The sequence below is a fragment of the Mus caroli genome, unplaced genomic scaffold (assembly GCF_978045245.1).
Source record: "Mus caroli unplaced genomic scaffold, Mus_caroli_1 scaffold_19, whole genome shotgun sequence".
Classification (NCBI taxonomy): Eukaryota; Metazoa; Chordata; class Mammalia; order Rodentia; family Muridae; genus Mus; species Mus caroli.
The window spans coordinates 64,170,256-64,242,344 of record NW_028227274.1 but is presented as its reverse complement, the minus strand read 5'-3'; the positions used below and the strand labels follow the sequence as shown (position 1 = coordinate 64,242,344).

General features: G+C 45.3%; 1 protein-coding gene and 1 non-coding gene across 2 annotated transcripts; one reads left to right on the top strand and one right to left on the bottom strand.

Moving 5' to 3' along the window:
* The first annotated feature begins 27,381 nt into the window (after positions 1-27,381).
* On the top strand, positions 27,382-27,441 carry LOC115029953 (U7 small nuclear RNA). Its single transcript, XR_015046129.1, has one exon. It is a non-coding gene; the product is annotated as a U7 small nuclear RNA (small nuclear RNA).
* A 20,580-nt stretch (positions 27,442-48,021) lies between these two features.
* Positions 48,022-61,293, bottom strand: Grp (gastrin releasing peptide). The gene is made up of 3 exons (XM_021151083.2): positions 60,992-61,293; positions 54,761-55,002; positions 48,022-48,384 (listed from the first exon to the last, which is right to left on the bottom strand). Exons 1-3 carry the CDS (start codon positions 61,128-61,130, stop codon positions 48,331-48,333), a joined length of 435 nt encoding a protein of 144 aa, XP_021006742.1. The 5' UTR covers positions 61,131-61,293; the 3' UTR covers positions 48,022-48,330.
* Positions 61,294-72,089: the final 10,796 nt, after the last annotated feature.

Sequence of the window (72,089 nt, the reverse complement as noted above, 5' to 3'; positions counted from 1 at the left end):
GTGAATGTTTTCTGGTTCCTCCCGGGAGATTTAAAGGCAGCCTCCTGTGGTCCTTGGCTCTAAACATGGCCGATTTGATGGCCACCATCATGCAGGTGTGTAGAAGAGAGGAGTCTAGTACTCAGCACGAGCGAGCGTAAGGTGGCAGCAGCTCGCCACAAAAAGTCAGGAAGCTCTAGTGAGCCTTAAAGAGTCGGACCAGCGCTCAAGTTCATGGCTATAGAACTCAGTAGGTCATAGAGGCCACGGTGGAACAGGGCTTCCTAAATTTGAGTGTTGGCTCTGGTTTGGGATAGAGGAAGGTTTTCTGTGACCCCCGAATGGAAGACTTCCCGGTCATCCTCCATCACTGTCCTGAGAGATGCTGTCACCTAGTGCAGCTTTGGCTCAAGCAAAGCAGTTAGTATAAAAAGGAAAGCAAGAACCAGCGTGGAACATTCACAGAGTTCAAGGGAAAGAGCTGTTCTCAGCACTGAGATGAGACCCAGGTGGAGGTGGGATTTTGCTGAGGCTGGGGCTGGGGCTGTCAATCTAAAAGGAAGACCTTGGAAAGCCCCCAACCCAGGGATGAAGATGAAGGCCAGGTCTGCTGTGGCCAGATGTTGCAGAGAAGTGGGTCTGTAGTTTTGTTTTGTTTTTGTTTTTATAATTCTGCTTTGGGGAATGTGGTTGGACTAATCATCAGGATGAACAGCATAGAAAAGGGCAGAGTCAAGATGGCCGTGGCCCTTCCTGTCCACCCCCTGACCGTGAAGCCGTGTAAGAGGTCCAATTTCTGTATGCAAGCTGTTAGTTTCTCACTGTACCATACCTGTAGGCTTTTGATGTGGAGCCTACTGCCCAATTTTTCTCCCACGGAAAGCCTCATCTGGTCAAAGGTCTGCAGATCCCGTGGTCCAAAGAGCAGTGGTAAACCAGAGTCACCCTTGTTTTGTGACTGGGATTCTGAGCTGTGTTCCCATTCATACTAAACATATCTTCTTTAGTTTCTGACCCTTGGTATCTAATCATATCCATATAGATCTGATCCTGGGACGATGAGTGACTGGGTCTTGAAAAAGTGTGGTTGTGTTAGAGAGTCTAGGCTTCAGCCAGAGGTTGGCAGCCAAAGTGAGAGCATCCTCCATTTTGAACATTTATTTAATAGTTGCAGAAGTGGAAAACATCGAACTGCAAGTCCCTCCCTCCGTCCCAATTCATCTAGAATCTGGCAAGGGGAGGGAGGGATGTCAACCTCCCTTCCTAGATGTGTCATTGCAAGTCCCCAGGGCCCAGCTGCAAATGAGCACGCCTCTCCTGTGAGCAGTGCAGAATGGCTACCAGAATGACCACTAGGCTTTAGATCCTAATGCTCCCAGGCTCCTGCCTTGGGTGGCAATGGCTCCATCTTCCCTCTCTGTCTCCATCTTCCCTCTCTGTCTCCATCTTCCCTCCCTCGGAGCCTGAGTTCACTCCTCACCTCTTCTAGACCACTTCTCTGGCTCTGTTCTGAGTACTCCATCCCCAAGCAGACTCTTAGGCTATGCATGGGGCCCCACATCCCCAGAGGTGGGAGAGAGAGACTAGCAGTGGAGATGGTATTAATTAAAAGCTCACAGTGACTGTCTGCTTAGCTAGTGTACTAACCAGCCTGGGAAAGGCGAAGCTCTGGTGTGCTCCGTAGCTAATGTTGCACACACACCCCTTCACTGGAGACCTGTTCTTAAAAGTCTGGGCTCAGCTTGTCAATTGTACAGTAGTGGGTAGAATTAATGGCTCATTAGTGATTAATTCCTTAATCAGGCCTTAATTGCTTACTGCAAAAACGTATTTCCTAAAACTGGATTAAATCTAGGAGATACTTGGCTATGGAAGCCCTCATTCAATTACCTTAAGCAGAACAGGTTCTCTCTCTCTCTCTCTCTCTCTCTCTCTCTCTCTCTCTCTCTCTCTCTCTCTCTCTCTCTCTCTCTCCTTCCTCCCTCCCTCCCTCCCTCCCTCCCTCCCTCCTTCCTTCCTTCCTTCCTTCCTTCCTTCCTTCCTTCCTTCCTTCCTTCTTCCTCCCTCCCTCCTTCCTTCCTTCCTTCCTTCCTTCTTCCTTCCTTCCTTCCTCCTTCCTTCCTTCCTTCCTTCCTTCCTTCCTTCCTTCCTTCCTTCCTCCTTCCTTCTTCCTTCCTTCCTTCCTTCCTTCCTTCCTTCCTTCCTTCCTTCCACCTGTCTGTCTATCTGTCTCTTTTTCAGCATAGATCCCTGAGTTTTGACTTGACTTGGGTGGGGGTGTCCATTTTTATTCTTCTCTCATACAATATATCCCAACTACAGTTCCCCTCTGTCCCCTTCTCATTTCTCCTGTCCCCTAGATCTGCTGCTCCTCCATCTCCTTTCAGAAGAGAGGAGACCTCCCAGTGATGTCAGTCAAACAAGGCTTAACAAGATGGGATAACACATCAAAGCTGGATGAGGAAGCCCAATATGAGGAAAAGGGTCAGAGACAGCTCCACACCCAGGAGTCCAATAAAAACCCCAAGCTAAACAACCACAGTGTGTATGCAGAGGACCTGTTGCAGGTTCACGCAGGCACCATGGTTGCTGCTTCAGGTTTCTGTGAACCTCTATGATCTCTGCTTAGTTGATTCTGTGGGTCATGTTCCTCTGGGTGTTCTGGACTCTTCTGGCTCTTTCCATGTTTCCTCCCCTTCTTCTGCAGGGTTTCCCAAGCTCCACCTAGTGTTGGTCTGGGGATCTGCTCCCATCAGCAGCTGGAAGAAGCCACTCTGATGATAACTGGGCTAGGCACCTACAAGTATAGCAGTGTTTCATTAGGGATCATTCTGTTGACTTTTGTTGTTGTTGTTGCTTTGCTTGTTTTGTTTTGTTTGCTTGGTCAAACCTGTTTGGTTCTACTTTACATGTGTATCCCTGGCTGTCCTCAGAATCTTGTTCCTCCTACGTCCACCACTTTTAGCAACTCCTGTGAGCGTGCACCACTACAACCAGCTGCAAGACAGTTTCTTAATGACAGGTACACTGGTGGCCCTGAAGCCTGAGGGACACAAATGATGTTCGATCGGGTCCTGGCGGCAACATCATGGCTTGTGTGACCTTAAGCAAGACATTTCTATGTTACTTAACTGCTCAGTGTATAAGCACCTCTCTTGGTCGTGACTACTATAGAGTTGTAAAATGCAGGTCATCTAAGACCAGCTCCCCTCTGCTTGGCACATGTTAGAGGATGTGCTCACGTCAGTGGCCACTGAATGAACTGTGCAGTGTGCTCCCCGCACAAAGGAGCTTGAGAGAGATTTTTTTCCCCAATTTTAACCATTAACAAGATTCTAAGGTCTCAATTCTTAATCTAATTATTTTTATTGACAGGGATTGCTGTTTTATTTTTTACTACCTCCTCGTTTTATACAAGCTGGAGACTTTGCAAGGCATGATGGGAAAGTATTGATAAGAATCTCAGCATTCAAGGAACATGGGCATCAGGATGTGAACTAGAACCCAGAAGTTCAGATTTAATAATGTATCCTCATTTGTCCATCTGCTCTTCCCACAGAGCATCCAAAACAAATGTGTTCAGACAAACACCCATCCCTACAGACTCCGCCCTCCTCTGTTTCTATGTCCATAGACTAACTGGACACTCTGTGTCAAGTTTTCTCTGCATCTCTACCTGACTTCCCAGCCTGTTCCATGGCACAGAAACATCTCCTGCCTCTTTCCCATCACATGTGACCAACTGTTTTGGTAGAGGAGTCACTTTAAGACATGGCTCTGACAAGCTAGGCATGACAAGCTAAGGATGGGCTCTTCTCTCTGCAGTCTGCAGTCTGCTGCTCTGCTGGAGGTGTGATGCAGGGGCGGGAGCAGCCATCTTGGTCCCTGCATTGTGGGTGCTCAGCAACAACATGAAGAGGACTCCCATCCCTGACACTGCTGTGCCAGAATAGCTGGATTCCAACTGCACTCTCTAGTTTGCTCTGAACGTCTTGGGTCACTATCAGCCAAAATTAAATCCATCCACTTACTCCTTCAACTCCACCTCCAGTTAATTACTTAGCCTTAGTGACTTAGAAAAAACTGAAATTTACTGTACATGGAGAAATATCTTAAATTGATCCATACCTGTGTTTCCAATTTCTATTGGTTTCCTAGCTCAGGGCTTTGTCACCTATTGTCACACTGCTTGGTGTCCCAGAGCAGACTGTTTCTGTCCCATTTAACACAGTGCGCACTTTTCACTGAGTTATTTATGAACACTCATTAGACCTGCTCCTCCCCTCCCCTCCACTCCCATTCTCTCCTTTCCCTTCCTCTCCCTTCTTCCTCTCCCCTCTTCTCCTCTCCTTCCCTCTTTTCCTTTTCCCTCCCCTCCCCTGTCCTCCCCTTTTCTCCTTTCCTTCTAGCCTCTAGCTCCGCCATCTGGCTAAGCTATGCACAGCAGTCATGTGGATCAACTTGTTCCTTATTGTAGTCAGAATGAGATATTCCCAATTCCCCTGCAAATAAATACAGTCTGTCAGTGCAATGGGACAGACAGACAGACAGACACACAGACAGACAGACAGACACACACACACACACACACACACACACACACCAGAAAGGGTGGGAAAATGGAGGGGGGATTTACAGGAGGTTTCAGGGTGGTGAAAGAGGGGGTAGTGGAGATGAGGGTGACTAAAATGTATTATATATGCATGTGAAAATGTCAAATAATAAAAGAGAAATTAAAACAAGTTCTTCTGGCCCATGGGCCTAAGCAGAGTCCCAGAGCACAGCCTTTTTGGTTTCTGTGACTCCCATCACACCCATCCCTATGGCCTTCTCTGGAATTGCCCACTGAGCTTCCCCCTCCTAACTCTAGCAATGCCAGGGTCCTCTGGAGTTCCACAAATGACCATGTGTTTTTTTCACTTTGAACTTGAGAACGACTCTGAGTTCAACAAGGCTGCATGATACAAGGTCAGAGTGCAGAAGTCAGCTGAATTTTCTCTGTATTTCCAATGGGCAAATCCAATACAGGAATGAAGGGGAGAGTTCTGTCAATAACACCATCCTAAGAAGCACAAAAGACTTAGCAAGAAACTAACAAAGAGCAAAATGTACCATCTTGAAACCTAAAAGCATCAGTGACAGAAGAATTCAATAAATAGGAAACAGGAAGTGAGTGTGCAGGGATCACGGGGAAGGCAATAGTCTCATCTCCACATGGAGAGCCAGCCTGGGCTGGGACAGCGCCCCAGATGTACCAGCCAACAAGCTACCCCGAACTAACTGTACACGTGGGATGCCAGGAACCCTTTCCAGAAATAACCCTGGAAAGGAACACAGGACTTACACTTCCTGACTTAGAAACTTACTATGAAACAGTCATGGTGCTGAATGAGTCCAGGGATGGAAATCTAGATCAAGGGCTGGCAACAGGGCTCAGCAGGCTAAGGCGCTTGCCTCCAAGCCTATGATCTGAGTTTGACCCCCAGGACACACAAGGTGGAAGGAGAGAACATACTACCACAAGCTGTCCTCTGATCTCCACATGCATGTACACACATACATAACATACAAGAAATAATAACATAGCACAATATGATGAAAGAAATGTAATCAAGCAAACAGAGTCAGGGACAGAGAATTCATCTAGAGCTGATTTTTGACAAGAACCCAAGTTTATTCAATAAGGAAAATAATATTTTCACCAAATCACCCTGAGGCAGTATTGCAAGCAGGAGAATGGAGTTGGACCCCTGCCTCACACTGTATTTTTTGTTTTCTGTTGCTGAACACATGAGATCAGCAATTCAGAAAGGAAACAGGATTATTGCGACCACACCTTTGGAGGTTCCTACCCATCATCAGCTCTACTCAGTAATATTGAAGCACAAATTGAGGCTGAGGAATGAAGAACACTGGACTGCACCATCCCCTTACAGAGTGTCTTAGTCAGGGTTTGTATTCCTGCACAAACATCATGACCAAGATGCAAGTTGGGGTGGAAAGGGTTTATTCAGCTTACACTTCCACACTGCTGTTCATCACTAAAAGAACTCAGAACTGGAACTCAAGCAGGTCAGGATGCAGGAGCAGAGGCCATGGAGGGATGCTGCTTACTGGCTTGCTTCTCCTGGCTTGCTCAGTTAGAGCCACAGACACAGGCTTTGGAAAACATCCTAACAGCCCTTCAAGTGATTAAACACGGAGTTATCATGTGGCCCAGTTAGTCTCCCAGATAGTCCAGGAAGATGAGAAGTGGACATGTTCACCCTGACATCTGCCTGTGCTTGTGATAAATCAAAGAGAGGAACGGTCTGAATGGTCATCACTGGATGAATCTGTGAACAAATTGTAGTATGTCCATGTAGTGAAATATGTTGCCACAAAAGAACGAATTTCTAAGCTTTCCTCGGAATGGATATTGAAACCATTATGCTTAGCTAAAACATCAGTCACAAAGGGTCATGATGATATAAGTGATGATTAATATGAAGTCCTGGATAGACAAATGATAGAGGAAGAAAGCAAACACGTGGCTCTACTCAGTGTGGGGAACACAGGGATTTGGAGACACAGGGAGAGTGGGAGATTAAAAAATTTATTCTTGGGCTGGTGAGATGGCTCAGTGGGTAAGAGCACCCGACTGCTCTTCCGAAGGTCCAGAGTTCAAATCCCAGCAACCACATGGTGGCTCACAACCATCCTCAACGAGATCTGGCGCCCTCTTCTGGAATGTCTGAAGACAGCTACAGTGTACTTACATATAATAAATAAATAAATCTTTAAAAAAAAAAATTTATTCTTGAAGTAGTGAAAAGGTCCAAGGTTTGACTGTGGGCAGGGGAGCCTGTGTCTGTGGCTCTAAATATACACTTAGAGCATTGGATAGAAGGGTTTGAACCACTGCCATGCATAGTCTGTGGAAGCTATCTCAATAAAGCTTTAACACTTGGCCTCCGTGTCTCACCGCCTCCACACCCTTCACATGCTCACAATGGAAAACTCTTTTGAGTGCATTTCCTGAGGTTCCCATGGCCCTCTGGGCCTGTGAGAGTCAACAAAGAAGTAAGGTTGCAGCTGACATCCCAAGAAGAGTCTTTGTCTGCCCCTTCAAGCAGTGGCCATTTCTCTGCCTACCAGGTTCACCAGCATGGCTAGTCCATCACAGCGCCATTGCCTTCTTAGCCACAGACACTCTGCTCCAAACAGCCTGACCTTCACCACTACCACCACCCCTGCCTCCCCCACCAAGACCAGTGTGCACAATAAATTTGTAGCCAATATTCTAGGCCAGCCTTTAATAAAGGCCAGCTCCCTGGGAGAGAAAACAACCCCTTATCTGCCTAAAGATAGCCATTACCCTTTCCAGACGGAGCCAGCTATGGGGTGGAGTGAGGGTCCTGTGGTGTCCCAGGGCCCGAGTGAGACCCCACTGATTCCTCACTAGCGCAGAGCCAGGCCTCCAGGAATGAAGACCTTGAACCTTTATTATACTGGCAGAATATGCCTCTTCAGTATCTACTGTGGTGCGGTGCCCTCTGCTCCTGGGTCTCTGGGTTTATGGAGGAGTGCTGGCCTCAGCCCATCACATGATACTTGCCCCCTTAAATAAATAGGAAGTGAGATTATCCACAGGAGACCTGCACAAGGTTAGACCAATTGACTAGCCATCATGGAGTGAGGACAGGCTCACAAATCCCTATCCAAGTTAAAGCCTGCTGGGGTGGGGATCTTCACAAGCCAGGTGGGAGTGAGAGAGGGGGACATTTACAGGCAGTTAAAGGTTGTTACCAGGAAGGGCTCACAAGGCCCGGCCCCTCCCAGAATTTACAGACAGTGCCTGCTGGGAGGAGGAGTTTCTTCAGTAAAGCAGCTGCAGCCAGTGTGGCTGTAAACAACGCTGTGAAACTCAGTGGTCACCTTGCCACAGCTGGGTGGAATGGGTTGTTTCTGTCGAATCTGAGTGGGGGTGGGGGTCGGGGAAGAAGGGTAGACCTTTGTTCACATCTAGGAGGAAACTGTGCACAATAGGGTTTCCCTTCCCTGTCCGGTCCGTCCCCTCTCTTCCTTGAGCCTTGGGTAATAAGACTTTCAGAAAGTAGGCTGGTTTTTAACTTGCAACGTTCCGACCGGAGCTGCTGAGTATGCAAGTTGTGGAACCTTTCATGGTCTCTGCCCCTAAATTTATTGCTCTTTGGTGCCAGTACACACTCTCGGATTCCTATCAGAGATGAGTGGGGCAGCAGAGAAAGCTTCTCCGTCGCCACCCCCACTCCCTCCCCTGGCAGTCTCCAGGACCATAAGAAGATTCTGTCCAAGGGGCTGCAGTTCAGTAACCTGTCGGAGGCTGCCCTCTAGTGGTCATCATGAGAATGCATCTGCAGCAAGCGCTCAGATCCAGTTACTAGAAGACCCTACCTGCTTCCCAGGGATCACCTAGGACAAAAGAAATGGGGTCCCCAGCAGGGTTGGCGTCTTCCTCCTGAGACTCCCAACACTCTAGAGCTTTGAACTCACCGTTGGAGAAACTAGTCCCTACTCCGATACTCATCCAAGAGCTCCTGCACCTTCACCAGGGCTGGCTGCTCCAGAAGGCAACGGTTCTATGTTTAAATTATTCAAGGAGGGGAGGACTTGACCTCTAACACTCACTAAGGAGATGGAATTTGCATTTGTAAATGACTGGCTGCCGGAGCCATTCATTCATTCATTCATTTATTCATTGTGTTTAGGTGCAAGTTCATTCATTCATTCTTTTTGTCCAGATGCAAGCTCTTGACCATGGCCTTCAGTTGCAAGATGAAGCCAGAAAATCACAAGCAAGTTACCGGCTGCTTGGTTTAGCTGGGAGACTTGAATGTGAATATAGCATTGAAAAATATAAGTACTTAATTCCTACTAACTCGAACTAATACTGACAATGCTCGAGAGTTGTTGATTAACCTGGTTGTAAATAACCCCTATGTAATGGCTCTGGTTAACCTCCTTCAGATTCATGCTCAGGATGGTTACCTGGTAACACTTAAGGCAACTCGTATATTTTATTCGGGAGCATCTAACAGAGGATGCAGTTGTTAAAACCAAACAACAGAGGACTTACCCGTTGCTTTAGACAGAGACGTTCTTGGTTTTGACATGGAGCTGCTGAGATTCAGCAGCTGCCGCATACAGAGAGCTGCTACAAGCAAAGTGGAATCACCAGTGAGGGTTCAGGCAATTATCGCTGCAGGGTTTCAGTTAGGATCTGAGCACACTGGCTGGCATGTGTTTGGAAATCAAAAGACGCATTTTTGATGGAGGAACCCTAGACAATTATTCAATTTCTGCCTGCTGCTTTTCCTTTTTTCCTTAATAATGTTTGGGGGAAAGTTCTAAATAAATAAATAATAAGCAAATAAGACAACTTCAATGATTTTAAAATTGTATTTACTTTTAATGGAAAACAGATTTTTTTTTCCATACAATATATTCTGGTTATGGTTCCCCGTGCCCCACCTCTTCTCAGATCCTATCCAATGCCCACCTTCCCATCCTCCCACTCCCCCTCGAATCCAAGACCACACCCTTTATCTCATTAGAGAACAAATAGACTTCTAAACAAACACAAAACAAAACACATAGGACAAAACAAACAGGAAGAGCCAAGGAATGGGTACAAGAAGCACACACAGAGGCAGAGACAAGCATTCACACACACACAGAGAAAGTTCATAAAAACACGAACTGGAAACCAAACTATACAAGCAAGATACCTGTAAGGGTTAAAAAAAAAAAAAAAAAAAAAGTCCCGATTGTCAGGTCCAAAGGACACTTCATTTTCTAAAACTCCAAAAGGCTGTCCAAATACCCAGAAACGAACTCAGCCTGGGCTATGGGAAGACTACTGGCAGTGAGAGAAAAGACAGAATTCCTCAGAACTGTGAAACCAGTCCGTGTCTGCCAACAAGAGTCATTTCCCCTCTTCCAGATGCCTCTGGCTGTTCTTGATCTCAAGTCTATAGTAAAACCTTCCCGTTAATCATACCATGGGAGATCGATGTTGTCAGATTCTAAATCTGGTGCGGAATACCTGAGAGAGGCAAAAATGGATCCCGATTATGAAAGGACTCCATCTTTTCCAACTGAACTGAGCAGCTGTTTGGATTTTCCTAATGTATGGGTCATTTATTTCTGCTGACTTCTGTTGCCCTACTATTCCAGGGTTTCTATTCCAGCACAAAACATCATGACCAAGAAGCAAGTTGGGGTGGAAAGGGTTTATTCAGCTTACACCTCCACATTGCTGTTCATCACCAAAGGAAGTCAGGACTGAGACTCAAGCAGGTCAGGAAGCAGGAGCTGATGCAGAGGCCATGGAGGGATGTCCATTACTGGCTTGCTCAGCTTGCTCTCTTACAGAATCCAAGACTACCAGCTCAGGGATGGCACCACCCACAATGGGCCCTCCCACCCATGATCACTAATTAAGAAAATGCCTTACAGCTGGATCTCATGGAGGCTCCTTTCTCTGTGATAACTCCAGCTTGTGTCAAGATCACACACAAAATGAGCCAGCACACCTACCCATTTTGACTTCCAGTTCGAGGGTCTGACTCGTGAACAGTTCTCCTCCACCTGCTCTCACCACTAGACTCTCCTAACTACTCTGGTAAGTCTCCTCAGAGCTGCCTGCCAAACTGTCTCCTCGCAGCTCCCAGAGCCCTCTACTGTTACAAAGGTCACACAGGTGAGCCAGGCAGCTTCTCTCACCCTATTGGGCCCCCATTACATGGAAAGCGATCGTATAACACGATTTGGGAAATTTCTGACAAGTCTCTGGGTCCAACTGGGAGAGGCGAGGCTCCATGTATTATTTATAATTCTTAGTTCCTGTGCTCTTGCTGTTGAAAAACAAAACCTTTTCCTGTGCTATCGAGTTCAAGACTATTTCCCCACTTTCTCTTCTATCAGACTCAGGGTATCTGGTTTTGTGTTGAGGTCTTTCATCCATGTGAAGTTGAGTTCTGTGCAGGGAGATAATAGGTATGGATCTATTTGCACTCTTCTGCATGCAGCCATGCAGTCTGACCAGCACCACTGATTAACAACGCTACCTCCTTAACATTCTGCATCTCTATATGGTGTCCATAGGTGTGTGGACTCACGCATGGGTCTGTGTGGTTTGCTCTCTCACCAACATTATTTGTTTTTATGGCAATATTATGTGGGTTTTTAAAAAATTACCTTTGTTCTTGCAATACAATGTGAGATTAGGGATAATGAACCCCCCAGTAGTTCTTTTGTTATTTGGGGTTGTTTTAGATATCCTGGGTTTTCTGTTTTCATGTGAGGGTGAACATTGTCCTTTCAATACATGTGAAGGATTGTTGTGGAATTTTGATGAGGATTGCGCTGAATCTGTAGCTCGCACTTGGTGGGATGGCCATTCCCACTATATTCCGTCCTTAAACACGAGAGCTCTTTCCATCTCCTCTCCAATTCCATTCTTCCAGTGTCTTACGGCTTTTATTATAGAAGTTTTCTATTTGCTTAGTTAGAGTTACCTCGAGTTTTTTTTTCCTCAGTCCCTTTGAAAGGTATTGCTTTCTGATTTCTTTTTCAATTCATTTGTTGTTTGTCTATAGGAAAGCTTTTGTTTTTGGTTTGTTTTTTTTTTTTTGTCTGTTAATTTTGTAATCCCGATATTTTGTTGAAAGTGTGGGTCAGCTGTGGAATTTCCTGGTGAGTTTTTAGGGTCATTTATGGATACAATCAGATCCCGTGAAAATAAATCTGCTTTGACGTCTCCCTTTCCTCTTTGTATTTGGTGGCTCTCATTCAATTGTCTTATCGCTCTAGCTAGGACTTCAAGTGCTTATTGAAAAGGCATGGAGAGAGTGGGCAAGCTTGTCTTGTTCCTGATTTTAATGGAATTGCTTGAAGTTTCTCTCTTTACAGTTTCCAGGTGGAGAGCCTCTAAATATTGAATGCTGACACAAAGGGATTTGAGACCAATTTTTAAGTCTGAGTTTAAAAACAAATAAATTCTACTTCAGGCAGAATTTTAGATGTCCAGGCAGGAAAAAAGTTAATAAATGATGGTCCAGAAAGGCCCAGCAAGGTCAGAGGGCAGCACGTGAAGGTGTTACCTGGAGCAATGAACTTCCAGACACCCAGCTGCAGCTCAGGATAGAGCACCCACCTAGCATGTACAGGGCCCTGGGCTGTCCCTAGCCTCAAAAAGAAAAAGGGGGGGGGGTTAGGGAGGGAGGTGAGATCCAGGGAGGCTACTCAGAAGCTATGCCAGGAGAAAAGTTCCACAAGGAGAAACTTCCCATGGAGTAGCAAGTCTCAGAGAAGGCCTCTGAAGGTCTAGGGCTGTCTACAAAGTGCAAAACCCAAAAGACAGGAGAAAAACATGATGGTAAGAGCAGAATTCAATGGCACCCAGAACATGAAACCAAGAGAGAAATGTAGTGTGTCTGTCCAAGCAACAGGTTTGACTTGCTTTAGCAACTGGACCCTATGATAGATGCCCCTGAACTAAAATTCAAATTGTCTTAAGTATTGCCAGGCAATCATCCTGACTATGAACCTGAAGGTTAGCCAAGAGCCTTAAAATCAGGATTATTTATACTCCGGTTGAATCTGAGCATAAAGCTCTCCAAAGGAAAGCTCCGCGATCCAGAGTCCTGGGCGACTCAAAGGGAAGCCACCAACCCTGATGAAGACCCGCTGTTTTCTTTCTTTAAAAACAATGTGATGGCGATGCACTTGCCGCAGGTGAAGTTCCAAAACTGACCACCAGAGGGAAACCTCGGCTAAGTTACTGCTTCTAGGTTCCGAAGCCTTAAAAAAAAGAGTCGCTTCCAATTAAAGCTCCTGGGAGAGTGGGCAGCCAGGAAGCGCTCTCTTCCGTTCCTGCTCTTCTCTGATAGGGATCTGAGAGCCTGTACTGTCACCAAAGAGCAGCAAAGCTAGGTGTAGGGACCGGGAAAGGCCTCACATTTCGAGCCCAACTGTACTCAGCAGCTCAAGTAAGAATTTTACAAGTTAAAACTTGAGCTTGGCGTAGATAGAATTCTCCCAACGTTCTGCAAGTCTTACTACCCAAAGCTCAAGGAACAGAGAGGACCGGGCAGGGAAGGGAAGCCCTATTGTGCACGTTTTTTCACCTGTGTGAACAAAGATCTGCTCTCTGCGCCCAGGTTCGACAGAAACAACCCATTCCAAGGTGACCAATGAGTTTAATGGTGTTTGTTGTTGACAGAAAATGCTGTACAGAAACACTGGTGCGGCTGCAGCAATGACCACCAAACATGTCATCCCAGTAAGCATTGCCTATAAATTTTAGAAGGGGCGGGGCCTCGTGAGCCCTTCCTCCTAGCAACCGTTAACTGCCTATAAACGTCCCCCTCTCTCACCCCCACACAGCAAACCTTAACTTGGATGGGGATTTGTGAGCCTCTCCTCACTCCATGATTGTTAGTCAATTAGTTTAATCTTGTGCAGGTTAACCACACTTCCTGTTTATTTAAGGGGGCAAGCATCATGTGATGGGCTGAGGCAAGCATCTCTCCATAAACTCAGAGACCCAGGAGCAGAGGGCACCGCACCACAGTAGATACTGAAGAGGCATATTCTGCCAGTATAATAAAGGTCCAAGGTTATCATTCCTGGAGGCCTGGCTCTGCACTAGTGAGGAATCAGTGGGGTCTCACTCGGCCCCATGATCCCACAGGACCCTCACTCCACCCCGAGGCTAGCGCTGGCTGGAAAGGGTAATGGTTATCTTTAGCCAGATGAAGGGGTTGGTCCCCCCCCCTGCCCCCAGGGAGCTGGCCTTTATTAAAGGCTAGTCTAAAATATTGACTACAAATGTGTTGTGCATTTTCTGGCCTTGGTGGGGGAGGCAGGGGTGGTGGTAGTGGTGAAGGTCAGGCTGTTTGGAGCAGAGTGTCTGTGGCTAAGAAGGCAATGGCGCTGTGATGGACTAGCCATGCTGGTGAACCTGGTAGGCAGAGAAATGGCCACTGCTTGAAGGGGCAGACAAAGACTCTTCTTGGGCTGTCAGCTGCAACCTTACTTCTTTGTTGACTCTCACAGGCCCAGAGGGCCATGGGAACCTCAGGAAATGCACTCAAAGCAGTGTTCCATTGTGAGCATGTGAAGGGTGTGGAGGTGGTGAGACACGGAGGCCAAGTGTGAAGGCTTTATTGAGATAGCTTCCACAGACTATGCATGGCAGCGGTTCAAACCCTTCTATCCAATGCTCTAAGTATATATTTAGAGCCACAGACACAGGCTCCCCTGCCCACAGTCAAACCTTGGACCTTTTCACTACTTCAAGAATAAATTCTTTAATCTCTCACCCTCTCTGTGTCTCCATGTCTCTGTGTTCCTCATACCTAGTGTCTTAGTTAGGGTTTTACTGCTGTGAACTGACACCATGGCCAAGGCAAGTCTTATAAAGGACAACATTTAATTGGGGTTGGCTTACAGGTTCAGAGGTTCAGTCCATTATCATCAAGTTGAGAGGGTGGCAGCATCCAGGCAGGCATGGTACAGGAGGAACTGAGAGTTCTACATCTTCATCTGAAGGCTGCTAGTAGAAGACCGACTTCCAGGCTGCTAGGATGAGTGTCTTAAAGCCCACACCCACAGTGACACACCACGTCAACATGGCCACACCCTTTAGTAGAGCTACTCCCTGGTCTGAGTACATACAAAACCATCACACCTAATAACCATGCATTTACTTTCTTCCTCTATCTGTGTGTCTAGTATTAATCATCCCATCACAACGGTCTTTTCTGACAGCCTCTTTTGCTAAGCATAATGGTTTTAAGATCCACTCAGGACTGGAGAGATGGCTCAGTGGTTAAGAGCACTGTCTGCTCTCCCGGAGGTCCTGAGTTCAAATCCCAATGACCACATGGTGGCTCACACATATGTAATAAGATCAGACGCCCTCTTCTGGTGTGTCTGAAGACAGCTATAGTGTACTTACATATAATAAATAATAAATTTTTAGAAAAATAAATAAATAAAATTAACCTTTAAGATTCCTTCACAGTAAAGCATAGACCCTTGCTGTTTCTGTAGCAGAAAAATATTCCATTCCATGGACATACTGCATTTTGTTCCCAGATCCATCCACTAATGAACATTTAGATTGCCCTTCCCTTTGAACTCTTTACAAATATGCTACACACAGAGAGACAGATGTCAGGGTGAGCATTTACAACGTTCATTTTCCTTGACTATCTGAGGCTAACAGAATAACTGGGTCATCTTACCATATGTAGTCCCTGTGTTGTCATTTGAGGAACTGCCAGGAAGTTTTCCAAAGTGGCTGCTGTGAACTGAATTCCTGAAAAGACGCTGCGTCTGGCTGTGAACAAAAACTCACAGAAGGCCTTTCTGTGTCTGCAGAGAATGATAGGCTGATGGGAATTTCAGTACTGTGGGGAGATTGGGATTTAGGAGAACTAGTTCAGAGGGCTAGTTTTAACTTTGGGAACAGCCTTTGCCTGCCTTTCGTCTGTATTAGAACTAACATCTTGTGATAATAGATATAAACCTTGTAGAAGCTATTAACTTAGAAGTAACATTTTGTGATAGTAAATAAAAACCTCTTAGAAGCTATCAACTTAGCAGAACACTAGCTTCTGCCAATCCAGGAGCCATTAGAGAGCATCTTTGGCCTGTAAAAAAAATTTCTCCCATCTCAATGTATCTCCCTTCTGATGCACCCACCAATGTATTTTAAACTTGCCTTGTGTCTCAGTGTTTCATTTCTGTGAAGGGACACCATGACCAAGGCAACTCTTTTAAGGCAAACATTTAATTGGGGCTGGCTTACAGTTTCAGAGGTTTAGTCCATGATCACCATCACAGAAAGTATGGCAGTATGCAGGCAGACGTGGTGCAGGAGGAGCCGAGATCAGCAGGCAGCCAGGAGGAGGCTCTGATTCCACTGGCCGCCAGACTTGAGAATATAGATTTGAGACGTCAAAGCTCCACCCCCACCCCTCCTCTAACAAGGCCACACCTCCTCTGATGAGGACACACCCCCAAATAGTACCACTTCCCATGGGCCAAGCATAATCAAAGCACCACACCTTGATTTATGACTTTCTTAGTTCTGTAAACCTACAAAAAGCCTGAGAAACTGCTTCCATGTCAGAACGTGGAATTGGGGGCAACCTAAATCTGTGTTCTTGTATGGCTCTGGAATAAACTTTTCTTTTATCTTTTTTTATTACGGGAGCCGTGCAGCCAATGGGAACACATGCAGAGACCCACTGCCAAACCTTAGATGGGGCTCAGGGAGTTTGGGGCACCCAAAGGAGATATGAATTTCACGGGAAGACCAACAGAGTCAATTAACCTGGACCCTTGGGGGCTCCCAGAGACTGAGCCATCCACCAAAGAGCAAGCATGGTCTGAATCTAGGTCTCCCACACATATATAGCAGATGTGCAGCTTGGTCTTCATAAGGGTCCCCTAACAACTGGAGCAGAGGCTATCCTGACTCTGTTGCCTGCCATTGGACCCCATTCTCCTAACTACACTGCCTTGTCTGAATTCAGTAGGAGAAGATTTCTCTAGTCCTGCAGTAACTTGTTGTGACAGAGTGGGGGATATCCAAGAGGGGTCGCCCCCTTCTTAGAGGATAAAGGGAAGGTTCAAGGGGTTTTTATCCAGATGTAAACTGAATGAATGAATAAGTAAATAAATAAGTAAGTAAATAAATAAATAAATAGATAATGGGGGGGGATGAGAGCTGTGGTTTTTACGTCAGCTTTGGCCCATTTCTCTCTCCTATGTTCGTGCTGCCTTTCCAACTTCTCCACAGTTTCAACACTCCACCTTTTGCTTCTGACTGACCTGATATGTGTAAAGCCTTTCTCACTGGGGGGTTTGATGTGTGTTTTCTGGATCATCATCATGAGGTTTTATTTTTATGACCTTATGGGTCACTTATGGATCTTTCACCCACTGTAAAATTAGATTTTTTTACCACTGAGTTGCAGGTGGTATCTCTATGCTGTTGCCACAAATCCCTCGTCAGGTAGGATATGCCAAGATTTTCACCATTTGTAAGGACTGTTCCTTCACCATGTTTGTGCCATCAGTTAATTATCATGTGACCTTACTTATCTTAATTCAGCCTCGATTTATGCTTCAGTCCTACTGGGGACAACTGATGATGGGTAGGAACCTCCAAAGGTGTGGTCGCAATACTCTTGTTTCCTTTCTGAATTGCTGATCTCATGTGTTCAGCAACAGAAAACAGAAAATACAGTGTAAGCCAAGGGTCCAACTCCATTCTCCTGCTTGCAATACTGCCTCAGGGTGATTTGGTGAAAATATTACTTTCCTTATTGAATAAACTTGGGTTCTTGTCAAAAATCAGCTCTAGATGAATTCTCTGTCCCTGACTCTGTTTGCTTGATTACGTTTCTTTCATCATATTGTGCTATGTTATTGTTTCTTGTATGTTATGTATGTGTGTACATGCATGTGGAGATCAGAGGACAGCTTGTGGTAGTGTGTTCTCTCCTTCCACCTTGTGCGTCCTGGGGATCAAACTCAGATCATAGGCTTGGAGGCAAGCACCTTAGCCTGCTGAGCCCTGTTGCCAGCCCTTGATCTAGATTTCCATCCCTGGACTCATTCAGCACCATGACTGTTTCATAGTAAGTGTCTAAGTCAGGAAGTGTAAGTCCTGTGTTCCTTTCCAGGGTTATTTCTGGAAAGGGTTCCTAGAATCCCACGTGTACAGTTAGTTCAGGGGTAGCTTGTTGGCTGGTACATCTGGGGTGCTGTCCCAGCCCAGGCTGGCTCTCCATGTGGAGATGAGACTATTGCCTTCCCCGTGATCCCTGCACACTCACTTCCTGTTTCCTATTTATTGAATTCTTCTGTCACTGATGTTTTTAGGTTTCAAGATGGTACATTTTGCTCTTTGTTAGTTTCTTGCTAAGTCTTTTGTGCTTCTTGGGATGGTGTTATTGACAGAACTCTCCCCTTCATTCCTGTATTGGATTTGCCCATTGGAAATACAGAGAAAATTCAGCTGACTTCTGCACGCTGACCTTGTATCATGCAGCCTTGTTGAACTCAGAGTCGTTCTCAAGTTCAAAGTGAAAAATAACACATGGTCATTTGTGGAACTCCAGAGGACCCTGGCATTGCTAGAGTTAGGAGGGGAAGCTCAGTGGGCATTGCCAGCAAAGCCTACAGGGATGGGTGTGATGGGAGTCACAGAAACCAAAAAGGCTGTGCTCTGGGACTCTGCCTAGGCCCATGGGCCAGAAGAACTTGTTTTAATTTCTCTTTTGTTATTTGACATTTTCGCATATGTATATAATACATTTTCGTCACCCTCATCCCCACTAACCGCCCCTTCTTTTCTCTGCCCTTTCGTAAGTGTGTGTGTGTGTGTGTGTGTGTGTGTGTGTGTCCCATTGCACTGACAGACTGTGTTTATTGGCACAGAAATTGGGACTATCTCATTCTGACTACAATAAGTAACAAGTAGATCCACATGACTGCTGTGCATATCTTAGCCAGACGGGGGCGCTAGAGGCTAGAAGAAGAGGAGAAGGCTAAGTCACTAATCACAGGTGGAGTTGAAGGAGTAAGTAAATGAATTTAATTTTGGCTGCTAGTGGCCCAAGAAGTTCAGAGCAGAGCTGGGTGTGGTGGCACACGCCTTTAATCCCAGCACTTGGTAAACAGAGACAGGTAGATTTCTGAGTTCGAGGCCAGCCTGGTCTACAGAGTGAGTTCCAGGACAGCCAGGGCTACACCGAGAAACCCTGTCTTGAAAAACCAAAAAAAAAAAAGAAAGAAAGAAAGAAAGAAAGAAAGAAAGAAAGAAAGAAAGAAGAGAAGAGAAGAGAAGAGAAGAGAAGAGAAGAGAAGAGAAAAGAAAAGAAAAGAAAAGAAAAGAAAAGAAAAGAAAAGAAAAGAAAGAATAAGTTCAGAGCAAACTAGAGAGTACAGTTGGAATCCAGCTCTTCTGGCACAGCAGTATCAGGGATGGGAGTCCTCTTCATGTTGTTGCTGAGCACCTACAATGCATGGCTTCATGACAGGGACCAAGATGGCTGCTCCCGCCCCTGCATCACACCTCCAGCAGAGCAGCAGACTGCAGACTGCAGAGAGAAGAGCCCATCCTTAGCTTGTCATGCCTAGCTTGTCAGAGCCATGTCTTAAAGTGACTCCTCTACCAAAATGATTGGTCACATGTGATGGGAAAGAGGCAGGAGATGTCCCTGTGCCATGGAACAGGCTAGAATGTAGGTGTGAGGCTGAGAAGTCAGGTAGAAATGAGGAGAAAACTTGACTTAGTGTCCAGTCAGGCTCTCAGCACGCCCACAGGAGCCTATGGACATAGAAACAGAGTAGGGTGGATTCTGTAGGGAGCGGTGTTTGTCTGAACACATTTGTTCTGGATGCTCTGTGCAATGCTCAGAAGGACCAGTGAGGATGCTTTATTAGATCTGCACGGCTGGGTTCTAGTTCACATCCTGATGTCCATGCTCCTTGAGTGCTGAGACTCTTATCAATGAATGCCCATCGTGCCTGGCAAAATCTCCAGATTGTATAAAACTAGTAGGTGGTAAAAATAAAAACCTCAGCTAGGGCCAATAAAAATAATTAAATTTAGAAAACAAGATCTTAGAATTCAGATACGGTTAAATTGGGAAGACTCTCGCAGGCTCCTATGTGTGGGGAGCACGCTGTACCCTGCTGTCCGGTTCATTCAGTGCCCACTGACGTGAGCAGATCCTCTAACATGTGCAAAGCAGAGGGGAGCTGGTTTTAAATGACCTGCTATATTTTACAAGTCTACTGTGGCTGTTTGGATAAAACGAGCCCCCATAGACTCATAGGGTGTGGCATTATTGGAGGTGTGGCCTTGTTGGAGTAGGTGTGGCCCTGTTGGAGGAAGTGTGTCACAGGGAGGGAGGGGCTTTGAGATTTCAGAAGCTCAAGCCAGATCCATTGTCTCTTTCTTCCAGCTGCCTGTTGTTGGAGCCGGAGAACTCTCTCTCAGATGCCTCTCCGGTGCCATGTCTGTCTGAGTTCCGCCGTGCTTCCTACCTACTACATCTCTGAACCTGTAAGCCAGCCCCCATTAAATGTTTTCCTCTATGAGAGATGCCCTGGTTATAATGTCTACTCACAGCAATAAAACCCTAGTTGAGACATCTGTAGTGGAGTTATGACAGAGGGAGGTACTTAGACACTGAACACGTAAATGATGCTGAAATATTCCGTTTAAGATCACACAAGCAGATGGCATGGCAGCCAGGGCGGTCTTTGGGGATCTCAGGCTTGAGGGTCACCGATGAACCTGTCATTAAGAAGCTGTCCCGTTCAAGGTAGCAGGAAGCCATAGCTTCTATAGCCAAATGTCTACAAGATTTAATCCAGTTTTAGGAAAGGGGTTTTACAGTGAGAAGTTAAGGCTTGATTAAGGAATTAATCACCAATGAGCCATTAATTCTACCCACTACTGTACAATTGACGAGCTGAGCCCAGACTTTTAAGAACGGGTCCCCAGTGAAGGGGCAACATTAGCTACAGACCACACCAGAGCTTCCCCTTTCCCAGGCTGGTTAGTACACTAGCTAAGCAGACAGTCACTGTGAGCTTTTAATTAATACCATCTCCACTGCTAGTCTCTCTCTCCCACCTCTGGGGATGTGGGGCTCCATGCATAGCCTAAGAGTCTGCTTGGGGATGAAGTACTCAGAACAGAGCCAGAGAAGTGAGTGGCAGGGGTTGGGGAGGGTGAGAAGTGAAGTCAGGCTCTGAGGGAGGGAAGATGGAGACACTGCCACCCAAGGCAGGCGCCTGGGAGCTCTAGGGTCTGCAGCCCAGAGGTGGTCACTGTGCTCTGCTCACAGGACAGACGTGCTCATTTGCAGCTGGGCTCTGGAAGTTTCTGGGGCTTTGCAATGCCACATCTAGGAAGGGAGATTGATATTCCCTCCCTCCCTTTGCCAGCGCAGTGGTTCTCAACCTTCCTAACGCTGCGACCCTTTCCTGCAGCTCCTCGTGTTCTGATGAGCCTTAATCATAAAATCATCTTTGTTGCTACTTCCTAACTGTAATTCTGCTACTGTAATAATTAATCAATACCTGGTATGCAGGATTTCTGACATGTGACCCCTGTGGAAGGGTTATTTGACCCCAATGGGGTTGCAATCTACAGGTTGATTACCGTGGTTCTGGGTAACCTGAAATGAGGGGCGGGACTTGCAGTTTGATGTTTTCCATATCTTCAACTATTAAATGTATGTCTAAAAGAAATAGAGGATGCTCTCAATTTGGTTGCTATCCTCTGGCTGGAACCCAGTTTGGCTAAGCCATAGGGAGTGTACTGGCTAGTTTTGTGTCAACTTGACACAGCTGGAGTTATCACAGAGAAAGGAGCTTCAGTTGAGGAAATGCCTCCATGAGATCCAGCTGTAAGGCATTTTCTCAATTAGTGATCAAGGGTGAAGGGCCCCTTGTGGGTGGGACCATCTCTGGGCTGGTAGTCTTGGTTCTATAAGAGAGCAGGCTGAGCAAGCCAGGAGAAGCAAGCCAGTAAAAAACATTCCTCCATGGCCTCTGCATCAGCTCCTGCTCCCTGACCTGCTTGAATTCCAGTTCTGACTTCCTTGTTGATGAACAGCAGTGTGGAAATATAAGTTGAATAAACCCTTTCCTCCCCAACTGCTTCTTGGTCATGATGTTTGTGCAGGAATAGAAACCCTGACTAAGACACGGAGTGACCCCGTTGGGTATTGAATGACCCTTTCGTAGGGGTCACCTAAGATCATCAGAAGACACAGGTATTTGCATTACAATCCATGCAGTAGCAAAATTATAGCTATGGAATCGCCACAAAACTATTTTTATGGTTGAGGGTTGCCACAGCATGAGGAACTGTTTGAAAGGGTCACAGCGTTAGGAAGGTTGGGAACCACTGACTGCTCTAACACCATCACGTTTAGCCCAGACCCAGTTCCTCACCTTCTCAGGTTCGGACCATACTAAAAGCCAGAAACTGAACAGGGCACAGTCTGGTACTGAACGGGGACACAACTCAGAATCTGAGGATGCCAAGTGAGGGGAAAGCCGCTTTACCGCCGCTCTATGGATCTCAGGATCTGAAGTCCTTTGAGCAGAAGAGGCTTCCTCGGGGAGAGACATTGAGCAGTGGCCACCACATCAAAAGCCTACAGGTATGGCATGGTGAGACACTACTACCCTGCATGCAGACATTAGACCTCCTACATAGCTGCACGGTCAGGGGGTGAACAAGAAGGGTCATGGCCATCTTGATTTTACACCCCCTCCTTTTTTTCTGTTCATTCAGATAGTTCCTTTCTACAGGCTTGGGGTCTATACAGCAAGCAGAAAAGAAACTACAGAACCACTTCCCTCCAACTTCTGACCAGAGCAAACCTGGCATTCATTTTTCAGGATTGATGCCTTTCTCTTTGATTGACAGCCCCAGCCCCAGTAAAACCCTGCCTCCACCTGGGTCTCATCTCAGTGCTAAGAACAGCTTTCCCCCCGCCCCCCGGAACTCTGTGAACGTTCCACCCTGGTTCTTGCTTTCCTTTTTATACTAACTGCTTTGCTTGAGCCAAAGCTGCACTAGGTGACAGCATCTCTCGGGACAGTGATGGAGGATGACAGGGAAGCCTTTCGTTCCAGGTCACTGGTAGGAGGACCTTCCTCGCTGCTATGCCATTAGTTCCATCAGTACTGTGTACTTGTGCAGCACTGCTCTCCTGCTGAAAACACGCACGGCTGTTCTGGCTCACGCATGTTCAGAGTGTGCAAGTACATCCACATGCTTGCTCTGTGGTGCGTGCACTTCACTTCATGCCGTGGCCGCATTACTCTGCTGCTTGCCGGGAGGCCATTGTGTGGTTCTTCGGTGTTAGATGCATGTGAGGTGCCGCACTAATACACTCGTGTGCTCTGATGTCCTAAGTATGTCCTTGTGTGCTCCTGTCTAGCAATTCCATGAGCACTGCTGCAGTAATATATCTGGGTGTGTTTCTGTTGTAGTACATCAGAAGGGGCTGTACGTGGACGTTCATGAAGGTTGCTTTAGGAGACATGCATAATTTCTCCTGTACAAGTGAGGCAGTGTGCACTCCCGACCTTGTGCTTCTGTGTGAGCCTACCTTTGTGGACTGTTGTATACAAGCATCAATGTGTTATGGCGTGCTAGCAAATACATGGATGGGCACTTTGATGTTAAGACATTGGTGTGCGCTTGTTTACGTCTGCAGTGGTACTTCAGGGCCCAGTTGCACTGCTGTAATATTCTTATGGGTGCCACTTTCTGATAAACTTCCGATCACTGCTACTCCAATAAACCTCCATGGGATGCAACACTAAAGCCTTTCTTTCTTCTGGCTGTGCTGTTACCTCCATTTGCACCGTGTGTTTTTCCATCCCCATTCACTCCTCTACTCCCTAAGACGCGATTCTCTGTTTTAGCCCTTGCATATTCAGAGCTGTACAAGCGTATCTCTCTGCTTTGCTGTAAATGTCCTTTATTTTACGCTGCTGTAATTGTACATCTGCTTTCACAGATAAGCTATTATGTAGTACCTTAGTAATACTTGTGTGTTCAGGATTCTACTGCTTCATTCATGTTCTGTGATGTAATATATCCTTGTGCACTCCTGTCTAGTGCCTCTGTGAGTGCCAATGTCATAATCTGTGAGATCTGCTGTAGCATGCACTCATGTGTGTGTCTGTAATCGTACCTCTGTGTGCAGCTGTTTTCGTACATTCATGTGTGCTGCTTTGCAAGAACACGCATGATCACTCCTTTAATACTGAATCTGTGTGTCTTTTGTCCCCTGGATTTCATGTGTGCTGCTCTATTATAACACCCATGAAGACGTCTGTGCTTGGGTTCTGCCAGTTAGCAAATGCATGGACACAGAGATGCAAGGTCACCGGCATGCATTGCCCTGCTACTGAAACATCGATGGATTAATACTGTAGCCTAAACTGATTTATATTCAGGACAAAGAAGAGCTCTGCAGGTACCTGAACCAGAACAGAATAGAGCATGTTTTTAGAAATAGAGCAGTGCACTGAGATGGCCAAGGACACAGTGCAAATGGAAGCAACGTGGTCCCGCAGCCCAAGAGGTTGTACTACTAGCGCCCAGTACACAGGTGCACCAGAACACCGGGAATCATAGATTTACTAAAAACTAGTGCACGTGAGAATTTTATTAGAGCAGCATATTTGGACTTTGAGCTGCTAACACAGAGATAGCACAATGCATACTGATGTCCTAGTAACGATGTTGATGCATTTATCAGTCGTCAGGACACATGGATGCTCACGAAGAGTTATCATCCATTCAGGTGCACTAGTACATCAGCTCACATGGAAATACACATGAACAAGAACATGTGGATTCCATCTTACAGGAGTGATCACGCATGTTCTCCTAAAACAGCACACATGGGTGAATGACTACAGCTGTGCACGGATGAAATATTTCAGAAGTGCATATAAATGTAATGCTACCGCAGGACTCATGGATGTTTGACATCAGCGCACATGGAAGAACTATGAAGGAACGTACAGGGTCATACTAGCCCTGCACATGAATGTATCCACAGAGCAGTGCAATCACATACATTACTAAAGCAGTATACAATGGCATCTTTGAAAAAAAAAAAAACCCAATGTAGTGCCTCAGTGTTAACTGGTGTGCATTTGCAACAGACCACATGGATGTCCTTGCAAGGTTCGGCACATACCTGAACTAGAAGATAAGTGTGCATGGTTTTGGAGCCTAGCAGTGTAAATTCCATATAAAGGTACACAGGAAAAATGCAAGTACCATCCCAGCATCAAAATGGCTTCACAACCAAAGTACAGCACACAGATGTACTGTAATAGAGAGACCTCAAGTTTCTAGAAAACAGCACACACGAGAATATTACAAGAGCAGTGTACCTAGACATTAAAGTCATAACACAGAAGTTCGTGTACTGTACCAGAAGTGATCAGTAGAAAGCAGGGCACATGAGACTATTATTACACAGTGCACCTGGACATGGAGATGCTGGTATAGGAAACGAGTGGTGAACATGGTGTATCCATCTATCAAGTAGCACTCAGGACACATGGGTGTCTGTGAACAACAGCCCACATGGGTGCGCTAGCTCAGAAGCACACACAGAAATACAAGTAAAGGGATGTACTGGAGTCAGTGTTATAGGAGTGATCACACAAGTTCTCAGAAAGCAGCACACATGGCTGTACGACTGCAGCTATCGAGAGATGTACTATTACAGAAATGCACTCATAATGCTACAGCAAGACCCACGATTGTATGGCATCATACTCACGGAAGTACTAGATAAGTACACACAGGAGATTCCGGTCCGTCACTGCACATAAACATACCTTTATAGTACCACACATGGATCTGTTACCAAAGCACTACACCGTGTTTGCAAAAACCAATGTACTACCGCTGCATCAAACACTGCTGTGCATTTACGACCCAGCAGGAGGATGTACTTGGACAGCTCTGCACATGTCTGAACTAGATCGGCAACACACAGGTTTTATGACTCGAGCAGTGCAGCTGGGTGGGTAGTTACACAGTGCCATGGCAGCGAGGGCACGGCAACGAGGACAGTTGCATGACAAATGCAGCTCACACAGAAGGACTGCCACAGAGGTGAACACAGACTTACTAGAAAGCAGCTCCCAAGTGAAGTGTCAGAGAAGCTCACCCAAACACTAGAACACTAGACCAGAGGGAGAGCAATGCCTGCTAGTGTCCTAGTACTAGTGATCAGAACACAGTGCAGAGAGGTGTGCTAGCCCAGCAGTATATATGGAAAGGCATGTAAAGGGAGCGCACAGGGATTCAATATTACAGGAGCGATCAGGAATATTCTTGTAAGGCAGCACGCATGGATGTTCGAGTACATTTGTAAATGAATGTACCATTACAGAGACATGCAGAAATGTAACACTAAAGCAGGACTCATGGATTGACAGGATCAGTGCTCTAGGACGTACAAGGCAGGAGCACACAAGGATACACGTGTACGTCACTCCACATGCATGTACCTGTAGAGCAGCACACACACACACACACACACACACACACACACACACATGTCTATTTCTGAAGCACTACAAAATGGCAGCTTGGCAAGAACTGATGTACGATGACTACAGTGTAAACATTCAAAGAGAACCACATGGATGTATTTATGGAGCTCTGGACTTACCCGAAAGAACAGAAGCAAACGTGCAATATGGAGTGGAGCAGTGAGCCAGGATGGACAAGAACTGTCTGCAACTGGATGTAAAGGGACAGAAGGAAAAGCCATCATAATACCAGTGTTGCCCACATGGAGGTACCGGAATGGCAGTGATCATAGATCTCCTAGAAGTCAGAGCACAGGAGAATATTTTTATATCAGTGCACCTTGACACTGACACATCAGTGCACACTGATGCCCTAGTGCCAGGTACAACATGGCAGCACAGGGGACAGCATGACATGGCCATCAAGGGATGTGTCTCTTCGTGTGTGGATGGTTGGTGTGGGTATGAAGCTTGTTTGTATAATAATGTATATATTTCACTTCATGTTCCTCCTTCAGAGAAAGTTCTCTCAGCCAAGGTTAGTGACTCCATAATAATCAGAAACAGCACAATTTTGGGAGGTGAAGGTGTGTCTAATGTTCCTCAGAAAAATGTTAATGCTGTGGCCTTCAGGGCAGCCCTTAAGGCTATGGGAACGAACTCTAAAAACAGTTGAAGAATGTATAAGCAGGCCATCTCAACTATGCAAAATATAAGGATGCCATATTAATCGTATGAGGGGCTTCATGGAACTGAAAGAACAGAGGTAGCTGCACTAATAAGTCAGTAAAGAAAAAGGAATAGTTTAGAAAACAAGGCTCATGGTTCAAGTAATAAAGAGGCACCAGGAAGTGAGGGCATGGTGAGCTCAGGGCAGGATCCTACTTGGTTAAGCTTATTGTTTGTGTTTACAAAGACAGACAGATCTCTGAGCTCACAGTCTGTCTACAGAGAAAGTTCCAGGCCAGCCAAGCTTAGGCAGTAAAGGAGATGAAAAACAGAAAGCTGATTTTCTCACAAAAAATTATCCTCTATGTCTAGATTTGGCAACCCCAAGCACTGTGCCCAATGAACTGCATAGGACTTGCTATGCTAAAAAATGTACTTGCTGTTTTTTTCTAAGAGTCAAGTGACTAAAGTCATACAGTGTTGATTTGTAGGAAAATGGAAAGGGAACCTGGGGTAAATGATTAAATTAATATGCAAATAGAAGGCAGGGCTTCCAGTCTGCAAGAACTGAGCTATCTCGAGGTCTAACACAGCTCTTTTAGAACTTTGTCTAGCAGGTTTTCTGACGGCTGGAAAACCCATGAGCTATGGAGAGAGCTGTCTAGAAGGTTATCTCAAGAGGACCACAGAGCTGTCAGCTTGCACCCATCACAGACTTTGAGTCATTTCTTCCACTGCTCCTAAACATCCCTTCCTTAGGACTCCCAACCAAGCCGAGGTGGGTCCTCAGCCCCTTAGTATCGGCTGGTCCATGTATTTCCTAGCATGTCAGAACACATGGATGTCCATAAATGGCAGTCCACACAGGTGAACCAGTTCAGCACCACACATGGAAATACAAGCATAGGAGTCAACATGGATTCAATAGTGCAGGTGTGATCGTGCCTGTTCTTGCAAAGCAGCACACACGATGTCCTCAGACAGGCCTGAAATATGTACTAACACTGAAACACACAAGGGTGTAACGCTACAGCAGGACTCATAGCTCTAAAACATCAGCACTCAGAGAGGCACAAGACAGGAGCAACCATGGATGCATAACTGCACACGAATGTACTAGTTGGGAACCTCACACGTACCTATCACTAGAGCACTTCACAGAGTGTTTCCTGCAAAAGCTGATGGACTGCTCCTGCACTGCTAACTGCTGTGCATTTGCAGCAAAGCAATGGACGTACTTGTACAGCTCTGCCCACGCCTGAACTAGAACTGGGTTTTAGGGGTAGAGCGGAGTAGCAGAATGAAGCATGGTGCAATAAAGTAACCGCCCAGCAGCAAGAACGCTTGTACTCCTTATGAACCTCCCAGATGGATGTAAGAGGAGTGGTCATAGGTTTGCTAGAAAGCATCACACATGATAAGACTGTTACACCTGTGCACCTAGACAATAAAGTTCGTGTGCCAAAATAAAGCAACGCACAATGTCAACAGCCATGATCAGTGTGTCCGTGTGTTTACTAGCACATGGCAACACACGGTTGTCTATGAGCAGCAGCCTACACGGAAAGACACTAAAGAAATACACGTGGATTTCAGGAGTGATCGTGAACTTTTCATGAAGCAGCACATATATTGTTTAGTACAGGGCCAAAAGGTATACTATTACAGAAACTCACCCTAACGTAGCGCTTCAGCAGGAAGGATGGATTTACAACTTTAGCACTCACGGGAGAACTAGACAGGAGCATACAAGAATAAACTAATGCATTGCCACAAAGGAACATGGCAGTAGAAAAGTTCTAAAACACTACAGAGTTGTCTTTCCAAAAACCAATGTTCTGCTAATGTCGCATCAACTGATGCTTATTTACAATGAAGCACACAGACGTACTTGTATACCTCCCAACCATGCGCGAACAAGAACATCAGTGCACACAGGTTTAGGAGTAGAGCAGTGTCCTGGAGTGGGTAACTTACTCACTCCAAATGGAAGTAACCACACAACAGCAAGAAAGGCTGTACTACTGTGCAGCACACAGAGATGTTCTTTAACAGAAGTCAGTATGGCTGTGCCAGAGAGTAGCACACAGGAGAATATCATTACATACGTGCCCCTGGGCACTGCAACTCTGGTGAAGAATTAGAGCAATATATGCTGATGTCCTGCTATCAGATGGCCACAGACTCACCAGCACATCAGAGCACATCACTGTCTATTGTCAGCAGTTTTCACAGAAATACCTGTACAGCACCACCCATGGAAACAGAAGTAAGGGGCACACATGGATTCAATATTGAAGGGATGATCACTCATATTCTCCTAGAACATAGACGCATGACAACAGCCAGATACAAATTATTACACAAGCACACACAAATATAATCCTACAGCAGGTCCTGTGGCCGCAAGACATCAGCACGCATACACACACTAGACATAGGAGCAAACAAGAATGGACTATTACACGAATTTGTACTAGTATGCATGGGTTTGCCAGTAGATGCCACAGACATCTCACTCTAGAACACTACACAAGGGTATCTTCGCAAACAAAACAAAACAAAACAAAAACAAAGACAAAACCACCAACAAACCCAGTGTACTTGTGCATAGATGGGTGTGAATTTACAAGGAGGCACATGGCTGTTCTTGAACCGTTTTGAATGTGTCATCGTTAGAACAGCATCACACATAGTTTTAGGAGCCTAGTACTTCACCAAGATGGACAAGAACACAGTATAAATGGAAGAAAAGACATTGCAGAAGCAAGAATGAGTGCAAGCGCAACCCCAAAGCATCACACACTCCACTAGTACATCACAGATGTCCACACACTGCAGTCCACACCTGCAGCTGCACACTTGGAAATGCAAGTAAAGGAATGGACACCGACTGGATATTCCTGGAGTGATCGTGCATGGGCAGCACCCATGGGTGTCCGAGTACAGCCAGACAGAGATGTCCTATTACAGAAGAGCACAAGAATATAACATGACAGCCGGACATATGGATGCAGGACATCAATACTCAAGGAAGCATTAGACAGGAACACACAGGTATACACCAGTACATCACTGCACATGAATGTGCTAGCAGGGCACCGGATACACATCTATTTCTAAAACACTGGCATCTTTGAAAAGAAAAAAAAAGCCTATGTACACCAGCACAGCAAAAAACTGATGGGAATTTACAACCAAGCAGACAGAATTACTTGCCAGCTCGGCACATGCCTGAACTAGAATAGCTGTGCTCACATATCTAGGAGTAAAGCAGGGACAGAAAATACGGAGTGAAAGTGGAAGTCAGCACCCAAAGTGGTTGTTTTATTAGCGTAAAGTCCTAGCAGAGACGCAGAGCAGTGTACAATGATGGCCTAGGACCAGGGTGTCCGTGGATTTACTAGCACATCAGAATACATGGATGTCGATGATCAGCAGTCTGGATATGGAAGTAGAGCAGCCTACGTGGAGATACTAGGAAAAGAGCATGTGTGGTTAATTAAGCATTAAGGAGCGATCTTGTAAGGCAGCACACGTGGATGTCCAAGTACAGCTATATGTATATATAAAAACTTGCTTATACAAGAAACTTGCTTATATGAGAACAAGCTATATACTATTAAAGAAACACGCACAAATGTGATGCTATATCAGGACTCATGGATGTACCACATTAGTTTTCATGGAACTACTAGGCAGGAGCACACAAAGAAATAGCAGTATGTTACTGCATATGAATCTCCTAGTAAGAGCACAGCACACATATACACACACCTATTACTACACACACACACACACATACCATCTTTGCAAAAAAAAAAAACAAAGCCTACTACTGAGGCATAAACTGATGTGCATTCATAAAGCAGGCAGATGAATTTGCACAACCCTAAACATACCTGAACTAGAAGAATGGTGCACTGGGTTTAACTAGGGCAGTAGGAACAACTGGACTAGTGCACAGCACACAGATGTATTGGGACAGTGGCGATCATAGATGTAGAGAGCATAGATCATAGAGAGCAGAGCATGCAAGCATGTTATTATAGCAGTGCCCCTGGATGTTGAATCTCTAGTGCAAGAGGAGAGTCATGCTCACCAGTGTCCTATCATCCGTGTATCCATGTACTTAGTAGCCCATCAGAAGACATGCATATTCCCAAACAGCGGTCCCCATGGGCGTACTTGTGCACTGGCACACACAGATACAAGAGTAAATGATCTCACATGGATTCAATACTATAAGAGTGAACTCACATAGTCTCATGAAGCAGCATACATGGATGTGGGTCTACAGCCATACACACATGTATAGTTACAGAACTGCACATGAAAAGAATTTACACCAGGAGTCATGGATGAGGGCATCAGCACACGTGGAAGTATTGAACCGGAGCACACAAGGAGATACTAGCACATCAGTGCAAGTGAATGTCCCGGCTGAGCTCCTTATACGCGTCTATGACTAAAGCACTACCCAACGGCATCTTTGCAAAAGCTGGTGTACTGCAACTGCATCATAAATTGATGTGCATGTGTAACAAAACAGATGGAGGCACTCAAACAGCTCTGGACCTTCCTGAACTCGAACTGCAGGAAAGAAGACTTCAGGAGGACAAATGCACAGGGATGCAAAAATACACAGTCCAAACAGACGTTGCACTTGATGATCCAGATGCAAGGACAGTTGGACTACTCATACACCTCACACAGGAGGAAGGTAATAGACCTGACTGGAGATTTACCAGAAAGTAGCACATATGAGAATATTATTATAGTGGTGCACCAGGACATCGAAAAACAGGTACAAAAGTAGACTGATGCACATGGCTTCCCTCACTTCAGTGTGTCTATGTATTTCTAGCACAATAGACAACATGTATGTCCATGATCAGTAGTCCACTACTGATAGTCCAATACTGGCATACTAATGCAGCAGCACACAGGGAAATGCAAGTTAAGGAGTGCACATGAATTAATATTAGAGCCGTGATTGTGTGTGTTCTAGTAAAACAGCACACAAGAGTGTATGAGCATAGCTGTACATAGATGTACTATTACACAAAGGGCACAGAAATATAATAGGACAGCAGGACTCGTGGATGTATAGAATCAGCACTGGACAGCAGCACACATATCCTTTTACATCACTGCACATGAATGTACCGGCAGAACAGTACACATGCACATGCGTGCACGCACACGCACACACACACACATCTATTACAAAGCTCTAAAGAATATAGCATCCTTGTAGAACCTGATGTGCTATGACTGCAGTGTAAACTTACGTGCATTTACAACAAAGCAAATGGATGTGCTTGGGCATCTCTTCACAAGCCCAACCTAGAACAGCTGTGCACACATTTTGAGGAATGGAACATTGCCCCGTGGTGGACAAGAACACGGTGCGCATGGAGGTAAAAATTACAGAAGCAAGAACAGCTGTACCACTAGTGCCTCACATACAGATGTGCCAGAACAGCAGCAGTTACTAGAGAGCTGTGCACGAGAATATTATTATAGCAAGGCACACATGGACATGAGGTACTAGGGCAGAAATAGAGCAATGCAAACTGATGTCCTAGTATTGATGTGTCCTTATATTTGCTAGCACATTGAATACATGGATGTCCCTGAACAGCAGTCCACAAGGGAATACTAACACAGCAGTATATATGGAAATACAGCTACAGAACACATGGAGCAATCACACACACACGTCTCATAAAGCAGCACACATGTGTGCTCCTCCTACAGCCATACACAGATGTACTGTTACCGAAAAGCACAGCAGTGTAAGACTATAGGATTACACTCATGAATATAGGACATCAGCATGCATGGAAGTACTAGGCAGGAACACACAGGATACACTAGTACACTGCTGCAAGTGAATATACCAAGTAGAACAGTATTGGACCTATAGACTCATAGGCATTAAAACCCGAGGGCTAGGAGTGTCACTCAGTGGAGAGTGCTTGCCTAGCTTGTCTGGGCTCTTGGTCTTATCCCCAGTGCTACAAGACAGGACAGTGGGAAGCTGAATCCTGGAACAACAATTTCTGTCTTTTGAAAGATCCTATCTGGGGGCTGGAGAGATGGCTCAGCGATTAAGAGAACTGACTGCTCTTCAGGAGGACGCTGGTTCAATTCCCAGCACCCACATGGCAGCTCACAACTGTCTGTAACTCCAAGATCTGACAGCCTCACACAGACATACGTGCCGGCAAAAACATACCAATGTGCATAAAATAAAAATAAAGAAAGAAAGATCATATCTTTGTCACCTCACAGGCACATGAAGTTAGACCCAAAGAACAGGCAGAGGACCACACAGGTCCCAGGAACTAGGCAAGATCCAGCTGTTAGGTTAATTAGTAGAACCTGTGAATGCTCCTAACATAGCAGGCTCCATTTTGGGAACCAGACTGTTGATTTCCAAGATTCTTCAAACCTCTTCCCTGGCTCCGTTTCCTTGCTGGGACCTGCTCAGTAGCTGCAGTACAGAATGGCTTGGTTTGCTTTGCCTGGCAAGCTATCTGCTTTTCTACCTGATACCTTTCCTTATCCACGGAGAAGCAAGAATCTGCAAAAACATTTAAGGAGCAAATCTGACACATTTCTCCAGAACACCACACGCCAACTAGAGAACCACACTGGGGGGATTTGTGCAATGTCGTTGAGCAAGCCATGCTAAGGAGATGGGTGGAGCAATCAGTCCTTTACCGAGATATTACCTTCCCAGAGTCCTTTCCTCTAGGGAAGTAGCTTACACAGTCACAGCCAAGATGCATGAAGCACATGCTTTTCAGACAATCCAATTTCTCCTTTATCTCCTTCTATCTGTGTACCAAGCACACTTACCCTAACGCTGGGCTTCAGTCTGTCTCTAAAACCTTCCACTCCCAGTGCAAGGCCTCTTGTCTGCCATCGTCTGATCTCCATGTACCTTAGAGGACACGGCTCTCTGCCCCCTTCTCTTTCCTTTTCTCATCTCCAGGCAGCTGCTATTTAAAACTTGCCAGCCCTGGGTGGTTTTTCTTTTGAACTCTAATATAATATCCTTAAGCCTTGGTTTGAGTCCATTCATAAATTATTTTATTAATGAAATTAATTACACCACGAGGGCACCTTGATTTCCCTGGAATCATCATGTCTGGTCAGCCCATCCCGGAGCAGCCCTGAGCAAAGGCAGGTGGTCCTGAATAGCTTACTAATGAGTGAAAGCTATTTCCCCTCTCCAGTCCCCTGGAGGTAAACAAGACCAAGGGGGCTCCCCCTGAAATCCAGACTCATGCTTCTACGCTTGGTTTTTTAAATTCACTTATGCCACTGCCATCACTCCCACATCACCCCAGCACCCTTGTCTGTCCTTTCAGGCTTTGAGTAGCAGAAGCATCCTGAGAACAAGGCAGGCCCAGGGGAGCACCATCTGAAGCGCTCCATTTCCGCTTCCGTTCTGTTGGTTTCCACTGTGAAGTCAGAGCTATCGTACTATCGCATACTATCTCGTACTATCGTACCGTTGCCGTAATGGGCGCTTATCCTGTAAGGTGATGAAGAAAGGGAGGAGGGATGTAAGAAACCCGGACAAGTGGGGCGGGAGGACCAGCTGCTGCTTCTTGCTCTTAAAGTCTCAAGACCTTAAAGTTCCCGAAGGTCTTTGCATAGAATCTGAATGTGAAACATAGCTCGGCAATTTCAGCAGGTAACAACCACTACCATTTGAAATTATTGCGTAGGTAGAATTGTCGGGGGCCGTGGGAGGGCCTCAGAGTTGAGGCTCACACTGTTGGGTACACGTCCCAGATTGGGGGGGGGGGAGCTGAATGTCGCCATGTGGGCTGCTTCCTTAATGATGGTTTTGTAGCAACATGGAGCTGAGCTGACTCAATAGGAAGGGTTGAGATGTCTTTGCAGAAAGGTTAACTATGACTAAGAAGGTGAAGACTGTCTGTGGATGTAGCTCAGCGGCCCAGCACATGCTGGTCGTGGGCAATGACCCAAGTTCTATCTTATCATCACAAACCTGAGGAAAGGAAAGAGAAAAACAGGGGGGAAATGCCTAAAGAGAGACGGTTCGCTCCTTTTCTTATGGTCGTTTTCTCTAGACGTGACACCTAGAGCTCTGACAGCTATCTTGTAACTATGAGAAAAGTCATCTTAATGACAAAATGTGGGGGCAGGGTGATGGGGATAAAGTAACTATCAGGGCAGCATTGACCAAAGTTTAGGGTATTGTAAAAGTCATACAGAAACCTCCTAGCTGGAGAGATAGTGCAGCTGTTAAGAGCACTGACTGCTCTTCCGGAGGTCCTGAGTTCAATTTCCAGCAGCTACATGGTGGCTTACAACCATTTGTAATGGGATCTGACGTCCTCTTCTGATGCGTCTGAAGACAGTGATAGTGTATTCGTATAAATAAAAATAAACAAATCTTTTAAAAATGAAGAAAAGAAACCTCCTAATTTATAAGGAAACTAAATTACCCCACATGAATGGACAATGACCATCCCAGGAGCCATAACTCTTTAAGCAAAGGTCCAGTGTCAGGAGTGACCTGAATTAGGAGGAGGGGGCTGCAGGGAAGAATGGAGGGTCCGCAGAAGTGATGAAGGATGAGAAGGCAACAGGATGAAAACCTTCACCGTAGGTTGTGTCCATGTACAAAGTTTTCAAACATCGTAAAGAGGGTCTGGAGAGATGACCCCAAACAGTACTCTTGGAATGGACCTGAGTTCAGTTCCCAGCATCACATATCAGGTAGTTCACAACTTAGTGTAAGTCTAGTTCCAGGGGAATTCAGCACCTCTGGACTTCTCAAGCCACTGGACACCCATGTGCACAAACCTACATGAAGATACTGTGGTCATTTGAATGGCAGTGGCTCCCACTAGCTACCATTTTTGAATGCTTGGTCTCCATCTGGTGGAACTATTTGAGAAGGATTGGGAGGTGTGGCCTTGTTGGAGGAGATATGTCATGAAAAGTAGGCTTTGAGCTCTCTCTCTCTCTCTCTCTCTCTCTCTCTCTCTCTCTCTCTCTCTCTCTCTCTCTCTCTCTCTCTCTCTCGTGGCTGTGTCTCCAGATTGACCTTTGAGATGCAGCTCCAGCACCATTTTCTCTGCTAGGATGGTGATGGACTAAAAGAATAAGCCCCAAATAAACATTTTATTTTATAGGTTTCCATGGTCACAATGTCTTATTGTGGCACTAGAAAAATAGCTAAGAGTGATATACATATGATTAAAGGTTAAAAACAAAAATTAAGAAAGAATTTTAAAACATTTTAGGATTGAATGAAAATGAATACACAACATACCTAAACTTAAAGACACAATGAAGGAGGTTCTAAAAGGCAAGTTCATAGCACTAAGTGATAATGTTAAAAATCTGAAGAGGCCTCATATTGGTAACATAACAGCATACATGAAAGCTCTAGGAAAAAAAAAAAACACAAAAAGAAATGAACCACACCCAAAAGGAGTAAATGGCAAGAAATAATCAAACTCAGGGCTGAAATCAATAGAACATAAATGAACAAACAAACACAATAAAAAGGATCAATGAAACAAAGAGCTGACAAAAATCAGTAAGATTGCAAAACTTATAGCTAAATGAACTAAGAGCAGAGAGAGAGAGAGAAGATCCAAATTAACAAAATTAGAAGAAGAAAAGGGGACATAACAACAGACACTGGGGCCATCCAGAGAATCATAAGGAAATGCTTTTAAGAACAACTACTCCACCAGAGTAGAAAATCTAGATGAAATGAGTCCTTTTTATGATATATACCACTTACCAAAGTTAAATCAAGGTCAGATAAACAATATAAACAGATCTAAAACTCACAATAAAATAGAAGCAGTAGTTAAAAGTCTATCACCCCCAACACACACACTCACACACTCACATACACACACACACTCACACACACACACACTCATACACACACACACTCACGTACACACACACACACACACACAAAGAGCCAAGGTTCAGATGATTTTAGTGCAGAATTCTACCAGACTTTCAAAGAAGAGTTAATGCCACCATTCCTTAAATTACCCCACAAATAGAAGCAAAAGGAACATTGCCCAGTGAGGCCACAGTTACTCTGACACCTAAAGAGTCTCACTACATGAAGACCCACCCGAGAAAAAAAATTACAGAGCAATTTCCTTCATGAACATAGACGCAAAAATTCTCAATGAAGCACTTTGCAAATCCAGTCCAAGAACACATCGAAGACATTATTTACCATGATCAAAAAGGCTTCATTCCAGAGATGCAGGGATGGTTCAACATATGTAAATAAACAAAAGTATTCCACCATATAAACAGACTAAAAGACCAAAAAAAAAAAAAAAAAAAAAAAAAACACATTATCCCCTCAGTAGATGCAGAAAAGGCCTTTGCCCAAATCTAACACCCCTTTGTGATTAAAAAAAAGTCCTAGAGAGGTTATGGGTACAAGAGACATACCTCAACATAATAAAGGCAGCTAGCAGCAAACCCATAGCCCACATCAATTTAAGCAGAGAGTTCATACAAATTCCACTAAGATCAGGAATAAGACAGTTTTTTCAGTCTATCCACTCCTATTCAATATAGTACTTGAAATCTTAGCTAGAGTCATAAGAAAACTGAAGGAAAACCAAGGAATACAAATTAGAAGAAAGATGTGAAAATATCTTTGTTTGTATATGATATGATAGTATACATAAGTGACTCTGTTTGCATATGATATGATAATATAAATGAGTAATTCTTGTTCCACCAAGAAACTCCTACACCTGATGAATACTTTCAGCCAAGTAGCTGGATACAAAATTAATGCATAAAAATCAATAGCCTTTCTATACACATGACAAACTAAGAAAAAATCAGGGAAACCATGTCCTTTAAAACAGCCTCAAATAGTATAAAATATCTTGGGGCAATCCTAACCAAGCAAGTGAAGGACCTGGATGAGTAAAAACCTTAAGATATTGGATAAAGAAATTGAAGATATCAGAAAATGGAAAGATCTCCCATGCTTATGGATTGGTAGGATTCATACAGCTAAAATGCCCATCCTACAAAAGCAATTACAAATTCAAAGCAATCCCTATCAAAATTCTAACACAATTTTTTTTTTACAAAACTTGAAAGGACAGTTTTCAGCTTCATATGGAAACAGACACACATGGGTGCATGTGTGCTCACACACACACACACACACACAGAGAGAGAGAGAGAGAGAGAGAGAGAGAGAGAGAGAGAGAGAGAGAGAGAGAGTTAAAAACACTCTTGAATGATAAAAGAATTGCTGGAGCTATCACCATCCCCAATTTCAAATTGTACTATGGAGTGATGGTATTCTTTTTTAAAGGCATGGTATTGGCACAAAAACAGATAAGTTGGTGATTGAATTAAATTGAAGACTCAGAAACCAGCTTGCACACATACAGACACCCAATTTTTGACAGATAAGCCAGAAATACATAATAGGGGGGGAAAAAGACACCATCTTCAACAAATGGAGCTGGTCAAACTTCAAAATGGATGCCTGGGTGTAGAAGAACGCAAACAGACAGATACTTATTGCCCCAGAAAAGCCAACAAACAATAACTTCAACTCCAAATGGATCAAATACCTCAATATAGGGCCAAATAAACCGGATATCATAGAAGAGAAAGTGGGCAATAGCCTTGAACCTGTTGGCACAGGAAAATACTTCCTGAACAGAACACTGTTAGCACAGACACTAAAATCAACAATTAAGAAATGGGACCTCATGAAGCAGAAAAGCTTCAACAAGACAAAGAACACTGTCATCAGACAAAGCAGCAGGATGAAGAATAGGAAAAGATATTTGCCAACAGCACATCTGATAAGGGATATATATATACTAGCTAGTATGTGTGTCATGTATATGTATATGTATATGTATATGTATGTGTATGTGTATGTGTATGTGTATGTGTATGTGTATGTGTATGTGTTTGTGTTTGTGTTTGTGTTTGTGTTTGTGTTTATGATGTATATGTATATGTATATGTATATGTATATGTATATGTATATGTATATGTATATGTATATGTATATGTATATGTATATGTATATGTATATGTATATGTATATGTATATGTATATACACACACGAATATACTAGACAGTATGGTATATATCATCTTGACATCTGACATATATATATATATATATATATACTACATGTGTATATATATATATGTCAGATGTCAAGGCAACAAACAATTTTAAAAACTGAAATACAGATCTAAAGAGAGAAATTCTCAAAAGAGGAGACTAGAATGGTTGAGAAGCACTTAAAGAAACATCCTTGTTATAAGGGATATGCAAATTAAAACTACTCTGAGATTTTTATCTTGTCTTACACACATCTCAATATCTAAGATTAATAAAACAATGACAGCTCATGCTGGCAAGGATGTGGGGTCAGGGGAGCACTCATCCCTTGCTGGTGGGAGTGCAAACTTGTACAGTCACCCTGGAAATCAGTGTGGTAATTCCTCAGGAAGCTGGGAGTAGATCTACCTCAAGATCCAGTTACACCACTCTTGGATATATTCCCAAAGGACACATCATCTTACCACAGAAACACCTGTATGGCCATGTTCATTAGTGCCAGAAATTGGAAGCAACCTAGATACCCATCAAGGAATAAACAGATAAAGAAAGCATGGTTTCTTTACACAATGGAATCTTACTCAGTCATTTAAAAAATTGCAAAATCCACAGGTAAATGGATGGAACTAGAAAAACTTATCCTTAGTAAGATAACCCAGAACCAGAAAGACAAATTATGATATACATTCACTTATATGTGGATGTCAGCCATAAAGTCTAAGGTAAGCAGGCTACAGTCCATATAACTACAGAGGTTAGGTATAGCACAAGGGACTAGGGGGAAAGGATGGCTCTCCCTAGGAAGGAGAAATAGGATAATGACAGATATGGAGGACTGGAACAGTGGGATCAAAGAGAGATGGGGGGGGGGGAATGTGGGGAGGGAAAGCATGATAGTTTGTGTGTGCTTGGCCCAGGGAATGGCACTATTAGAAGGTGTGGCCCTGTTGGAGTAGGCGTGGTACTGTGGGTGTGGGCTTTAAGACCCTCATCCTAGCTGCCTGGAAGCCAGTCTTCTGCTAGCAGACTTCAGATGAAGATGTAGAACTCTCAGCTCTTCCTACACCATTCCTGCCTGGATGCTGCCATGCTCCCACCTTGATGATAATGGACTGAACCTCTGAACTTGTAAGCCAGCCCCAATTAAATGTTGTCCCCCTTGTCCTTATAAGAGTTACCTTGGTCATGGTGTCTGTTCACAGCAGTAAAACCCTAACTAAGACAGATAGCTAAAATTAAGGGCCATTTGAACCCAACTTCAGTAGAAACTTCTAAATTAAATAATCAAAAATTCCGTGGGAGACACAAAGCCGCAAGTGGAGGTCTCTCATCACCAAATGAAGTTTCAGTAGTGGGAGTGGGTTCCATCTAATTGAGTTTTTGGCCAAAGGGGTTCCATGGTAAGCCCTCAACAACCCAGGCTGTTGCAACACTATAGATTGCTCACCACAGTCTGACAAGAAAGCCCAACTGCTAGAACATAACAGCCACACAACTCATTGAGCGTGGAGAAGCTGAGCTGGCTAGGGCCTGCCTATGTAATGTGATGTCTTGAGTTTTCTCTCTGGCTCTTCTTCAGCTTGTTCATTCATCAGTCCTATTCTGATTTGTCCGTCTTCGTTTTATCTTGTTTTGTTTTATCATTATTCTTTAGTTACCTGCTTGTTTTCCAAGGGGAGACAGAAAGGATGTGGATCCAGGCAGGGGGGTTTGAGGAGGAAATGGGAGGAGTTAGGAGAGGGCAAGCCTTTAGTCTGAATATACTGTGTGCTTTCAAAATAGCCTGCTTTAAATTAAATAAATGAAATTTTAGGCTATCAGACTTGACAGAAAGTGGCTTTTACCCTCTGAGCAAGCCATCTTGTTGGCACTGCTAAATATTTTTATGTTAAAGTGAACAAAGCAGCCCTGAGTATCACTGTACCCACCTTCTTCTTGAATTCTCTTTAGTCGGTTTGTTTCTCTTTTTATGCCAATTGGGTTATGTGCTTTTTGTTGCTAAGAGCAGTGATTCTCCGGCTTCCTACTTTGCTATGATCCTTTAGTACAGTTCCTCATGTTGTGGTGACTCCCAGCCATAAAATTATTTTCGTCGCTGCTTCATACCTGTAATTTTGCTATTGTTATGAATCATAATGTAAATATCCAATATGCAGGACATCTGTGTGACCCTCTGGGGGTCGCGATCCCCGTGTTGAGAACCACTGGTTAACGGCTTTCTAAATGATACTATGGTTATTTCTGAAGGTTCACGGTAGTCTGTTTTCCGTGTAGAATATACGGAATGGCTCGCTATTTTCCCATTAATTAAAGAATCTGATTACAGGGGAAACAAATCCAATGTTGCAAGGACATTCTGCGGAGTACAGACTACTCTCCGGAGTGCGCTTTGCTTACCCCTAGGGGAAGTGGAGGAGGCATGCAAATTACCTCTGTATGCATATTCATAAGCTCATGCCTCCTTGTGGACAGGTGGGCGTGACAGAGCAGAGTGTAGTTTTCCCACGAGAGTAAATACTTGGACATCTGATTTCTCACTCTGCTTCTTGACTGTGGGCGCAAGGTGCTTCAAAGTCTTAACTGCTGTGAGTCCCTACTGCGATGGACTATAGCCTTGAGCTGTATCTCAAACTAAAATGAAGTGGAAGAGATCTTTCAAAACCACAAAGATAACTTGAATAAGACAAAAATAGAAAAAGTGAACTGGAGGGGGTTTCTCTGTATGGCCCTGGCTGTCCTGGAACTCACTGTTGTAGACCAGCCTGGCTTCGAACTTAGAGATCCACCGGCCTCTGTCTCCCGAGTGCTGGGATTAAAGGCGTGCGCCACCACTGCCCAGCTTTTAAGTTTATTTTATGAGTATGAGTATTTTGCTTGCTGAGCCTAACACATGAATGCAGTACCTGCCGAAGCCAGAGGATGGCATCAGATCCTCTGGATCTGAAGTTACAAATGTTTGTGAGGTTCACCGTGTGGGTACCGGGAACTGAACCAAGGTCTTCTGAAAGAGGAGCCAGGGCTCTTAACTGCAGAACTGTCTTCCACCAGCCTTGTTGTTGTTGTTGTTGATCATGATGTAGAGCCAGGAAAAGGTAGCCTTGGCATAAGAATGGATTTTTAACCTAGAAGCAAGATACTTCCTGCAGATGAGGGTAGACAATCCTTTTTGATGCCTGAGTATTATTGGCCCAGGGAGGGTCACTCTTAGGAAGTACAGTCTTGTTGGAGTAGAGAAAGTGTGTCACTGTGGGGGTGAGCTTTGAGACCCTCCTCCTAGCTGCCTGGGAGACAGTCTCCTTCTGCTGTCTTTGGATGAAAATGTAGAACTCTCAGGCCCTTCTCCACCTCCATGTCTGCCTGCACGCGGCCATGTTTCCTGCCATGATGATAATGGACTAAACCTCTGAACCTGTAAGCCAGCCCCAATTAAATGCTTGCCTTTATAGAAGTTGCCTTGGTCATGGTGTCGCTTCATAGCAATGGAAACTCTTTTTTTTTTTTTTTAAGATTTATTTATTTTATGTATGTGAGTACACTGTAGCTGTACAGATGGTTGTGAGCCTTCATGTGGTTGTTGGGAATTGGATATTTTAGGACCTCTGTTCGCTCCAGTCAATTCCACTTGCTCAGTCCCTGCTTGCTCTGGCCTAAAAATTTATCTATTATTATACATAAGTACATTGTAGCTGTCTTCAGACATACCAGAAGAAGCCTTCAGACCTCATTACGGGTGGTTGTGAGCCACCATATGGTTGATGGGCTTTGAACTCAGGACCTCTGGAAGAGCAGTCAGTTAGTGTTCTTACCTACTGAGCCATCTTGCCAACCCAGCAATGGAAACACTTAACCAAGGCAATGCCTAAATCTTACATGATGGAGACCCTTGAAGGGGAACCCTTTGTCTGTTCCCTCGGAGACCTCTACCATGTACAGCACCGTAAGCTTTGCATGACGCCCTTGTTTGATTTGTTACCATGTTCAGAATTAAGCAAATCTCTCAGAAGCCTCAGCCTTATCTTGCTATTACCCCGGGAGGAGGTTAGGGTTTAAGCTTCTAAGGAATTACATTCTGTGAATTGTCTCTTCCAAAACTGTAAACATAATCTTGTGTGAAAACTACGAATGTAAAACAGTTAGTGGCTCCTTCTTGGGATAATCTTAATGAATGAGCTGATTTATCACGGATTAACAGCGGAGACCTCTAAACCTTTCTCCGCTGGTTGCTTGTGCCATTGCTCTTACCTCAATACTTGTTAGAATTTTTCCTCTTAACTCCAAGTCAGTAATAGCTACACAAAATAATGTCTTCTTGGTTGTTCAAATAAAGCTCTCAAAATCTTTTCTTTTTTTTTTGTAAAGGAGTTGACTTCAGAAGTTAAGAGGAGGGTGGGAGGGGTGGGCCAGCAGCTAAGGTGTCCTAGGGAACTCTTTGTCCATTCCCTTGGAGAACCCCACCATTTACCATACCATAAGCTGTACAGTGGCAAGCCCGATGACCTGAGTTCAATCTTTGGGCATCCTCATGATGGAGAGAATCAATATTGCAAGTTGTCCCCTTACCTCCTCTTGTGCTCTGTGGAATACACACAGGCAAAAAAAAAAAAAAAAAAAAAAAAAAAAGCAAAAAAAAATTTTTTGAAGATGGCATATGTAGCTGGAGAGATGGCTCAGTGGTCAGGAACAGTGTAACCTCCCCTCCGCCCCCCCCCCCCCAGCCTGAAATCTGGCTGATCAGGTTTGACTGTTACGCTAAGAGAGCATCAGGGGTGCCACCCTATCAGTCTGCCACTCCCACTGCTGCTACTTGCCGCCTAGCTGTTCTGACACGTGGTCACCTGAAACTGGACTCCAAGGATGATTTGGCAGGAATGGGCCCCTCCCCCTTCTTCATAACCCGGTGTCTCCAAATAGTAAAATTGAACCTTGATCAGACTGATGTCTTGGTTCCATCCTTTCTCGCTCGCGCCGCCTAGTTCCCTCTTCTCTTCCAGATTCCAAGATGCCTCCCAGGCTGAACCCAGACATGTGGGCCGCTGGCCAGCCTCAACAGAACAGGTATGATGGCAACTCACAACTGCCTGTAACTCCAATCCCAGGGGAATCCAAAGTCCTCTTTTGCACTCCTCTTTACTGCATGCACTGAGTACACAGCCTTACATCCAGGTAAAGTAAAAACGGAGGAGAAAAAGTAAAAGATGAACAGGCAGGGATGGAAGGCAAGGCCATGAGAATGGCACATGGTGAGCTGTGAGTTTCTGGCACACCGCATGTAGTGTGAAGCATGCAGCCAAAGTAGACATGGAAACATATTGTCTAAGAGCCTCCTGGTCATCTAGGCCTAACACTCTGCTCCCAGCTGGGTTCATTCTCAAGATCTAATGTCCTGGAAGGTGACATGGGAAATGCTTGCTAGTTACCTAACCAGGTTTTGTTTTTGTGTTTGGGCTTTTGATTTGTTTGTTGTTTTGGCTTTTTTGTTTGAGGTTTTTTTTTTTAATATTATGATAAAGTAGCAATACCTCATCTAGAAAATGACATTTCTGCTTCATTGGCTACCAGGAGTATCATGTCTCAAAGTCTAATGAAACCACAATCAGTAGGTTTCTGAGAAAGCTTTGCTTTCATAATACAGACCCCATTCTTTTCTGTTTCCCTTCTTGAAAGTGGGCTGTGTAAAATTATGAAGCATCCTGAATCTTGGGATCACTGTGCCCCTAGATGTGTGTGTGTGTATGTGTGTGTGTGTGTGTGTGTGTGTGTGTAATATAAGAGAAAATTAAACCACCATACACTTTCCTAAAAAAAAAAATACTCCCATAAGGAATTATTTTTAAATTTTAAGCTTTATTTCTTTCATGTATATAGGTGTTCTGTTTGCATATATGTCTGTAACATCGCATGCATGAAGTGCTCATGGAGGCCAGAAGAGGCTGCTGGATTGCCATAACTGGACTTACAGATGCAATTTGGGTGCCAGAACTCAAACCCTGGTCTTCTGGAAGGGGAGCCACTGATCTTAACTAACGACCCACCTCTCCAGCCCCCAACTCCCATCCTCTTTAAACCGGGATATTGTTTGGTGTAGTTTTGTTATATCGTTTAATAACAATCTCTATTGTATAGATATAACTGACAAGCAAACTGCCACCAGTTTCCAGAGAAGACCTTTAGGTGTTGATCAGAAGCACAAGGCATTAAACAAGATCCCTTTTGTGAAATAAAAATGTAAAACCCTGAGATGGTGATGATGGTGATGATGGTGATGATGGTGATGATGTGGTGTGCGTATATATGTTCATGCCTATGTGTGCATGTATGTCCGCAATCATGTGGTATCCAGGGGTGATTGACGTCAGGACTCTTCCTCAATTGCTGTGCACCTTTAATACAAGGTTTTCCATGTGAGTCTGAAGCTCACTCATTTGGCTCTGCTGGCTGGCCAGTAAGCTCCAGGGATCCCCAGTCTCTGCCTCCCCCTGTGTGAGTGCTGGGGACCTCATGTTTGCATGTCAAGCTGACAGAGACATTTTCCCCAACTTCATCTGAAAAGATTATATATATATATATATCCCGCAATCAGACAGCACTCAGGAAAAGTAAGGCATGCTGACAGCATCAGAAAGAATTACTGTCGCTCTGTTTCAGAAAGCTTTGAGAGGTCCCTTCAGACTATGACACGTCCTTGGACATTGATCAATGGTCTCTCAGGTCTCTCGTGGCCACGTGTCATACTTGTGGAGAAGGACAGTAGGAAGAAAAGTGGGGAAAGTGGAGAGATATTCAACTGGTTCTTATTTAATTGGACTAGCCAGAGATGCAAGTAGAAGGCTCCACACTGGGTGTATTTGGGGGTGGGGGAGGTTGGCCATAGTCCATGGCTATTGACCTCCTGTGAGCCTACTTGGAAGGAGTGAATGAACTCCCACCCCCTGCTTGGATTACTCCCTGTCCCTCGTAGGGGGTCAGAATGCTCTGTAATGATGGAGCATCCCCAGTGCGAACTAAAGGGGGGGGGGGTTTGACATTGCAGTTGCAAATTATACAGCTCTGCCTGAGAGTCCTATTGAGTGTTAGGAGCCTCTAATCTAAGATTGACCGATAACCCAGAGCAACCCACTCTACAGTGTGCACACACACACACACAGAGGAAAACCAATCTGAAGGCTGTAGTTGCTTTCTTCCCTTTCAGACGTATCCTCTTGATCATCCTGAGACACAATCGTCTTGCTGTGTACACAGCTGCCCAGCGCGCTGTAATCAGTTGTGTGTGACTCCCTCCATGCCCCATACTTTCCCGAATCTTCAAGCTGGAGACTAATAGGCCTTATTTATAAAACAGTGCAGAAGCTAGGTGGAGAAATTCCATTTCAGAAAGAAGAAGGGAGAGAGACATTCGTTATGTGTGGCCGACCACATCTTTGGCTCAGTCTTTCTCTGTTTGGTAGAATCCTATGATTTTAACAGCATAGTCTCAAAGGAGAAGCCTGAAAACTACACTTCCCAGCTGCCCTTGCGCCTTGAAACTGTCATGTGCTAGGGGGGTCTCGCCAATCAGACACATTCAGTTCTGACTGGTTTGTGGGTGAGCTCTAATGGAAAAGGCTTTCAGGGTTCCAGGTGCAAACCAACGAAGAAAAGTGACTTCTGCCAGCACAGGATGTACGGCTGATGTCAAGAGACTAGCGAACAAGTGGCAGTCTCATTGGGGCTACTCAACCATCGGTTCCTTGCCTGTCTGCAATGCCGCTGTTAGGGAAAGCCTGATCAGGGTCTGCAGGAGTGTTTTCTTCTTCCTATTGGAAGAGGAGGCCTTCCAAGTTTACCCTCCTTTACTGGTAATATGAGGTTTTAGCTGAAGTTCGTTTGTTTAGTTTAAATGATTGTGGGGGAGGGGATGTGTGTAACGCCAAAGGAGGATACTGAGTTCCCTGCTTCGCCGTGCTTTGCCTTGTTCCCTTGATACAGGGTCTCTCACTGAACCTGGAGCTAGGCTGGCAGTCAGCAAACCCCAGCAATCCTACCCTCTCCTCCTCCCATAGTGATGAGGTTACAGGATTGGGTACCACCGTGCTTGGCTTTTCATGTGGTACTGTGGACAAAACTCAGGTCTTTGAGCTTGTGCCAGGAGCATCCTTACCCATGGAGCCATCTCCCCCAGCCCTGTGATCGAATTCTTGAGAACCAGGCCCCCGGAGAGCCCAAAGGCAGCAAGTAGGGGCGCAGCAGCAGGCAGAACACAGAAAAGATGTTTCTTACATCACTCGGTTTGGATAAGTTTTTGAATCAACAAGGTTTTAAAAGATACCAGAACACGTCACCTCTTTAATGTTTCTCTGATGAAACGGGAGCGAGATTTTTTTTTTTTTAAAGATTTCAGATGCGATTTTTTTTCCCTAAACGAAGAAAGTCGGAACCATATGGCAACAAGTTTCAAAATCTGTTCATGTGCAAATGTCACGATAAAAATGGGGCTGGGGAGGGTGCATGGACAGCCAGGCCACATTCTTCGAAAACAGGAATTCTCCTGAATTCTTCTTTTCTGTTTTAAGGGGAAGCTGAGTGAATCTGGCCTGGTGAACTACCCCACTTCTCAAAAACAAACAAACAAACAAACAAACAAACACAAACAGTATTGCTTGCTACATAAGCTGAAAGGAGGTTGAAGATGGAGTGACCCAGAAAACATGTGTTTGGATTCCAGTTCCATTTACCATGTGATCTTGGGAAAGTCACCTGGCCTCATTGATCCTTTGACTCCCCATCTGTTAAAACAGGGTATCGTTTTTGTCAGCTCATGGGACCATCCTGAGGAATATAACAAGACACATGGTTGAACAGGGTAAGGACTGAAGATGAAGAGATCCAGCCTCCTTCTCCAGCCCAGCCCATCTGATGACATTAATCACCACAAGTGTTCACCAAGTAGCCCTCAAAGGTGCCAGCCGGGGACTCCCCCTGCCTTAATCAGTGGCCACAAACGTCTATTGACAAGGCGTTTTTCTGACATACTATCTTTTCATTTGGAGTGGAAATAAGAAGGACAAGTTGCCCTTTGGACAGCGTGATCACGGAAGCTTTTTATTGTGAATGGTAGCAGATTGGAGCCCTGAATCCAATCAACAAAAAGCCTAGCTGGAAAAAGCGTTCATTGGAAAGCTCTTTCTAAGTAGTGAGTGGTTCACAGAAACGAGTTCAAACCAGAAGATGCTGCTCGAAAAATCACGAGTTTAGTTGCGGTTGAAAGATAAGGAGAATAGTTAAGCAAATTGCACAAAGGAAATCTTGTTGATGGTCCAGTAGAGTCGACGTTTGCAGAAGGCAGTCTTTGAAGGGTTTTGTTTTGCTCCTTGGAAGCCGCCCTTGTCGTTGTCCCTTCAGCTGGCAGTTCCTCCCTTTCCCTTGAGAACCTGGAGCAGAGAGTCTACCAACTTAAAGAAATATATTAGAGATAGTTACACACACGTTCAAGTGATGGGGGAAATCTAACGGTAACAGTAAACCCATTCCTAGCAGCCCAGAAGCATCCCATGGCAGAAAGGCAAATTCCCTGGTCAACTCCCAAATCTTCTGCCTTGGAAACTCTGGTAAGGAGCCCTGCATCCTGCCCTCACAAGTCTTCTAGAAGATTCTAAACACGATGTTAGAGAAGCATTCATGCTCCTGAGAAATAAGTAACTTCACCATCTCTGAACTGGGTGGGTGGGTGGGTGGCGTTGTCCCGTCTGCTAAGCTTGTCTTCTGATCTAATTCCTTGGGTGGGTTTTAACCATTTTTGAAAGTTGAAGGTTTTATTTATTATTAGGATAGAGCTGAGGGAGGAGTCAAGGGAACTACGCTACCTCCCCAAACCCCCAACTCCCCACCCCCATTGTGCTACAGCAGTCAAAGCTTTTGAATCATGCACTACAACCGAACCAGGAAATGATAGCAGATGATTGAGGAGTTCATCTGGGTCTCCACCCAAATTCTAAGTTTATTATCATTTGCTTCCTGTGGCTTCTGCTCAAAATTTCACCAAGAATGAAGGGGGAAAAATAGTTACAGGTCTTAAAAACTTTATTCTCTTTCAGCAACTTTTGCCCAAAGAGGTAAGAAACTAGATCTTATTATTTTTAACCCAGACAAGAGTTTATTACTTTTCCCAAGTTTCTCTGGCAATTTAGTTCCCCTGCTTCCGGACTGGTCACTTGTTTCTAATAAGGGAAGTAGTGCTATTCTTAGGCAAATGGTACCTACTCTGCAGCTGTGTGCAGCCGATGCTAATGAGCCCTGGGCTGCGGATGGATTCCCACACAAGCCAATTAGCTTCACCTTCCTTCCTCAGAACCAAGACTGCAACCACAAGACTGCCAGTCCTTAGATTTCTCCATCTCTCCCCTCAAGTGACCCAACAGCCATAAAGAAGTCAGCTGAGGGATGAAGAGGAACCCCACTCCTCAAATCCCAGTACCTCAAAATGTTGAGTTGAAAGTTTTAGCTCAATCCAAGGAAGAGAAAGCCAAGCAGAAAGGGAAGGGAGAGAAAATGGGGTCCGGCAGACAGAGACGCTGTGGTGGTCTCAGTCTTCCTGCACAGAAGTTATTAGGGTCACTGGAGGGCTCTTAGTTATTCTTGATTTCTGTTGTTTTCTATATGAAACTCTCTTGGAAGTTCCTCTGGTTTCTTTTCTGTTACTATGATAAACTATCCTGAGTGTTATGGCTAATCTTGGCTGTCCACTTGACCCACCTGGTGAGAGGGACCCTCAGTTGAGGACTTGCCTCCATCAGAATGACCCTGGGGCGTGTGGGAAAGTGTCTTTTCTTGATTGCCCTGGGCAAGCGGGCCTGGGCTATGTGAGAGAAGTTGCTGACCATGAGCCTGGAAGCAAGCCAGTAGAGCTGTGCCCCTCCCCCATGGTCTCATCATCAATCCCTGAGTTCAGGTTCCTGCCTTGGTTTCTCCTGATGATGGACTATGACCTGTAAGTCAAATAAACCCTTCCCTTCCCTTCCCTTTTCCAAGTTGCTTTTGGTCATGGTATTTCCCAACGTTACAAAAATCAAACTAGTAAGAAGAAGAAGAAGAAGAAGAAAAAAAAAACCAACTTGGGAAGAGAAAAGGTATATTTTGGCTCACAATCCCAGGTTACGGTTCATCATGAGAAAGAAATCAAGCTGGTCATGCCCACAGTCAAAGCAGAGAGAAACAAATGCTTGCTTGCTTGTGTTCACCCTGATTTCTCCACTCACTGGTCAAGACCCCTTCCTAGGGGATGGTGGCACCCACAGTGGGCTGGGTTTTCCCACATGTATCAGCCTAATCAGTATAACCATTCATAGATATGCCTACAGACCAACCCAATGTAGACAGCCCCACATTGAGACTGGTAATTCTGGGTTGTCTCCAGTTGACAATTAAAGCTCACCATCACCGAAAATGTTCAAACATTAAGAAAAACCCTTTCTATTTAAGTGATTTAATGAGACAATAAGAAGGATCCCTTTAAAGTGAAGACAAAAGCTGGATATGGTGGTACATGTCTGTAATCTCAGCTCCATGGGAGGCTGATGGAAGATCAACACTGCCTGAACTGCATAGCAAGAGGAGAGAGAGAGAGAGAGAGAGAGAGAGAGAGAGAGAGAGAGAGAGAGAGAGAGAGAAACTGTTTCCTTCCAGAACAGCCTCTGGAAGTCCATCCCTAACCCCTTTGTTCATGGCCACAAATAGAAGGAAAAGACAATGGTGGCAGAGCTATGACTGGGATCTACATTACAATAACCTCCTTCCCTGACTCTCAGAACCTCAGAACATTCCCTGACCACGCCCTGGACCTGACCTGAACCCTAATCCATGCTATGGAAACCATGGGATAGAAGCTCCATTCTTCTCAGCATCTCATTAAAAGATTGGAGAAAAGGGAATGGGTAAAAGAAAGATGAACATTAACTTGAACAAGCCTGGCCATTCTTGCTGGCAAAGCTCTGGGGCCTGTCTGCTATGATCCAGTAGTTACAGCCAGTACACATTCCCACACACCACTCTGAATTAAGTAAACATCTTTGCCATCAAAACATAGGAAATGCTCAGCTTCTAACTACAGCTCTGGGCGCGTTGGCAAGGGGACTTGGTGTTTTATGGCTGCAGCGAGCGAGGACAGCATGTGTGGAGAGTTTTTAATTTTAAGCCGAGTCCTTCAGCCTCTGAAAGCTCCTGCAACTGATCCTAGTGGTTCTCAGCGAGATTATTAAACTCCTCTCTGACACTGGGAGATATGCGGATTTCTAATAGGCCAGCTCTCTCGGCACTTTCTCCTTTGAATAAGATCATTATAAGACAGTGTCAGTTTTCACAATGACATATTTTCACTGGGGGGAAATGTCCAAAGCAAGATAAGCAGTAAACTGTTCTGCCCTCTGCGAAGACTAAACTCACTTTTACAGTTGTTTTTCACAGTTCTCGAAACTGTATCCAAGAGAATAAAACCATTGTGTGCAATAGCTAATTATTTAACTTGAGGTGGAATGAAATGGGATGATAGGCTTTTAAACTTGGGGAAAGAAAATAACACATAAAAGGAGAGATCAGGCCGGGCATGGTGGCACACGCCTGTAATCCCAGCACTTGGGAGGCAGAGGTAGGCGGATTTCTGAGTTCGAGGCCAGCCTGGTCTACAAAGCGAGTTCCAGGACAGCCAGGGATATACAGAGAAACCCTGTCTCGAAAAACCAAAAAAAAAAAAAAAAAAGAGAGAGAGAGAGATCATCAGAAAGCAAGGTCTGAAGATAGATAGATAGATAGATAGATAGATAGATAGATAGATAGATAGATAGATATGTATATATATATGTGTGTGCGTGTGTTGTGTGTGTAAGAAGTATTGTCCATTTTAAAGCAGCCACTTTCCATGAGTGCCCCTTCAATCTATCCCATAACTTTGCCCACATGGAGACCTCTGTGAAGCTACCCTTTCATAATCCCTCAAAGCTTTGAATGCTCTGCTGACTATGGGACATTTGGGGCCCTTGAAAAAGGACTTGAGTTTTTAAGGAGTTCAATGATTGGCAGAGCCAAGTTGAGCGGATAAAGCGACTGCCGCTGGATACTGCTGTCTGCCTAGGAAAGGGAAGCACTGGAGGAGCCTGTGAGTTAAGGAGTCCAGCAGTTAAGAGCACTGAGTCCTGTTTCAGAAGACACAGACGGAGGCTCACAACCATCTGTAACTCCAGTTCCAGGGGATCCAACACCCACTCCTGACCCACCAGAGCATCAGGCTCACCAATAGCATACAAGTATATAGGCCGGCAAAACACCTAAAATATAAATATATCTTTCTTTAATTTTTAAAGAAAATTGAGCACTGGAGATGAATAAAAGAGTTGTATGTGTCCTTTTATGAAAGAGCTACAAAGCAAACGTATTTTGATGCTTGTAGAAGTTTTTGAGATCGCTAGGGTAATGATTTATTATTATTATCATTCAAATAAATAGGAACTACACAGTTATTAAATGTCCACTCCAGAAAAGCATCTGATCAAGAAAAACACGGCCAATTGGGTCTGAGAAGTCAGTTACAAGTGCACAGTACCCTCAGAGCAAGCAGTCCTCTGACAAAGAAATAAGCTAACCATCTAACACCCACAACCGGGTTACCACGAGAGATTCACCCGGAGCTCTGAGTACCATTGGTACTGATTTCTTCATTGGCTGATTTGATCTAGAGTTCTCTTCTGAATAAAAGCCACTGAAGGCTTTCTCTCTAGGAGTTTTGTGCAACAAAAGAGCTTTTACGCCGGGCGTGGTGGCGCACGCCTTTAATCCCAGCACTCGGGAGGCAGAGGCAGGCGGATTTCTGAGTTCGAGGCCAGCCTGGTCTACAAAGTGAGTTCCAGGACAGCCAGGACTATACAGAGAAACCCTGTCTCGAAAAAACAAAACAAAACAAAAAAAAAGAGCTTTTACTTTGCATTTAACATCAAAAATTGCCACAGATGTGGGGAAAGTCAAACAGAAAGTATCCCTCCAAAAAAGCAAAAGTCCCAACCCACAGTAAGGGCCACTAAAGAGCTAACCATCAGGGAAGAGTGAAGCAGCGGGGAGGTGTCTCTGAGCTCGGTGAATGACAAGCAGTATTAGCCATCTCCAGGAACAGAGCCAAGCAAGGCCACCTTCTCCATCCTGCATCCCATGTGTTAATTGGGTACCATTCCCTGGAAGGGGACCTGAAGGGCATACTGTCCTAGGCAGATGGAACTCAGGCTATTGCTCTAATACCATCAATGAGAAGTGTTGTGATTCAGTTTGCTCAACCTCAAAATGCAGGGGCTGGGGCTCTACTGAGTAGCAGGGCATACTCGTAGCATGTATGTGGCACTGGGCTCATTTTCAGCATCAAATAAACAATATAAAGAGTAACAGAGGCTCTCACCTGACGGGGGGAGGGTGGTCAAAGGAGATAACGTTCTTACCCTACTAGTTGGAATACAAGGGTTTGGTCACACAACTGAAGAGCTCAGATGGCATCCCCTGAGCTGAGTTATTGGCTAGTGTAAGCTGCCTGATGTGGGTGCTGAGAACCGAACTTGGGTCCTTTTCAAGAGCAGTATGCACTCTTAATCACTGCGCCATTCCTTCAGTTCCACGTCATTACTTTTTAAGGAAGGCGATATTGATTTTTGCTCCATGGTTTCAAAGGCTTCTGTCCATCGTGAAAGAGCGTGGCAGAGCAAAAGCGATTCACCTCAGGGTGTCCAGGAAGTAGGAGGAACGGAAGGAGGAGGAACAGAAGTAGGAAGGCCTCTACCCTGGCATCATTATCTACCTTTGCCTTTTACTGGACGTGTGTTAAAAAGTAGTGGTGATCACCTCACGTTCAGCTGCCTCGCTTCCCATAAAACCCAGTCTCAGTGATTGGCTATCTTTGCATCTGACCATTACCACCTTGGTATTCCTACATACCAGTAAGTCAGTTGTCTTCAGAAATACTCACTGATTTTTTAATATTGGAATGCAACTGGAATTTTTCAATCTTGGAATAATTTTTTTTAAAAAGCCACGTTGTATATTTAAAAAAAAAAAAAGAGCTCTCTCCTCTGAAAAAAAAATATACACCTTCTTCCTCTACTGCATATCAAAAATTAACACATCTGTAAACCCACAAGAATTTACTTGAATACTGTCTGTGGGCTCACTATCAAAATATCGCAGTGAGAGTCAGGCGTGATGGCACACACCTATAATCCTAAACCCTGCAGAGGCTTAGGCAGGACGATCTCCAGTTAGAGGCCAGCAGGAGCTACAAAAATTCTCATGAAGACCATAATCACTGCTTCAAGTGAGCATGGTTACTAATAAAATTCCTAAAAGCCTAGAATAATAGTTTGCTTAGCATACATGGGTGTTGGCCTAGTTGAACAACTGAATGTCTTCATGCCAACTTGACTGGAGCTAGAATTACTTAGGGGGACACATCTCTGGGGGTGGGGATGACCAGTCCTGAATGTGGGTGGCACCACCCTACGAGATGGGGTCCTGGATGGACTGAAAAGGAAGGAGACAGTGAACAGAGCACCAACATTTAATTTATCTCTCTGTGACACACGGGCCCCACCTCACCTTCCTCAGTGAGATGGACTGTGTCTTCAGACTGTGAGTTGCAATACATCCACCTTTTCTTACATTGCTTTTGGTCAGGTATTTTGTACAGCGATGGGAAAGGTGACCAATACATGTCATAATCACTTTACGTTCCCCTGATCAACACCCCTGCCCCCTGAACTCTTTCTGAATACCTCCCACCCCTCATCTGAGGCATGCTTGTTTCACCTTAGCGGTTTGAACATCGTTAAAGTAGCTGCGGTCCTCGGGATCCCAAGTAGGCTGGAGACTGAGAGGCGGATGCTGAGGTGGCTGGTGGCTTCGGTTCCCAGCAGCTTCTAGGAGGTCCAGCAAATCCCTCGCAGCTTCTTCCCAGCGGACGTACCCCCTCAGCTGCTCCTTCAGACCATCTCTGTCAGCCGCATACAGGGACGGGGATTCATCTGTGCTCTTTTTCCCCATTAAGTGTCCTGTGAACGCAGAACAAACCCGGGATGCTACAAATCCAACGGAGGGGAACGGAAGAAGGAGCAACTGAAACGGAGACCTGTGCGGTGAACCCGACTGCCCAGTAAATGCAAAATAAACAGCATTATTTTACTATTAAGAGTTGCGCTATACACAACACACGGACTCTGTTATCAATCCAAAAGATGTAGTGAACTGAATCAAATTCAGATCTGCATGTGACTCAGGGGTCCTGGGTTTTGCTACTAACCTCTACTACCTAGCGGGGTGACTTCAGACAAGTGCTGTAGCACCCCAGGCTTCAGTGTTATCAACTATGAAAGGAACGGGCCAGGGCAAATCGCATCTAAGAAAGCTTCCGAGTGTAAAGTCTTATCAATTCTGCGTGGCCGGCTGAATTGCAGAATCCCGGCGTCTCCCGCCACCAATTTCAAGTTTCTGCTGAAAATCAAAGTCTTGATGTGTTTCTTTGTATGATTTTTTTTAATGTTGCCTTTCTCTTATCTGTAATACAATTGTACCAAAGGAATCTTTCACTTAAACTTTCTCTGAATTTTAGCTGAAATTGAATCTAGAAAACCTCACCTAGAAGCGATGGTAGGTTAAAAGTGTAATGAAAAACCAGTTGAAAACAAGTTCTGACTGATATTCAACAGCCACATCAATTCCGGGGTTTCTTTGGATCTCTGAGAATCTCTCAGTAGTTCTAAGCACATGTGTCTGCCTTACAAATTAATTAATTAGTTAGTTAATCCTATGAAGGAGGCCAAAGTTGTAAAAAAACAGGGATATTCATATATCTAAGAAGTGGGTGACCAACCCCATTTCTGCATTCTTTCTTTTTTTAAAAACTGTGTGTGCATGTATGTGTATATGTGTGTGCATGTGTGTGCGCGTATGTGTGTATGCATGTGCACGTTTGTGTGCATGCATGTGTGTGTGCGTATGTGTGTGTATGCATGTGTATATGTGTGTGCATGTGTGTGCATGTATGTGTGTATGCATGTGCATGTTTGTGTGCATGTATGTGTGAGTGTACATGTGTGTATGCATGTGTGCATATGTGTGTTCATGTGTGTGTATGTGTGTGTGTGTGTGTGTGTGTGTGTGTGTGATGCCACAGTGCATGTCAGTGCAAGGCAGAGGGAAACCTGTGGAAGTTGGTTTTCTTCTTCTACCATGTGGGTTCCAAGATTTGAACTTAGCTCGTCCAGCTTGGTGGCAGTGCAGATCCCACGTCCACATATTTTTGGTTTGTTTGTTTTTGAGACTGGGCCTCACCATGTAGTCCCAGCTAGCCTCAAACTCACTGAGATCTGCCTCCTTCTGCCTACTGGGGTCTGGAATTAAAGGGGAGTGCCACCACACCCAGCCAGGTCCCAGTTCTAAACGCTTTCATCCTTCAAATAGACACACGTTATTTCTCTGCTCCCAGTTTAGCTGACACAGAGGTTTCTACTACTAATAAGCCTTTGGTGCTTTTGAGTTAAAGTCTCGTAGTTCCAGCCCTAACTGGCATTGGACACAGTCGAGTGTGAACTCTTCCATTTGATTGACATCAGAGTACAGAGGTGAAATGAGACTTGTCGAAACCTCCTAGACATAAGCAAAGGTTCTACAGTTATAACAAGGCTAGAGTCCAGTCTCCACTACATTATATTATTTGGAGTGTCTTGTAAATTTCCAAAGGCTGCGGAGCATCACCCTAGGAACTGGAAATGAAAACATGATTTACAAATAGCTAATATTCTAAAGAGGAGCAAAGAACCTTATAGCAGGGTATCAGATATCATGTGACTTGAGAATATTTACTTCTGTTACTATTAGGCAGTCTTCAAATGAGATTCTGAGTGAGCAAGGATCACATATCAGTGTACAATGATATCATGAGGCTTGAAAAATAAATTGTTACTATCAGGCAATCTTCGAGTGAGATTGCCATTCAAGTCCCACTTAGAAGGGATTTCACACTGCTTAAAGACCTTGTTAAGGACATGGACCCCAATGAAGGATTAGAGTCTTACATTGTTTCCGTCACCTACTGGGTCGACCTGGTGTCCAGCTGTCCACTGCACTGCCATGAATTTGGCCCTCACAGCGATGATATTGCACAACTTCCCAGGAAAGCTGATGTGTCATCAGCTTTAGTTACATGGAGGAAATTGAATCGCGATGGCTAGAAGACAGCACTGGAACCCTGATGTTCACAGTAATTACCTCAGTCACTCCTGGAATCTCTGATTCCTTGCCATCTAGCTAGGATGTCGAAAATGAGAAAGGATTCATTGCCAATAAAGCAGTGGGGTGATGGAGATGTTTTTATGAACATCTTCATCTTGCTTGGCTGGACTATGCTTGTGCATTTTGCTCTATCGGCAAAATAGATCCGCTGTGCATCTTATTACTGATCTAACACAGATCCTGGTGACATTAGACTGAAGGCCAGTACTTGCCTGCTGGCAGCGTGCTGTTCGACTGCCCACTTCTCGGCACACATGCCCATTATTACAGGAAGGGCGCCATCTATAACATCCCAGGGAAACACACATTCCCTGGGTCCTATTTCAGTTTTGAGCTCGCTACTGTCAACCAAATGATCATCTCCATGGCAACATGGACAAGATACCCACTTCCACTTCATCTCCTATCATCATCTGTCACATATGTAGTAGAATAATGGACATCTCAATATAGAGAAAGGATGGGCATTGAAAAATTAACAAGCTTTGCTCTTAATGTAAAAAGGGGAAAAACAAAAAAAGCTTTTGTGCCTTTAAATTGTGTGACATTCCACTAACGGGCAGGTTTGAAATGTAAATTAATTTCTTCAGAGTAGAAGCTAGAAAACTATCCTAGTTTGAGAAAATACCTATTAAGATATAAAGTATTGTGTACTTCCAAGAAGCGGGATTTATGGGGCGGAGGGGATATCCCAGTGGTTAAACCATTTGTAAGGACCAGGGTCCAGAGCCTTAGAACACGTAAGTAATGAGTAGGTCCCGTGGGCTGTCAGTGACTCCAGCTTCAGGAGGTGCGAGCAGGCTGGCTAGCTAGACTAGCCACATCTGTGAGCTCTGGATCTAATCAAGAGACCCTACCTCAGTGGATAGAGGGAAGGAATAGTCAGGGATGATTCTAGGCACCCCACACACATGCAAACACGAACACCCCCACCAAAGCATCATACACACACACACACACACACACACACACACACACACACACACACACGGAAATGGAAGGTGGAAAAAAGTAGTCTTTATAGGCACACGCTGTAAATTTCAGTCTTTGATGTAGCCCCGCAATGAATACCGATCTGCTCTGCATCCCGAGGTGTCGCCCAATTCAGCTTTCCAAGTCCTGCTCCACATCAAAGTGAGAGCGGCGACTAGGAGCCTTCTGGGGAAGCACAGAGGACAGTTGCTAGGTTTTTGTGTTAACATCTATTTTCATGACACACACAAAACATCCCCATGAACACAAAGCCCCACGGGAGAAGTGTGGGCAGTTTTCAGGCTACAGAGTCATTTTCCATTGCTTTCCTGAACTGGAAAAAAAAGTGGCTCTCCGAGAGAGCTGAACCAACAGTCTTCTTGTGGGCAACGGCAGAGGTTTAGTCCTAGGGTGGGACTAAGAATGATGGCAAGAGCCTGTGGTTCCAGCACTATAAACACTGCGTCAGGAGGATCACAAATTCAAAGCTAGCCTGGGCTACATCATCAGACCTTGTCTCCAAAAAGGCAAGTATTGGGTGATGTAGCTCATAGAGCGTTTGCTAGTATGGGTTTACTCCCCGCATCCCCAAAATTCAAACAAAACAGAAGAAAAAACAGCCACGTGCTGTGTGCCTTTGGGAACTAGAGAGAATGGGGATTGTTTTTAAGGATATTTTGAATTAAATTAAATCTAAATAAGTAAATAAAATTTAAATACAATTAAATCTCACATCATTCACCCTGCGTGATACACTTCTTTGGATAGCACCTACCCACCAAAATACACTTCTTGTTCTTGTTTTTTTTTTCCAAACACAAGTACAACCTCTGGGTGACATGCATAGAAAGTTAGAGCACAGGCTGGGCACCTTAGGCAGTGGGGGCTGGGATTGTAGCTCAGCAGAAGGGGCTTGCTTGTGTACAAGCCCAACAATACACACACACACACACACACACACACAGAGAGAGAGAGAGAGAGAGAGAGAGAGAGAGAGAGAGAGAGAGAGAGAGAGAGAGAGAGAGTTAATAGTATTAAACTAAGAAGAGTGCATTGGAGACTAAATTTTAACATGATGTTTCTGGTATTACTGTGGAGGGTGATTAAGGGAAGTACCCTAAATATCCTAGGACACGTGTGCCCCCTAACTACAGTGTGTCACCAGCTTGGCCTGGACCACAGGTATGACACTAGGTTCCTACCCACCTCTGTTGTGCTCTTAGTCTTCAAGGGTTGACTGATAGGTCTTAAACTCTTCTTGTATGAGAGCAGAAAGGAGAGAGAAATGGTGGAATTCGGAGTACCAGGTCTTCCTTCCTGTCCACTGACTGCTGGCTGATTCAGACAGCGGCCTTTTAATCTAGGCTCTGAGAATACCTTTTTAAAAATCACCAGCTCAAACTCTGGGTTCTTCAACACCTTTTGCTTCTCCTGTGCCAACCTACCCTCTAGTCTCTGTCCTGTCTCCTAGAATCCTAGCACCGGTCAGAGACCACAAGTTCTTTCATCCCTGGGACTTTTAGCAAGACGTCCTGAAACTATAGTATGGTAAGCCTCTTGGCCTCTCTGGCAAAACACAACACGGAAGTCCAAAGGCAGAGTTTCCAGCCTCATTCCTTCCCCTAGAATCTGAGGCACACACACACACACACACACACACACACACACACACACACCTTTGATCTCTTTAGAGTCAGCATTAGTTTCCCAGGAAATTTGAGATAGTCACAACTGACTGCCCTGGCAAAAGATCAGGAGACCTTGGACTCTGCGTTTCTCGGCAGTCGTGCTTGCCTGGAGATGATGCCGGTAGCTTGGTAGCTTCAGACACTCAGAGCTCCAGGTGATGCTGGGAGGGTAGATGAGTGGCAAGCTTTACCTGCTACTGGCCTCCCAGTTTCAAGAAAGCTCTAAGCCTGTGTTCTTCAAAGCCTGAACTCAGCCCCACTTCTCACCTTCTACCACTGTGCAACAGACCTCTCCGTCCAGGCTGGAACCAAGAAGCCCAGAAGCCACTGCCCAGCAAACAGAACTTGTTGGCAGGAGTCAGAAGAAGAGAGGGTTGAGGGTCATGTTGTGGATCTCAGAGATGGACAAAAGCCTGGGGGTTGGGCAGCGGGAGCCAGGTAAGCTTAGAGAAGCAGGCATGATCCCTGAAATCTGCCAAGGCCAGGAGTGAGGGTCAGCAGAGATGGTCTGAAGGAAAGAGCATTGCTGAGTATTTGAACGCAAGGCGAGAGGGTGGGGATCGCTGCACCCCGGTCCCCACACCCCGTGGTCCTGCTCGGGGCACCACTACAGTGTGAATTCTAGCCCACAAGCGTCCAGTCCATCAGGCTAGATTAGGAGCTGATATGTACTAGGGGACCTCATTCCCCAAAGTTGTTTGGGAGCAGACCCAAGCCAGATAGGGGAGCGGCTAGGGGAACAATAGGGGGCAGTGGGCAGGTGCAGAGGGAAGGTGAGCTGCACCTGAGGGATTTGGGATGCCCCCAGATGCCCCACTCACGAGGGATGCTCACAGGTGCTAAGCGGAAAGAGTGCTAAGAGGGAAGGGATCAGTGTGCCACCAGCGAGGAGGGATCTATCAGGTTTCCTAAACAAGAGAAGGTGAGATGGAGTTTGGGGGAGATCTGGATAAGTGTTTCAGTAGAAAGAAAGGAGCCAAGCCAAACTCAGCCAGAAAAAATGCTGAGAGGGGGAGAGACGGGGCTCCCTCTAGCTAGTTAGACCCCTCTGAGGAAAAGAGCCCAGGGATCTCATGATCAGGACACTTACCCACAGCCCAGTGACTGCCGCGCGGATACATCTTGGCCAGGACCGTGCCTCCACCTGTCGACACCGGGGCAGCTGGCCCCCGGGGCGCCTGGCAGAGGACCAGAGCCAACAGCAAGAGCGAGAGCTCAGAGCCGCGCATGGTCCTGGAGGGAAGCCCTCAGAGCTCTCGACTAGGCTGAGAGTGCGTTGTCCCGACGGAGCAGCGGAGCAGCGACAGGAGGACGGTTCTCAGGAGCTCTGCCACTGCCGCTTTGAGCGCCACTGCTGCAGACTCCACGCGGCCCTGGACTTTATATAAAGGAAGCCTGCGCGGGAGGGGCCGGGGGTTCTTCCACCCGGGACCTGAGAGCACTGACGTCTCTCTATAGCGAGCCGCACTCCCAGATGCCTGGCTGGGAAACCATCCATCTACAGCGAGTGATGAAAGGCTGAGTGTGCCTTGACCCATCTCCCTTTTTCTCCTAGTCCCATCAGACTAATTTCTACCATCTTAGACGTCCTCCCCAACGAGATATCATGACACCACCCCCCCCCCCCCGCTTTGCCCCTGGCAATCCCCAGCAGCAGCAGTAGCCTCACTTGCTCTGCCAGATGCAGGATAACGCAGGAGGATGCGCTCTGTGTACAGAGCTAAAGCTACTTGGATTAAACACTGGCCCCTCTGGCACACTTACTGCTTCCATGAAACGGGGGTGGGGGGAACCCACTCTCCTGCGAATTTCCCTCTCCAGCAATTAATTCAGTGTCCCTTAGCTACTTCACACATGCAAGGAGTCTGAAGAACTGTTCACTTTCTCTCTGCCCCTTCTGTTCTCACTTCTGAAGACCCTCCCCGTACAACAATGTTAAGGGGCCACGCACCATACCCAATGTGACAATAAATAGAAGCCTGTAGGATGTTGTTGCCTACGGGTTGGCTGCCAGGCCGATGCTGTGGCTGTGCCTATAATAGGTGAGGCTTGTTTCCCACCAAGGGCTGGGGAACTGCCTCACTGTTTGAGGCTTGACTGTTCCCTGTGAACGTGATGTTGATACAAAATCTCCGGTCTGAGTTCCTGGCAGGATACTACATTTGTGCCTTTCTTGAGTGATCTCACACACACACAACACATTGCATGGCAGTTTTCTTGGACTTGAAATGTATTTTTGGGCATGTATCTGGCTCCAAGGAGGAAGAAAAAAAATGCTGATTTTAAGATTGTTTTTAGTAGCCAGAGAAGTACAGTAATACTATCCTGAGGGAGTGATCCAAGAGAGCACTGAAAGGAAGAAGGAGAGATGGGTTGGCAGAGAGAGAGAGAGAGAGAGAGAGAGAGAGAGAGAGAGAGAGAGAGAGAGGAATCTATAGTGGGTTCCCACCTCTCCAAGGTTCCCAGCCTCTATAGCCCATCTCCAGGCTGGCTATGAGCCAGCATTTGGCCCTCAGCACACAAAGGCCGGCTTCCTCTCAAGCACCGTGCTTGTCAGGGGCCTGGTCCTACTTCTCTGTGAATCAATCCAGCACTAGGCTACTAGGTAGACTTGGTGAGTGAACAACTTGTCCTAGAGATAGTCAGGTGTAACGCCTTCTGCGCTGCCAGAGGAGCATCAAGCCCTTTCCTCTCCAGATTAAATGCTAGAGGAAGGCCTTTCATTTGAGAACTTTGCTTTGTGATTTGAATGTCTTGTTTCAGTGGCACAATGTTCACAGCTATGTAGCCACTAAGAAGAGCTAAGGCCTGGGAGGCTTTTGAAGGTTGGGTCTGATACTGGGTGTGGCCTGTCCACCTCACGGTCCACTTCACGAGAGCAGTCTTACTCCTCCCTCTCACTCTGCGAACTCCAACATGCCTTGCCCTCCGTGCGGGACAGAGAGCATGTGAAAACATGAGCCCTGGTAAGCCTTTCTGTTGAGCCTGTTGGTCACTGAGACACAAACCTTGTAAGTAAATGTTTTCCTTAGAACACTGAGGAAAAACCTTGGTGCACAGTCCAAACACTGGTGCACAAAAGCACAGCTCTTCTGTGACTCAGGACACCCTACTGCTCCTGTGTCTCTTGCATGGCTGGAGGCACGCCGGCTCCTCTTCCACCTCAGCTCTTACCCAGCCCACAGACCTTCTGCCACTGAAAGCCGTGTAGTTAGGTTTGCATCCTGCTCAGGCAATGATGGTGTCATCCCTGTCCATGACCGCATCTTGCTCAGCCCGCGAAGAAAGGACTCAGAAGACATGAGGGGACACGGTGTCCTGCAGGTATGAGAGATGGGCCAGTCTCCTCACCAGAAAGACAATGGCTTGTTGTCAAGTAGGAGCTGGAGCCATCTTACGTCTGATTCAGATATATGAACAAGCCTCGATAGATCCTGACTGTGTGGTTTCTTGGATGCTTTTAAAAGTCATCCCAGGGTCTGTGTTTTAGAAATAATCAACCCCACTGCAAAGCTAAACTCCTGTGAGAAAGCTCTCACCAGGCAATGGATGGTCCAGCTCTCACCAGGCAATGGATGGTCCAGCTCTCACCAGGCAATGGATGGTCCAGCTCTCATCAGGCAATGGATGGTCCAGCTCTCATCAGGCAATGGATGGTCCAGGTGAATCTGATGCTGTTTTGCTTTGGTTTGGGAGGGGTGGTGGTTCTTGTTGTTTTGCTTTGCCTTTGTCCAGAGAAGTTGTTCCACATGCAGATTTAGGAGACAGGAGTCAGGTTTTCTTCTATTCTCTCTAATGTAGGGAGACCTAAGGGGTGCATCCTTGAGAGCCTTGCACCAGCATAAATTGATTCAGGGCACCTGTTATGGAGAATATCTCCTGTCTCACTTACTTCTGCACCTCTTAGACAAAATCCACAACAGCAGCAGCCTGAAGGAGAAAAGATTTGGTTGGCTCAGAGCTTCTCAGATTTCTGTCCATCGTGGTAGGAAAAACAGCTCATCCCCTCCTAGTGGGTCAGAGAGCAGAGAGACGTGGGATGCTGGCCTTTGACTGACTTTCTCTATCCCCTCCCCCTTCATTCTCTCTGGCACTGTCCTCCAGGCACACTCAAACAGTGAAAATGAACTATCCTATCGGATGGAAGAGAAAGGTCAACTGAACGAAACGCTATTTACTGCTATCAGTGACTTGCGTGCAGACACTAGCTGTTAATTCTATTGCAGATAGGTAACAAGGGTTGATCACTGAACAATGCATGAGGAGCACCGTCCCTGTCCACATGGCCTGGGTGGCAGTTGCCAATGAGGGGAGGGGGTAAGCAAATGGACCTACTTTCCTTCTATATGGGCTGAGGTGTAACCGGTCTCTTTTGCTTATGTCAGTCAGCTACATGGTCACTGGCAACAACAAGGGAGGCTGGGGCTTGAAGTCTTGATAGTGACACACCGGCCCTGATTGCATCACTACAGAGGGGCAGATGAAGTCTGATAGGCAGCTAAGAGCTTCAGTGCTTAGGAAGGCTAAGGGAGAAAAATTACAGATCATTATACTTATCGAACCAATGAAGAATATAAGGTATCCTTTATTTTGTCCAGTAACTGAGAGTGGGCAAGCTCCTCCAAACGGCTCTTACTTCTAAAGTCCAGGGGTGCAGCATTTTTTAAAGGCAAAACCCACAATGATATCAGTGTTAGATGAGGGTTTGAATAACCTTTCGACATTAGTTTTGGCAGAACATAGTAATTATTTTGGTTACAATGTAACAACTTATTTTCATTTACACCTTTATCTGATATTTTTAGTTTATATCAGTTAATACACCTGGACCATGGTCAGGGTCATGAAAAGTCCCAAGTGTGCTGCCAAGGCAGACATAACTGTAGAGAGCTGAGAAATGTCTAAACATGCTCCTGGGGCATGTTGCCTTGGGCCTGGTATTCTCTGACTTTTGGTGTGGTACGTCTCAGACATTTCTTCCCTGTGGTTATTGTTTTCTCTTATAAAGTTCAAGTTTGGGTGAGCTTCTTTTACTGTGCCAACATATGGTCGGGACAAAATAACAACACCTTAATCACTTCAGTACTAGGGGTTGAAACTAGAGTCTTGCCTGTGCTAGTCAAAAGCTCTATCACTGAACTATGTCTCACCTTCCTTTAAAAAAAAAAAAAAAAAAAAAAACAGGCTGGCCTCAAACTCGTGTCCCTCCTTCCTCCACCTCATGCACAGCTGAGATGGAAACCATGAGCCACCAGGCTTGGAAACGAATCTCTTAAACTCTAGCTTAATTTCCACAGATGCACTATGCAAGGAACAGCACAGCCTATAACAGCTTTCTTTGCTTCGGCAAAGCTGGTGTAACTCTGCCAGTTTCATGTGAGCGAGCCCTGTGGACTTGGATCTTGACTGTGGTTTGGTTTACGTGGCTGTGAGTATCACTCTGTTGTAAATCATGAGCCTGGGGAGAGCCATGTCTCATGGCAGAGCAGAGGTAGAACCAACAGCGGCTGCTGGACACCACACACTGACATCTCTACCCTGTGTCACTGGGGGGGTCACATGCAAGTCATCTTGTGAGCCCTAGTCAAGGTGTGGGGGAGTATAGGCTGTTCGTCATGCAGAGAGGTCAAAGATGGGGGCTAATGCTTCATTGTGTGGCATTGCAGAGAAAGAAACATGGTATAACCACACAGCACAACAAGCTGGCTAATGGACGTGTGCTTACTCACCTTAGAGCATGCATCACTTTAGGGGACCTCTAGCATTATTGTTGGGGACATCTTAGCATCTCTGTTTGAGATGGCTAGGGCCCCATCCCTAAAGCATGCAATTACCCTTGATCTTAGCCAAAAGGCTGAGAAGCGATTATATGTCTTTTTAGATACATAAGATTTCAGGCCAGTGTGTGCCTTATAAAGTTCTGCTCCAAGAAAGCATGGCTGGATGGCATGATTTGAAGGGAGAGGCCTCCAAATGTTTAGAAGATATCATCTAAGAAGGCCCATTTGTGTGCTGGGAAGAAATACCCACTTATGCTAGCTTGACAAAGTAGAATGTGGTGTGTTGTGAGACCACAGGAGGAACACGGGGAACCCCAAAACAGAGACCATGTCTTTCATCTGGGTATGCGGATGTGACTACGGTAGCTCATGGCCTCACACACATGCCACATGAAGGGCTTCCTCCTCCGTATGACTATTCCATTCTCCTCTGACTAAGCTCTGTGTCCACCATGCATTGCCATTCTTGTGTAAGGTTAGTCTACTTCTCACTGTAGCCACCCCAGCTCCTTCTATCATAGGACGGCTGTCACATCACCTCAAACATCTATCTGCCTCTGCTGTAAACTGTCAGTTCCTAAACTCCCAGTCTCCAAAAGACTCGAGATCAGTCTGTGTTGCTCTCGTTGCATAGACTATAGGTTTCTCAAGATCTTATGGACTGATCTTCATTCCACCCCACAGCTCCTCTACCTGCTCAGGGTCTAGAAATGCATGCATACGGGACAGTGTCCCCTTTGCAGACTCTGGGTAGGGATGTATTCCTGGGGAAGGGTGAGGCAGGATATCATAGTCTACTCCCCCTAGGCCTCATGGTGTGTTGTCTTAGGCCTGGCATTCCATGATGTTTGGTGTGGTAAGTCTCAGGCGTTTCTTCTCCATGGATATTTTTCTCTTATGAAATTCCAGCTCGGGTGAGATTTTTACTATGAAGCAGGCCCTATTTATTATAACGGCCTACTATAATTCATGAACCAGGACACAGAAACTGTTTAAGAATGTCTAAATGGTTGAACAATTTGCATCCTCACAGAGAGTCCGTGTGTCTCAGACCAATTCAACAAAACAATGTGTTTTAGCCTTCTCATTGGTGTTTGGGGTAAATCTATGTTTCGAGCAGACTTCTTCAAACAAAAAATATCTTGTGTGTTTGCCTGTAGAAGATTCCAGAATGGGAATCTCCATGTATCCTTACCAGTGCCTGCAGAAGATGTCAGGCTGCGAGTCTCTGCATAAGTTTAAGTGGCTAGTTGGAGTTTTTTTGGGGGGGTGGGGTAGGGGAGGGTCAAGGAGTTGTTTGTTTCCCCCTTTTTATTTAAAATAGATTTTTCATATAATAATATAATCCTGATTATAATGTTCCCTCTGCCAGTTCACCCCCATATCTTCCTCAGCTCCTCACCCACACAAATCCATACCCTTTTTCTCTCTCATTAGAAAACAGAATTAAAAAAAAAACCTTAATAATAATAAAATAAGATAATTTTTTTAAAGCAGAATAGGACAAAACAAAGAAGCAAACGGGAAAAAGAGCCAAAAACCACAGACAGATGCAGAGATGCATATACGGAAATCCCATTAGAAAGAAAGAAAGAGAGAGAGAGAGAGAGGGAGAGGGAGAGGGAGAGGGAGAGGGAGAGGGAGAGGGAGAGGGAGAGGGAGAGGGAGAGGGAGAGGGAGAGGGAGAGGGAGAGGGAGAGGGAGAGGGAGAGGGAGAGGGAGAGGGAGAGGGAGAGGGAGAGGGAGAGGGAGAGGGAGAGAAGAGAAGAGAAGAGAAGAGAAGAGAAGAGAAGAGAAGAGAAGAGAAGAGAAGAGAAGAAGAAAAAACCCACAAGATCAGAAACCATTTTTTTTTTTTGGTTTTTCGAGAAACCATAATATATAAGCCAAAAACCAAACAAACAAAAAACACTCCCAAAAATACCATTGAGTTTGTTCTGTGACGGTCATCTCCTGCTGGGCGTGAGGCCTGCCTTTGTGTGTGCTGTGACCAGTTATCAATTAGAGATACCTTCTGGGTTAGGGAACAGGAGCATGCGTCTACTTCCCCTCTCAATGTTGGGACGTGAGGAGCTAGTCCTACCACATCAGCAGCCTAATAAGGAGAATGACCTTAAGCTGACCTTAAGTCCTGCACACACTAACTGCTAATGAGGAGTTTGCAGGTCAGTCTTGCTATAGGAAGATGTCTCAATATTCCCAGGCTCAAGCCACGGCAGAGTATGAAGCTGAGATGGATCCAGGGGAAGTTGAGGGTTTGGAGCCCAATCTCACCCAAAATCCCATTCACCTTTGCCAGTTAGGAGTTATGGTGTCACCTCAGGCCATTCGCCGAGCTGGAGTTTCAGTCTTTATCTGTAAATGGGCTGGAATACCTCCCTCTCTGTGGTGCCAGGAGACCCAGCTGAGAGTCCATGTCCAGCTGCTTAGGTTTTGTGATTAACAGTACAGTATTATCTCTAGGGCAAGCTGATTTCTGGGTTAGCTTAGGTTTCAAGATGGAGTAATTTCCTTCTTTCAGTATCTGTCCCAATGTCAAATGTTATGTGGGCTCCCCAGACAGTGACTCTACTAGAAACAATTGCCATTTGGTGTCTGTTATAATAAAAGGGGCTGGTGTGGCTATCTGTGTATGTGCTTATATAATCTCCCAGCTATCCTATGAGGCCAGGGCTATTTATTGCACATCACAAATGAGGAAAGAAAGGCTCAGAAAGGCTAAAGAAATTGTCCATTACCTAGACAGCAACCAGCAGAGCCAAGAGCCATCCCCAGCTCCGTCTGCTCCTCTGACTCCTGAGTGTTAGCGATCTGGCAGAAACAGGCTCCGTTGTAGCTTGTTGTGGGGTTTGGCAAATTTCACCACCCAGAAGACATAAAAAGAATTATGGAAGATAACTTTAGAAGTAACATGGGGGTAAATTTTAGAAGCTGTTGGGGAAAATTTTGCCACAAACCCCTCCGTTTTTGCTTATTTTGCTCTGTTCTAAACACGCAATGCACACACATTGCCTACCTCTGTGTGTGTGTGTGTGTGTGTGTGTGTGTGTGTGTGTGTGTGTGTGTGTGTGTGTGTGTCACCTCCCAAATTGTGTGCAATAGTAGGTGGAGGTTGTGGGAAGAGAAAATTTGCTTTTTTAGAGAATAACAGACTCATAGTTCTGGCGACAATAAGGATGGCCAGAGTCCCAAAATATAGTCCAAAGGGGGAAAATATGTTTCCGAGCTTCATCAACTTCAAAGTCTTACCACACTATCCTCTTGAGTTCTGGGCAGGCCTCGTACATTCACTAATTAACTTCCTCCGTCTTCTGAATTTCCAGACAGATTGGAGTGGGGGGATTACCTGGAGCCAAGCTTGTAGCTTGCCTAAGCCAGGTTTTCTCAGCCTTGGCATTGTGTGCGGTGAGAGCCGGATGGTTCTTTGGGGGGGCGGGGGTTGTCCTGTGCATTGCAGGATTTGAGCGGCAGCCCAGCCTCTCCTCGCTGAATGCCAACAGCCCCCACGGTTGTAGTCATCCAAAGGTCTTCAAGAATTGTACAGTGTCCCCCGGTTGGAACCTGTTACTTGGTAACTACCCGTCCTCTGCAACTCTGTCTCCACTGAGAGCTCCTGGGAGCCGTAACTGGAACTGCCCAGGACTAGAAGATGTAATTTCTCACAGGTTGGAGAAGCCTGAATTGAGAAGCGTCTTCCTTAGAGGGAATCTTCTAGAGTCTTCTGGGTCTCTTCATATTCCTCTAGTACATAGGCATATTCTGCCCTTTCCTTCCGTCACTGTGGCAGGGTCTTAAGGATTTACAAACATCTTGTATACCTCGGATTTTTCTCTGGACTACATACACCTTACCCCCATCAACAGCTCCTCACTGGAACAATGGCCCCTCCCCGCCCCCATCCCATCTCTGCTGAACACCTTTCCAATGTTGTTTCTTTTCCCCTTTAAGTGAGGGGAGATATCAGACAGGAGCATTGGGGATGACTAAAAGCTCCTGATCCCTTCGTTCATTTCCAGAGGGAAGTGATCAGTGACCGACATATGGATCTGGTGAACAAGAAAAATACCTTTTCCAGAACCTTCCATGTTTACTTATGTCAGCAAACCTCTGGTCGAGAGGCCCAAGCCTGGGAATAGAAGGGTCATTGTGTATTCTGGGTCAACCCTGCTTGGAAGGCTGTGAAGCCTCAGAGGTAATGACCACACCTCAGCTAACTAAGATAATCATTATTGAGGTGACCTTGAGGTTGGGCTGGGTAGGTGATGCTTTGAAGGGCACGGGTGGGCCCATGCTAGGACTGAGCAACTCTGGTCCTCATTGTTTTTTGTTTTTTGGGGGTTGTTTGTTTGTTTGTTTTTCTTTCTGGGACCCCCTTCTGCAGACAAGGCCCTGAAACCACTTCACAGAGCCTTTGTTAAGAAAGCTGACCACACAACCACAAAACATGATTATCCCTTCAGTCTCGCCCTCCCAATGGCCAGCTTCTCCAGCTTGAGTCTCACAACTGAGGCCAAGCTAAGTTGCAAAGCAAGTTTTATAGCAAGTTCCCAATGACAAAATTATTCAGAAAAAATCTCTGAAATGCTATTAGTTGAATCTGATTTGACTTATTAAATCAAGAGACATCTATCCATCTCCCTTGCCCTTCTTCTTGATGGCGCCTTGCACTTGATGGCACCCAGGAGTTCAGACCAGTATATTGTATTATAGAAGAAATGAGGGTATCTGGAAGGGCCAAGAATATGCAAGCCCTTCATGCAGGGCCCCTGGGGAGGTTCCAAAAGCTCTGAGCCCAACTGCTAAAGCCTCCTCATGTTGTGTGAACAGGCTTTCACCCAGCCAGCTTGCCGTGGTGGTGCAGCGAGTAAGGCCAATGCAAACAACCTATTAGAAAGCAGCTTAAAACCAACCCTAGCCCACACGTTATGGCAATAGCTTCATAGTCCTTCCCATTAACACTAGAATTGTTATGTATATGTGTGCATCTGTGTAGGGTGGTAGGTGTGACCATGAGAACGTATGTGTGTATGGAGGCCAGAGGACAATCTTGGGAGTCACTACTCAGACATGATCTGTGCCCCCACCCTTTTTGAGGCAGGGTCTCTTACTAACCAGCAACTTCCCAAGTAGGGTAGGGTGACTGTTGGAGTGGCTACATGGCTCCTTCTGTCTCCTCCTTCCCCAATACCGGGATTCTAAGCATGTACCATAATACCTGTCATTTTTCCCCCCACAAGGGTCCTGGGAATTAAACTCATATCCTCGTGCTTACATCATAGCACTTTACCAATACAGCTATCTCCTTGGCCCCAACATTGGAATTTTAACTCAAGTTCAAACTAGTGTTGGTCCTCTTGAGGTTCACAGTTATGTGACCCACTTCAGTTGTCATCTGAGACAAAGCAGAGACACCTATAGGTACCCAGAGCATCGCTTAGAAATGGGGGAAGTTTACTGAACTCTGTGAAACTTGGAGTTAGTCACCTTCAGATGAGAAATATCATTTAAGAATTAAATAGTAGATTTAGAATTGCTTTGGTGCCTCATTTAACAATGAGGGCTATAGTCCCTTTCTTAGATGAGGCTCATAAGCTGTGAGTCTATGTTAACGATAGGGCCACTGACGTTAGAGTCTCCTATTAGTGAAATCCACTCCTCTTCAATACTGAGCTTTGAAGAGACAACCTATACATGCATGATCTAGAAGACTACTACGCTGTCTCGTTTCAATCATTATCTTTCTGAATTATTCCAAGGTTCCCAAGAGAATCAATAGCAGCTGGTGGAGGATGGCTCAGTGATTGAGAGCACCGTGGCTACTCTCCTAGAGAAGCTGGGTTCAACTCTTAGCACAAACGTGGCAATTAACAACCTCCATCACCAGGGAATCCAGTGCCCTCTCCTGGCCTCTGCACGTACTGTGGGCATACGCGGGGTGTACAGACATGCATACGAGGAAAATGTCCATATGAATAAAATAAAAATAAATATTTTTAAAAAGAGAAAACCAACGGGACATGTTTACTTCCTGTCTCTCGATACATATGTCTCTGTCTTTAGTCATCATCCCTCTAGCTATGATTGATTTATCTATCTATTTGGAGGAGAGTTTATTTTAAGGAACTGACCCAAGTGATTTTTGAAAACTTGACAAGTATACTGGCTAGTCCTTTGTCAACTTGACACAACTTGACACAAATGACCTCAGCAATTTGGGTAGAGAAAAATCTCAACTGAGAAAAATGCCCTCATCAGATTGGCCTGTAGGGACTTTCCTTGATTGGTGATTGATGTAAAAAGGCCTACTTCAATGTGGATGGTGCCACTGCTCAGTAGGTGGTGCTGGGGCATTTAAGATAGCAGGCTAAGCAAGCTATGTGGGAGAGGACAGCAAACAGAACTTCTCCA

Bases quoted from the DNA above. Each gene is read 5' to 3' on its own strand.
- Grp (XM_021151083.2), bottom strand. From the start codon at position 61,130: ATGCGCGGCTCTGAGCTCTCGCTCTTGCTGTTGGCTCTGGTCCTCTGC. The intron at 55,003-60,991 runs GTAAGTGTCCTG...CTGCGTTCACAG, and splicing joins CGGCAGTCACTGGGCTGTGG to GACACTTAATGGGGAAAAAG. The intron at 48,385-54,760 runs GTGAAACAAGCA...TATTTCTTTAAG, and splicing joins ACGATGTTCAAACCGCTAAG to TTGGTAGACTCTCTGCTCCA.